This window comes from Micromys minutus (genome assembly GCF_963924665.1).
Source record: "Micromys minutus genome assembly, chromosome: 2".
Taxonomy (NCBI): domain Eukaryota; kingdom Metazoa; phylum Chordata; class Mammalia; order Rodentia; family Muridae; genus Micromys; species Micromys minutus.
In genome coordinates, this window is record NC_137971.1 from 83,171,963 (window position 1) to 83,232,910 (window position 60,948).

Below are 60,948 nucleotides of genomic sequence, written 5' to 3' on the forward strand. Positions count from 1 at the left end.
TGATTGAACACTAATTGTGTTAATGTATTGAAATCTGGCATGTCTTTTATGGTGATTTATCAACCAGCTTTTTTCTGTTGCCTGTGAGTATTACAGGACCATAGTATTCTGAAAAGGGCTTGCCAACAATGGAAAAAATGAGTTAGGATTTAAGCAGAAGCCAAGAGGATAGTGTGCTTTATTACAGCTGGTACAGCAGCTTTAATTGCTTCAATAGCTAGCACCTCTGCAATTGATTTGGCACAAGTTAAGATAGCTACTTTTGTTAAATCATTTAGCAAAAAAAAAAAAAAAAAAAAAAAAATGTTACTAATGTTTTGAGTATTTAAGAGGATTTATCTAAGTGTTTGGAAAAATGGATTGGTGTTCTTTATGATGCTATTCTAATTATTGGAGAGGAGGTTCAGAGTTTAAGAGTTTAAAGCCATCTGAGTGTCCTACTAAATATCAACAATCTTTGTCTTCCTTTGGTCTCTGATATTTAAGTATTTCCAGGAGGAAAGAAAGTATGCTTCCTACCAGTTTTCCACTTCAAATGTTGTTGGCTTGGAAAACATGTTGTATCACACACAGGACCCAAGTAATTTTTTCTGTGACTACATTTTAAACAAAGTTCACAAATCGGTTTTTATACCAAAATGCTGAAACCATTTTGAAGGCCTTTCCTACTCTTCTCAAAATTGGTTTCAAATGCCATCCATTCCCTGGTGGATGGTTGTTTTTTGAGATGAGATCTCACTCTAGCCCAGACGGACCTGGACCTCAATCTTTCAGCTTCTACCACCCTCCGGAACCCTAAGACCAGAGGTGTGAGCAACGCACTGAGGGCATCTCAATAAGATTGTCTCAGATCAGTTCTTACAGCTCACTCACTATAGGAGCACGTTCTGTAGCAAGCATAAATGAAGATTATCTGCTCCTCTGTGGGTCTGAATCCCGGGAGGGTGACAGTTTTGAGCTCCAGGGAGACGCCTTTCTCACTTTTTTTTATCTCTTCTAGAGCCTCACACTGGGCACGCAGTGGGTTGGGTGACGCTGAACGACAGGAACGCTACTCTGGCGAGCTTTTGCCAGCCAGGAACTCATCCCACTCAGGTGATTCTCCACGTCCCCCGAGGTGGCGCCCCCGCAAGCGTGTCAGCTGGGGCACTGGTTCCCGCCAAGAGCAGAGCGTTTGAAACCAGGCGGCGGCCGCAGGACAGCGGCGACCTCGAGACCACCGCCTGCCAACGCCTCCTGCTGCCAGTGCCCGCTCGCGGACCCCGCGGGGGGGAGGCGACCCGGGCGTCCGCTCTGCTGACAGAAACGCTCTCCTAGAAGTCTCCCAGGCACTGCTTTTACCGGCCCGGAGACGCTGTCCGTTTTTTGCCTAACGGTGAAGGGAAACGTGGAGTGAGGATGTGCTCAAGGGTGTGGAGGCTGTTTGAGATCGGTCCTGGCTGACTGCGGAACGAAGCGGTCACAGGCCAGCTAACCGTACAGCACTGCCAGCTGAGACCCTGAGACGCTACACAGCTGCCCCGTGCCCCGGCGCCACGCCCACTGTGGGAGGAGCGCCGTCCTTCGCGCGAGAACTCGCTTCGCCTCCCCTCTTCCTAATGCGAAGTCTCGCGAGAAATAGCAAAGGAGCCGGCCTGCAACCTGCCGGGGCGGCTCTGGTAGGTGCAGCTGGTGGAGCGGCCGCCTCACACCTAGCACCGGAGGGCTCCGGTTAAGTAGGCGGAGGAAGCGGAGCGTCGCTCGCTCTCGTGGCTCTTCTCCTCGGCTCTCGGTGGACGTCTCAGGGGCCGGCAGGTTGGAGCGGGTCGGGTGCGGGCGGCTGGGTTTGCAGTGGAAGCAGAGGGCGAGACTAGCTGCTGTGACCGGGGTCCGGGAGCCTGGCGGCGGCTCCAGGAGCGTGGGGCGCGGTGCTCGGGGCTGCGGGCTCGGGCTCCGGGTCGGGAGAGGTGGAGAAGGGAGCTGCTTTTAGGGTTAGGAGTCTGGAGGCCTTTTCCCAGGGGGAAAAAGGCTATTTTCTCACACCTCCTTTCCAACCTCCTTTCCAGGGCAGAGTAACCCAGTGCCCCGCCCCTTTCCTGTCATCTTTGGGTCATCGCAGAGACAACCCTAAGAAGGCGCATCACAATAGGGCGGTGAGTAAGACTCCCAGTTTGGGGATAAGGTGGTGGGGGAGTCGCCCTGTGGGTGGAGGATGAGACACCTGTAATGTGCTGTGTGGTTTTCTCCTGTAACCGTATCCACAATGGTAAAGCTTTGTTTCCCCCATAACTTGCTCAGAAATGGTTCTGATTTATTCTCTGTAAGACACTAACTAGCCTCTTGACACCCCTTATTTTGGGGTTTGGACTTGAGGGGAGCTGAGATTTCATTTAGTTAATGTGGGCCAGTGTGCCTACCCTCAGCTTTTCCCGATTTCCTTTTTTTTTCTTTTTAAAATGTTGAGTCTTGGCTTTTTATTGGTATTTGGAGTCCAGTACATGCCAAAATGTTTACCACTTTGTGCACTTAGTATATGAAATTATTTTACAGCTATGTAAGAGTCTGTATACTTTTTATTTAAGTTAGCAATCTGAATGGAGCAGTACAGTGTATTGATTGGCAGTTGGGTTTCTTTCTGTTCTTGCCTGCCTCCCACTCTTTTTCTAGCTCCACTAGCCAAATTTGATCAAAACTTTTTAGAGAGGGGCTTAGAGATGAATTTTGAAAGAGATAGAATGTAGAAATTGATAATAAAACGTGAATGTAAAGGCTGAAAACGTTTCTGTACTGGCAAAGCCCATTTACAACTCAACCCTGGGCATTGAACCAAGGACTGATATTATTAAGCAGAAAGCAGTAGAAAGTACTTGGGAAAATTACTTAATGGGAGATATAGATGAGTTAATATAGTTTTGGGGGACAGTTAATTTTGAAGATTTTAGGTGTAGTTTCTCTAACATAGAGCTTTATTATTCAATGTTTATTCTTATGGTTGGAGTAAAGGTAAGAAGGAAGCTTCAGGAGCATGGAGTGTGGTTAGGACCCAGAGTGATGGAGTTCAGAAAGTTCCAAGCAATGACTTTTCACACTACTCAAACTTGCAGGCAGGCTTTTTTCCTATGTTGCTCTCCCACCAGTCTGAGTTTTGTTCCATTTCATTATTTCTGTTCTTCAAAGACTTGTGTAATTTTTTCTTTCTTTCTTTCTCTTTAACCATTAAATGGAATCACAAAGAACTTCGGTCTGCTTTGCAGCCTTTTACATTCAAATGGTCTCATGAGGTGTATAAGTGATCTGGAAATAATATGCATCTCTCACGGAGCTAAGAATGAGGCATATTCACATGCCTTCAGGTTCTAGACAGATAATGAGCATGTCAGTGCACTGGAGAGCTTCTGTCCTCTGCGATGCCTCAGTGTTCAAGTCATCTGATTAATTGTATATATGAATGTGGAATCAGTCTCACCCTTAAAAATACAGGAACTCTAGAATTTTAAGTGCAGTTTCCTGATTTTTGAAATATTGACAGGTAAAACAAAAATATCTTATGTGACTCAACCAAACCTAGTTGTTTTTTAATGTAAGAGAGTACGTTAGAGCTGTGTTTTATATCTTGGTTTAGGAGCTGTGTGTAGGCCAGAATTTTATAACTAGAAACAAGTTTAAATCAACTGTGTCAGTTAGTTTGGAATTATGAAGTTTTAGAAGAATTGTGAAAAAAATGTCAAGTCTTATTAAAATAAATAGTTGGTTTAGTGTCCTTTAAGTACAGGGATTTCTAAAGTAGTCTCTCATTGCCTACACTTCTGTTTTTCACAGTTTATTACTGGTTTGAAAAATTAAATGGAAGAAAGTATAAATAAGCTCATAAGTTTTAAATTGCATACTACTCCAAGTCCAGTGATAAAATCATGTTTCTCACACTTCCCTGCCCGGAACATAAGCCTCTTCTTTCTCCAGTGAATCTGACCAAGATAGACTGCTTATCCATCTGCCACTTCAGTAGTAATTTGTTTATCAGACTGATACCTTTACAGTGTTCAAGAACCCGTATTTTATTTAATGATGGCCCACAGACAAGAGTAGTGCTGTTACTAATTTGTCTATGTCAACAAGAAGCCATAATGTGCTTCTTACATGTGAGAAAAGTGAAAGTTCCAAACTTTATAGGGAAAGAAAATCATGCCAAGGTTGCTAAGATATGTAACTCTAGTCACAGAAACATTTTACTAGGGTATATTACAATTTTCTATCTTACTGTTAGTTACTGTTACTGTGCTTAACCAGTAAAGTTTCCCATAGGTATGTATACATAAAGATTCATTTGGTACTAGTCACAGTTTCAGATATCTACTGATAACCTTGGAATATATACTTTGAGAGGGACTATATTAACATTTTACTGTGGGAATAACTAATGAAAACTTTATTGATTTGTGTTTACTATTTGATTTATAAGTGTCTTAAGAGTATATTGGTTTATTTAGAAGGTCATTATTATACTTGTACCTAGTATGTAAAATTAAGTCCAACATACCACCTACAGTCCATTTCAGCATTTGAATACTCATCATTTCTATACCTTACCACACTGTGCCCCTGGGTATAGACTTACCAGAGGAAATACGGATTTCTCTGGCGCTTGGGGAGAGTGAGAAGCTTGGCAATGGGATGAAGAAGGTGTGATGTAAAACAGACATTCTTGTACCTCTTCTTTACAGAAACCATTGATTTAAATTATTTTTCTATTAAGAATGGGTGCTTTGTTTTTATGTCTGATACATTTGTGGAATTGAGCCTTGTGAATTAAAACTCACGCACTAGTAGGAAGTATTTTAATCACATAATCTGCTTCAAGTTTTGTTGGGCTGTGAGGAATGGGAGTTTATAGGTCAAATGCAAGTCCGGAGAGGTGGATATTGCAAAGTAAGGGTTTTTATCTTAGTGATAAAGTGATGAAAGCCAGGTAAGGAACAGATTTTCAAAAAGGAAGAAGGAATAGCTAAATACTTCTTTGTTACCGTGTAGTTGTACAGACAGGACTGACTTCACAACTGAGTTCATTATAACTTGTATGAAGACTGCAAAGGATATTTTTTAAGTCAGGACTTTTGGGGAGGTGTTATATACTAGATTTTCTTAGGTTTAGCCCAGTCTTTTTAAGTTCATTGAGGCTCATATCTCTTCATCAGTTCCCTGCTTTTCTCTAGAGCAAGAGGTGAAAAGAGAAGATATGTTATTTTTATAAAATATTCCTATCTGAGAGTTTTTAAAACATTTTTAATTTTATTATTTTCATTTATTAAATCCTCTGGTTTCCCCTCACTGCTCCCCTAGTTCCTTTGCCCCATTCTACTCTCCCCCAGATCCACTCCTCCTCGTTTCTCTTCAGAAAAGGACAGTGCTCCCGGGGATATCAACTGAACATGACACATACCTCATATTATGCTGAATGAAGCAACCCAGTAGGAGGAAAAGGGTCCCAAAAGGAGGCAAAAGAGTCAGAGACAGTCCCTGCTTCCACTGTTAGTCCCACAAGCATAACATACATACATACAGAGGACCTAGGTTAGACCATACAGGCCCCCCCCCCACCCCCCGATTGTCAGTTCAGTCTCCGTGAGCCTGTGAGCACCCAGGTTAGTAAACTTTGTTTTAGGGATTTGTCATATACTTGTGTGGATTATCTTGCTGTTGGGGGGGGGGGGGGCAGGGGGAGAGGTCATTTCCTTGCGTTTCCATGGTGACTTATTAAGGAAGGAAATGCTTGTTTAAGCAAGTAGTTTTCACCCCCCTCCTTCTCTCTGAAGTTATTTTTCCAATGAGGATTAGAAGAAGGGTTTGAGTGTACTTTCCTGAGTGCCTTTGGTTCTGTTTTGGGGTCTCCTGTTTCTTAGAGCATACATTTTCAATATATTCATCTGTATGGTAGGTTTATCTGAGCAGGCTGGACCTGTGTGAGGGAGAAGGAAATGGAACACCTACATTTCTAATTGGGTAAGTGTAATTTATAATTGAAGTGATTTACAATTTGACCAGTGGTTTGGGTCATATTTTTAATCCTCATCTATCTAACTTCTTTATTGTTTCTTTGTTGGTCTAAAGTAAAATTATGGCAGAGTTTGGCTCTGGGGAAAGATACGGATGTTTGTTATAGAGGAAAAGTTACAAGTTAGGCATCCCTACTCCCAAATCTGAACTCTGAAATGCTGCAAAATCTGAATCACAAGTCTAAAGGTTTGTTTCACGTGTAAAGTTATCTTTAGAGTACGTGTATAGGTTATTTATAAAATATAAATGAATCTGTGTTTAGTCTTGGGTCCAAGATCATTTATATATGCAAACATTCCAGAATTTTAGAAAAAGATCCACAAATAATCTGGAATCTGAAATACTTTTGGAGCCAGGCATTTTAGATATGAGATACTCAACCTGTCTTAGAATTTTGTTTTTCTCTCTTTAATTGAATGTTTAATAGGGTTCAAGCTAATGTTGCAGTTTCCTTTATTTCCTCCTGGTTTACTTTATGGTCTTTGAAACTGTTACCTCTTTGCAAAGAAGGTAGCAAACTAGAACTCAGGTAGAAAGTGAACAGAACTCAGAGATGCTCTCTAGAGAAAGATTAAAAGGGTGGTGACTTTACAGATGGAGGGAATACAGTGAATTAAACACAACTGTTAAGTATTTGGATGCTAGATTTTTGGATTAGAACTGGTAGAATCTGTGATTGCATTATGAAATTTGAATAACTCCAGAATCTGGAACATTTGCAATCCCAGGCATTTTGGTTAATAGATACTTTACCGTATTTGAAGTAGAAAACATAAAGAGGAGTTTGTTACATATGCAAGCATATGTTACAGATTTCTGAAGATTGTGAGATGTCATTGCTTTATCTTTTCAGTAAAAGCAAAGATACCTTTCTTTATTAATAACTTAATTATATTGTTTAAAAATGTAATGTACCTGACTATATGTCCTTAATGTCCAAGGAAGATTAGTGCTAAACACCCTGTGAATATAAGGTCCTTAGCTGCTTAAGCTCTTGCTGTAAAATGGAGTAATATTTCTATATAACCTAAACACAATAAATCCTCTATATACTTTAAGTCATCTTGAGATTATTTAATGCTTAACTCAATGTAAATTCTATGCAAATGGTTGTTCTACTATAGTTAGAGAATAATGACAAAAACTGTACGATCTTGAGTTGGTTAAGTCTGTGGGTGTTGAACATGAGAAAACAGAAAGTTAACTACTCATTGTTGGAGATGAAAGAAATGATAAATTAGTACTTGGGGACATCAAAAATTAGCATTTTGTATTTAGCTGGGTATGAGATTCTGTCACAGTGAATAACTGATTAAAATACTACTTGGCTAGACACTATGAATAATATTATTTCTAAGATAATTTTAAATTGTCATATTTTTATTCTTGAGATATTTGGAATCATTGAGATTTGAATTTAAAGCTCACTATTAGCTCTTTGGTGCTAAAGCTACGTAATCTATTTAATAATTTGTTTCTTCCCATGAAAATGTGTATAGAACATTATACGGATTTAAAGATAAAGGGAGAATATTTTAAAATACTGTATAACTAATAGAACAATATGTCAGTGTACATTTTTAGCACTTTGGCTTTTCTTTATGCCCAGAAGATAAATAGCATATTGTCATTGTTGCTCTTACTCCCCTGCCTACCTACCTGTGTTTTAATTTACATGTATTTTTGCCAATCTCATTTAGAAAGGACACATTCAAATTTTATTTATAGCTTTTGATGGTATAATTTTTCTACACAATTACAAAGTTTCCTTTTTCTTTATTCTGATAAAGATTGAACAATAGTAAGTCCTGCTTGTTTTCAATGTTGGTATTCATTGTCTGGTATTTGTTAGTCTATATAATTTAAATGTCAGAAAAGAAAAGGGGTGAGTATTTTGAAAATTGTCTATTAGAATTTTTTAAAACTAAAACATGTATTAAATTATTTTATTTTCCACGTTAAGATATTTGATTATACTTACTTGTAATAAGTTGAACATTCTGGATTTTTTGTTTGCAGACTATATTAATTGCCAACCTAAAAGTAATTTAAGAAGTGCTGTTATTGTGGGTGGGTGGTGATGGGCTGTAGAGGATGAACATACCACAGAGCGTATGTGAAGATCAGAGGATAGTATGTGAAGTTAGTTCTCTTCTTCCTCCTTCACATGGGTCCTGGGGGTTGAACTCAGGCCATCAAGCTTGCAATACAAGCACCTTTGTCCACTGAGTCCTCTCATCTGCCCTCTGTCCCCCATGAAAAGATACTTTAAAGATCAGTTACCTAAGAATTGCAGGTAAAGGTTTTTGTAACAAATAATTTTTATGATTTTCTCATTTGTGGCTGGGCATACAAAGTGCTGACTTATTTTTAAAGTAGTTATTTCATTCGAGGCAGTTTGTTTTTACAGAGTATTGGGCTTGAATTTGGTTTTCTAATATCTAGAAAGCAAATGGTGATGTCTGCTTCTTTAAACTCCTCATTTATTCATTTAGAGGTTGTGTGTGTGTTTGGATGTGTGTGTGCTTTTTCAGCACCGAGGATCAAACCCGGGGCCTTGTGCTTTGACGTGCTAGTAGGCTCTGTTGCTGAGCTGTTCCCTTAGCCAGGGACAACTGCTCATAGAATCCTGTGACTCCCTATGATGGTTAACTGTAGGGTACTCTCAGTCTTTGTTAAGTCCTCCTCATATGATAGTTAATTGTAGGGTACTCTTCAGTCTTTGTTAAGTCCTACAATGCTGGTTTCTCCTTTAAAAGAGAATATTTAATTATTAGAGACTAGTGGAACTATCAAACTATAATATACAGAATACTTTAAATAAATTAACTAATACTCTTAAAAATTGGAAGAGAACTGAAGCAAACATGAATCTAAGGTACTTATTATACCTAGTAGTTGGAAGGCTGAGCCTATAATATAGGTTGAAGGTTCGCTGAGTGTTTTGTTCCAGTGTCACCTCTGATGGGCTGCATGCATGTCCTACTTTATAAGGTATGTGAAAATGTGTATCCTGCAGTAGGAAGGAGATGTTAAAACTTCTGTTTAGATGGGACTTTCACTGCATGTTTTTTTTTAAATTTTCCTTTTTTAAATAAATTCTTACTATATAATACTATTATGATAGGATATATGAGTTATACATATGCTTTATATCAGTTGAGCTCAGAACGCATTAAAAGGTAAAGCTGCTGTAATTTAGATATCTGTGTATCCCTAGTGAATGATACTATTTAACAGTAGCCTTAAATAACTTTTAATTTTGAAATTGGTCTATGAGAACTTTGAAACATTTTTTATGAAATGCTTTGATGAAAAATTTATTCTACAAACTTTGTTTGAATAATTGTGTTAGAATACATGATTAAAAGTTTTCTCATAAATTTGAGTATCCATTTTTCAGTACTTCAATTGCCGTTGGTCATCATTTAAACACTTTGGTTATCATCAAACAAAAACATTAATAGGTTAAAAAACTGCTTTAAAATTTCTTCTCTTCCTACTTTGACCATTTTGGATAAGGTGTGTGGATATAAATTGTATGTTTAAAACTAACCCATTATTTTATGTTATAAAACTTAAAGTTTGCCACTTACCTTTTTATATCATCTAATCAGATGATTCTCAGAAGTCTGTAGTCTTAGTTCCAGTTCCTGATTTCTTTGGTGGGTCTTTGCTAAAACTTTTAGCATACAGCTACTGATTGTACATACTTGTTTTTTATACTAGAATTTTTTGCCTTGAAAGATTGTTAACTTTTTTAAAAACTTTACTTCAATTATGTGTATCTGCATATTTCTGTGTCTCTGAGTGTCTGTACACATGTCTGTGCACTGATACGTATGTATGCACGTGAAGGACAGAACAGGGCAGCCCATTCTTTTGAGCTAGACTTAAAGGTGTTTATTGGATGCCTAGCTTATGTGGGTGCTGGGATCGAAACTCTGGTCCTCATGATTGTGTAGTTGTGCACTTTTAACCAGGGAGCCATCTCTTTAGCTCCCAAGGCTCAGAAGTTTTTTTTTGTTTTTTGATTTAAATGTGAATCTTTTTTTAAACTTTATTTTAAAAAACAAAGATAAAAGAAAAAAAAATTTAAACATTTTTGCATAAATGTATAAATTACATTTTTGTCAGTGCTTGGTTTTTTTTTTTTTTTCTTTTATTAAGGTTTGATACTCTGCATTAAGGTCTTACTAGTTACAATGAGCAAAAAGTACATGTAAAACAGGATGTAACCTGGAATTAGTCAACGTTTTCTTGGTGTGTAAGGATTGAGCATAATGGTTTTTGGTGGTTTTTTTTTTGTTTTGTTTTGTTTTCTTTTCTTTTCTTTTCTTTCTTGAGCTTCACACAGTCTGTGAGTTGTTTCTGGGACAGTCCGAGCCTCTGGGGTTAGCATCCCACTATCAGTGACTCCATATTATGTCTGTTCTTTTGTGACTGGGTTATCTCACTCAGGATGATATTCTCTAGATGCAACCATTTTCTTAAGAATTTGGTTAAGTCATTGTTTCTGATAGCTGAGTAGTACTCCATTGTGTAAATGTACCACAATTTTTGTATCCATTCATCTACTGAAAGACATCTGGGTTCTTTCCAGCTTCTGGCTATTATAAATAGAGCTGCTGTGAACATTGTGGTACATATGTCTTTGTTGTATATTGGAGTGTCTCTGGGGTATATGCCCAGAAGTGGAATAGCTAGATCTTCAGGTAGTACTATGTCCAATTTTCTGAGGAATCCGCCAGACTGATTTCCAGAGTGGTTGTATCAGTTTACAACCCCACCAACAGTGGAGAAGTGTTCCTCTTTCTCCACAACCTCACCAGCATCTGCTGTCATCTGAGTTTTGGATCTTGGCCAATCTGACAGGTGTGAGGTGGAATCTCAGGTTTGTTTTGATTTGCATTTCCCTGATGGCTAAAGATGTCGAGCACTTCCTTAGATGTTTCTCAGCCATTCAATATTCCTCAATTGAGAACGTTTTGTTTAGCTCTGTACCCCATTTTTTAATAGGGTTGTTTGATTCTCTGGTGTCTAGCTCTTTGAGTTCTTTGTATACCTTGGATATTAGGCCTCTATCTGATGTGAAGTTGGTAAAGATCTTTTCCCATTCTGTTGGCTGCCGTTTTGTTTTCATGACAGTGTTCTTAGCCTTACAGAAACTTTGCAATCTCATTAAGTCCCATTTGTTAATCTTTGACCTTAGAGCTTGAGCCATTGGTGCTTTGTTCAGAAAATTTTCTCCTGTGCCTATGTGTTCTAAGGTTTTCCCTACTTTCTCATCTAATAGTTTCAGAGTATCTGGTTTAATGTGGAGATCTTTGATCCACTTACACTTGAGCTTTGTACAAGGAGATAAGAAAGGGTCTATTTTCATTCTTTTGCATGCTGAGTGCCAGTTGGACCAGCACCATTTGTTGAATAGGCTGTCCTTTTTCCATTGAATGTTTACAGCTCCTTTGTCAAAAATCAAGTGACCATAATATGTGAGGGCTCATTTCTGGATCTTCTATTCTATTCCATTGATCCACATGCCTATTTCTGTACCAGTACCATGCAGTTTTCAGCACAATTGCCTTGTAATATAGCTTGAGGTCAGGGATAGTGATTCCCGCAGATGTTTTCTTGTTGTTGAGGATGGATTTTGCTATTCTAGGTCTTTTGTTATTCCAGATGAAATTGCACATTGATCTTTCCAACTCAATGAAGAACTGGGTTAGAATTTGATGGGGATTGCATTGAATCTGTAGATTGCTTTTGGTAGGATGGCCATTTTTAAAATGTTGATCCTTCCAGTCCATGAGCATGGGAGATCTTTCCATTTTCTGAGATCTTCCTCAATTTCCTCCTTTAGAGGTTTGAAGTTCTTGTCATACAGGTCCTTCACTTGCTTAGTTAGAGTCACACCAAGGTATTTCATAGTTTTTGTGACTATTGTGAAGGGTATCTTTTCCCTAATATCTTTCTCCACATGTTTGTCCTTTGAATATAGGAAGGCTACTGATTTGTTTGAGTTAATTTTGTATCCAGCCACTTTGCTGAACTTGTTTATTAGCTGTAGGAGTTCTCTGGTGGAATTTGTGGGGTCAGTTAAGTACACTATCATGTCATCTGCAAAGAGTGATGTTTTTACTTCTTCCTTTCTGATTTGTATCCCCTTGTAATTGCTCCAGCCAGGACTTCCAGTACTATGTTGAATATGTAGGGGGAGAGTGGGCAGCCTTGTCGAGTCCCTGATTTTAGTGGGATTGCTTCAAGTTTCCCACCATTAAGTTTGATGTTGGCTGTTGGTTTGCTGTATATTGCTTTTATTATGTTTAGGTATGGACCTTGGATTCCTGTTCTTTCCAGGACATGAAGGGGTGTTGAATTTTGTCAAATGCTTTCTCAGCATCTAGTGAGATGACCATGTGATTTTGTTCTTTGAGTTTGTTTATATGGTGGATTGCATTGATGGATTTCCTTATATTAAACCATCCCTGCATCCCAGGGATGAAGCCTACTTGGTCATGGTGAATGATCGTTTTGATGTGTTCTTGGATTCGGTTTGCAAGGATTTTGTTGAATATTTTTGCATCAATGTTCATAAGTGAGATTGGTCTGAAGTTCTCTTTCCTTGTAGGGTCTTTGTGTGGTTTAGGAACGAGGGTTATTGTAGCCTCAAAAAATGAGTTAGGGAGTATTCCATCTGATTCTTTCTCGTGGAATAGTTTGGAGAGTATTGGTGTTATGTCCGCAATAAATGTCTGATAAAATTCTGCACTGAACCTGTCTGGACCTGGGCTTTTTTTGGTTGGGAGGCTTTTGATGACTTCTTCTATTTCTTTAGGTGTTATGGGATTATTTATTTGGTTTACTTGGTCCTGGTTAAACTTTAGGATCTTGTATCTGTCTAGGAATTCATCCATTTCCTCCAGATTTTCCAACTTTGTGGAGTAAAGGCTTTTGTAGTAGGATCTGATGATTTCTTGAATTTTCTCAGTTTCAGTTGTTATGTCTCCACTTTCCTCTCTGATTTTGTTAATTTGTATACTCTCTCTTTGCCCTCTAGTTAGTCTGGCTAAGGGTTTATCAATCTTGTTGATTTTCTCAAAGAACCAGCTCTTGGTTTTGTTGATTCTTTCGATGGTTCTTTTTGTTTCTATTTGGTCTATTTTATTAGACCTAAGTTTATTTCTTGCCGCCTACTTCTCTTGGGTGTATCTGCTTCCTTTTGTTCTAGGGCTTTTAGCTGTGCTGTCAAATTACTGATGTATGCTCTTTCCAGTTTCTTTTTGGAAGGTCTCAGAGCTATAAGTTTTCCTCTTAGTACTGCTTTCATTGCATCCCATAGGTTTGGGTATATTGTGTTTTCGTTTTCATTGAATTCTAGAAAATCCTTAATTTTTTTCTTTATTTCTTCTTTGACTCTGCTACCGTTTAACAGAGTGTTGTTTAGTTTCCATGTGTATGTGGGCTTTTTGTTGTCTTTGTTGTTGTTAAACACCAGCCTTAGACCATGGTGATCTGAGAGGATGCATGGGAGTATTTCAATCTTCTTATATCGATTGAGGCTCGTTCTGTGTCCAGTTATGTGGTCGATTTTCGAGAAGGTGCCCTGAGGTGCTGAGAAGAAGGTGTATTCTTTTACTTTAGGATGAAATGTTCTGTAGATATCTATTAATTCCAGTTGGTTCATAGTCTCTGCTAGTTTTACAGTGTCCTTGTTCAGTTTCTGTTTCCATGATTTGTCCATTGGTGAGAGAGGGGTATTAAAGTCTCCCACTATTATTGTGTGGGGTGAAATGTATTTTTTGAGCTTTAGTAGGGTTTCTTTTATGAATGTGGGTGCTTTTGTATTTGGGGCGTATATGTTAAGGATTGAGAGTTCCTCCTGACAGATTTCCCCTGTAATGAATAAAAAGTGTCCTTCCTTATCTTTTTTGATAACTTTTGGTTGGAAATTTACTTTATTCAATATTAGAATAGCCACTCCAGCTTGCTTCTTGGGGCTGTTTGCTTGGAAGTTTTTTTCCCACCCTTTTACTCTGAGATAGTGTCTGTCTTTGTCTCTGAGATGAGTTTCCTGTATGCAGCAAAATGCTGGATTTTGTTTATGTATCCAGTCTGATAGCCTGTGTCTTTTTATTGGGGAGTTGAGTCCATTTATGTTAATAGATATCAAGGAATAGTGGTTGCTGTTTCCTGCTATTACTGCTTTTGTCGGTTGAGTTGTGTCTGTGTCTCTTTCTTTTGGTTTTTTTGCTTAGGAGTTTTCTTTTTTTTACTAGGATGTAGTTCCCCTCATTGTATTGGGTTTTCCACCTATAATTCGTTGTAGTGCTGGGTTTGTGGTCAGATATTGTGTAAATTTAGATTTGTCTTGAAATATCTTCATCGCTCCATCTATGGTGATTGATAGTTTTGCTGGGTATAGCAGCTTGGGCTGGCACTTGTGCTCTCTTAGGGTGTGCATGATGTCTGTCCAGGCTCTTCTAGCTTTCATATTCTCTGTTGAGAAATTGGGTGTGATTCTGATTGGTCTGCCTTTATATGTTACCTGACCTTTTTCCCTTACTGCTTTTAGTATTCTTTCTTTGCTTTGGGCACTTGGTGTTTTGACTATTATGTGTCGGGAGGTATTTCTTTTCTGGTCCAACCTATTTGGAGTTCTGAAGGCTTCTTTTATGCTCGTGGTCATCTCATTCTTACGGGTAGGGAAGTTTTCTTCTGCAATTTTGTTGAAGATATTTACTGTGCCTCTTAGTTGATATTCTTCTCCCTCTTCTATTCCTATTATCCTTAGGTTTGGTCTTCTCATTGTGTCCTGGATCTCCTGGACATTTTGGTTTAGGAGCTTTTTGGTTTTTGCATCTTCTCTGTTTTGTCTATGTTTTCAATGTTGTCTTTGGCCCCCGAGATTCTCTCTTCCACCTCTTGTAGTCTATTGGAAATGCTTGTATCTGTGACTCCTGATTTCTTTTTTAGGTGTTTTCTACCTCTAGGGTTATCTCTTTTAGTGTTTTCTTTATTGTGTCAATTTCCATTTTAAATTCCTTCTTCCATTTCTTCATCTCTTTGGTTCTGTTTTCCTCTAGTTCTTTGTTTTTCTTGTTTCCTCTTTAAAAGCTTCTGATTCTTTTTGCTTTTCCTCCCGTTCTTGTTTAAGAATCTCTATCATCGTCTTGATATATGATTTTAGGTCTGCATCTTCTTTTTCTGGAGTGTTTGGCATTCCGCTGTTTGCTGTGATGGGAGAGCTGGGTACTGGTGTTGCCAGGTTGTCTTAGTTTCCCTGGGATATGCTCTTTCGCTTTCCTCTTGCCATCTTGTTGTCAGTGATATGTTCTTGCCTTTCCCCTGTACCTGGCCTGTGTCCTTGGATCTCCGCTGGTCCAGGTGGCGGATGGTCCGAGCCCTGTTCCTCACCCCAAAGCTGCCGGGTGGGAACAGAGGTCCCAATGCTGGGTTCCTGGTCCCTGGATCAGGCAGGGCAGGGGCGCGCTTTCCGTGCGCACTCGGCCTTAAATATGAATCTTAGTAGTTTTGTTTTTATTCTGAAAATCAGTGTTTATCCACCGTGTCACTTTTTATCTCTTACTGTTTTGAAATGTCACTACTTTGTATTAGCGGAGTCTGACATTTTGATGAGTTGTGTGTTAAATCTGAGAGATGGTATAGCATAATTGAAAAAAATACCAAATTTGACTGTAGAGATTGATCATAGCTTTAATTGGCTATGTAATAGATGCTAAAGCAAGTTACTGAAATCAATCTTAATTTAAAGGTCTTTGAATATTAAAAAATGTTTATTCTCAAAATGGAACATTGTCCAGATTCCTAAGTTATAAAGATATCTAGAGAGTTGTTTTTTTGATACCAAGTATTTTGTCCCAAGGCACTTTTTTGATTGTTTAAAATGAAGAGGGAAAAATAACTTCTTTTGTGAAAAAGGCTGTAATATTTTGCTTCTTTACTGGCAAATCCAGTAAAGAATACCAGCCTTCCTGGTCATTATAACTGCTCAACTTCAAGAACATTGTACCCATGTCAAACCCCAAAGAAATAGCTGTAACATAGGCACATGTAGCTATTTAAATTAATTTTAAGAGTTAAAAATCCACTTCATTTAGGTATGGTGGCATAGGTCTGGAATCTGTGAGTACCCAAGAGACTGAGACAGACCAATCACTGAGATAGACAGTAGCTTGAGCTAAACCAAGCCTAGATCACATGGTGAGACTTTGTCTAGAGAAACCAAACCAAATTCTTCAGTGGAAGTAGACACTATCTTTTTGAGCCTGGTATGGTGCCACACACCTTTAATTTCATCATTGAGGAGGCAAAGGCAAGAGAACTCAAGGCCAGTCTAGTCTACATGGTGAATTGCATAAATACCCTGTCTCAAAAACAAAACAAAACAAAACAAAGCAAAGAGAAGATACAGACATGCTAGGCAATGGTGATGCATACCCTTCATCTCAGGCAGGGAAAAGAGAGAGAGACAGGAGGATCTCTGTGAGTTCAAGGCTAACCTGATGAGTTCGAGGACAGCCAGAGCTATCTAGAAAACCTTTCACCAAAATCCAAAAAATGAAAAGAAAAAAAAAATCAGACACTATCTTTTTTCCCCCTTTTAAATTTTTTGAAATGATTTTATGTGTGAATGTTACACCTGGATGTATGTAAGTGCATTGTATGGGTGCCTGGTATCAGTGGATGTCAAAAAAGGGTGCTGGATTTCTTGGAACTGAAGTTACAAATGGTTGTGAGCTGCTATATGGCTGCTGGGAATGGAAAGCAGGTTCTTTGAAAGACCAACAAGTGCTCTTAGCCACTAAACTATTTCTTCAGCACTTACTTAAGAAAAAAAGAAGTGTGTGTGTGTACGTGTGTAAAAGCATAAACTGTACCTTCAGCAGATGCCTTTCCTACCCCACCTACCTTTGTTTTTCTTGGCTTTTTCTCTTTCCAATCCCTTTTGTTTCCTAAGATAGTTTCACTTCTATATTAATGTCAGATATCTATAAATAATTTTATGTATCTCTATGAAATCTAGGAGCCACAAATGAGAGAAAATATATTTGCCCTCCAGTTGCATCTATTTTCCTGAAAACCACAGTCTCTTTATGACCAAAAGCATATATCCATTATGTATAAGTAGATCACATTTTCTTAGTCTTTTTTTTTTTTTCTGTTGTTGGACACTAGGTTGATTCTGTAACTTGATTATTATGTACACATTAATATATATTGTAATACTTATACCTAGGAATGGTCTGGCTGGGTCATTTGGTAAGGTCTATTTTTTAATTTTTTTAAGGAATCTTCATTATGCCTTCCAGGATGACTGGACCTAGTTTACATTTCTAATAGCAGTAAGAATTCCCATTTGTCAACATCCTCACCAGCATTTGGTGTTCTCTGTTCTCTTTATGACTGTCATTCTGGCTGGGCTAGACAGACTCAGTGTGGTTTTGATTTGCATTCCTCTTATGGCTAGTGGGATAGAACTGCCTGTACATTTCATTAGCCACGTTGTTGGATTTCTTGCTTAGGTTTCTTTGTTCCTTATATACTCTAGATACTAACCTTCTGTCAGATATATAGGCAACAGATTTTTTTTCATCCTGTAGGCTGTGTCCACTGGATTGACTGCTTCCATTTTCTACAGAAGTTTTTTTAACTTTATGAGGTTGCATTTGTCAGTTGGCATTATTTCCTGAGTGACTGGAGTCATAATTAGAACTGAGTACTTGCCTATACTTTAATCTCGGACCATTTTTGCCTATACTTCTAATAGTTTCAGAATTTTAGGTCTTCATTAAGATCTGATGAACTTGAGTCGATTTTTGTTAAAGATGAAATAGAAGTCTATTTTCCTTCTTCTACATGTGGATATCTAGTTTTTCCAGCATCTTAAGTTGAATAGACTGTTTTTTCCCCAGTGTATGTTTATGGCATCTTTGTCAAAATTGGGTGGCAGTAGCTGTGGGTTTGTATCTGTCTTCCTTCTCTGTTCCATTGATCAGTGTGCCTGCTTTCTTGCTGGTGCCGATTTCGTTTGTTTTGTTATGATGACTTTGTGGTATAACTTGATCAGGTATAGTGATGCTTCCAGCATTATTTTTGCTCAGGATTGTTTGGCTGTCTGGGATCTTTTGTGCTTCCATAAGATCTTTAAGGATTTATTGTTGTGTTGCCTTTTCTGCTTCTGTGTATGATGATATTGAAATTTTATGGGAAATATGTTCAATCTGTAAATTGCTTTTGTAATATTCTTCCAATCCATGACTATGGAAGGTCTTTCTATCTTCCAGTTTGTATTAGTTACTTTTTCATTGCTGTTACAAAACACCATGGTCAATGCAACTTATTTATTTGGGTTTATGGTTCCAGAGGGTAAGAGACCTACAGAGGCAGGACAGGGAAGCCTGGCAGGTAGGGAGAGTGGCTGGAACAACAGGCTGAGAGAGAGTTCACATCTTAAACCACAGAGGGAACAAACTAGAACTTTAAATATTTGTTGTGCTGCTAGGAACAGGAAAGGAACAATTTTTTAAAATATATTAATACCTTGATTAAGGAATGAATGAAACGCACACTTAAGTACACACACAAGAAAGGAACACAAGCTGGCCAGTGACATAGATACTTGAAGATTGAGGCATGATTTCCAACATGGGGCTTGCCTGGGATTCATAGCAAGACCCTGTCAAGAAAAAAAGCAAAATGAAGGGAGAGGGAGGATGGAAAGAAAAGAGAGAAGGGGAATGGAGAGGGGACACAGAGGAGGAAATGAGGCAGAAGATGAGAGATGAGTGAACAAAGTAATTTTAATACAAAAGTTATAAAGTAGTACTTTGGGTGTTAGGAAAATAACTCAGTTGGTAAAGTGCTTGCCGTTCAGGCATGATGATCTGAGTTCAATCTCCAAAACCCCATTTAAAAAATTACTTGCTCATAATCCTAGTGCAAGGAAGTTGAAGACATGGAGTCCTCTGGAGCTTTCTGGCCAGCCAGTGTAACCTAATATAGTTCCAGGCTAACTGAGAGAGATTGTCTTAAAAGAAGGTGAACTGTGTCCTGTGGAGTAACACCCAACTTTGAACTTCATCTTCCACATACACAGTGATGCACACACCAAAAGTATAGCTTGGAGGCTGAGGATGTAACCCAGTGGTAGAACATTTCCTGTCACGCATAAAATCCTAGCTTTGATCCCTAGCACTGTAAAAATAAACTCTTATTTTGATTGCAACAAATCAGAAAAGAATAAACCTTTCTTATTAGAATTGAAATTGAGTACATTCTCAATTTGACATTTGAAAGGGCTTCTGTGTGAACAATCATCTTTGAGGGATATTGGGGACACCTAAGACTATTTGATATCTTTAAAAATATTTTCAGAGGACTTATACTTACTTTCCTACCTACATCCATATACGCAACTCCCCCCCCCCCCGCTCTGTGTGTGTGTGTGTGTGTGTGTGTGTGTGTGTGTGTGTGTGTGTTTGAAGATAGAACCCAGACAAGAATGAGATATATCCAAAACCCTATTTTTCCTTTCTTGGTTTATGGTACTTATGAGCAGGTATTGTCATTAGATTTAAATTGAATTATATTTTTTCCATCAGTGCTCTTTGCCATGACTGAATTATAGGTTTAGTTATATGATAATTCTAAGACAAGCCACTATAAAGCTGTCTTATAAATATTTATACTTTGTATTTTCTCTGCATTAGTAGATCATAATACATGCCCTTCAGGTTCTTTCATCTTAATTACTTAATTAGAACATTTTATAAAAACTTACATTCAGGTCACAGTAAGCTGTACTAAGTCATGGGGACATAAACATAAATTATACTTTGTTTTTGTCCTCAAGGATCTTGTAGTATTTGAGGAACCTATGACAGAAACATTTTGCTAGTCTATATGTGTGGATCATTGTACACCAAAACAGAGCTATACTTAGGCAGTTATTAAAGAATAAAAATTCTATTAAAGAAAATTTCAATGACAAAGCCACTTCTAAATACCAGTATGTTGTTAATCATTATACAAACCGTAATTAGAAAATTCAAATAGTACAAGAAAGAATACAATGAAAAATAAATTTCCTCTTTATTTCTATTTGATATTTCCAGACATTCTTTTAAATCTGGCTTCTCTAAAGCTCTTAATAATAATTCCTGTTGTGTGTCTGTAGTGGCTCCAGATCCTTACTGTGTTATGTGTTATTAGATGTGCCCCAGCTCTTTGCAGCTCTGCTCATTTTCTCTTTGCCATCTGCTCTTACACTAATTTCTCATTTCACTGTTCCTTTTAGCTCAAGCTGCTTTTCATTTTACTTTTTGATACTTGTCATTTATCTACTGAGATTCCTTTTTGTTATTCATCAAGATTCTTTTTTTCTTTCAGATCTTTGGGTCTGTGGGCCTGTGTTTGAATATATACATAGAGTGCTTTGAAGTTTGGTAACCCAATATCTGGGTCCACATGAAGTCAGTTTTTGGCTGAAATTTGGCTGTTATGGAATTCTCATAAGGCTTGCTGTTTGTTGTTCTAGTGACTACTATTTAACATGGAGTCAGGCAAACTTATCTCCCTTTCACTATATAGTAGCTCTGTTAGACCAGTTCTTCCATTTTTAAGCTTCTTTCTCATTGGCTTCATATCTGGGAGCAAGTCTCTGGAAGGAATTTCTTCCTTACATATTGTTATTTGATATTAGCCAAGAATTTGGGCAAAGTCAGATTTTTTTTAAAAAATTCATCCTTTCTGTGTCCTTTTTTTTTGAGGGGGGAGGACACTTTTTGTTACTAGCCTGTTTGCTGTTGGTCTCTCTTCATTAACATTCTAGCAGTAAAGGTTTCAGTTTTCTATTGTTTGTGTTGTATATGACTAAGGAATGCACTGGGTTATATATGACTAAAGAATACAGTGTGTTATATGTGACTAAGGAATACACTGAGTTAAGAAACATCAGAACATAGATCTTGTGTTATGCAACTTTTGAGGGTAGATTCTTGCTAGTGAAGATTCTTCTGTGATCTACATTGGGGTGGCAGGCAGGTTATCGGGATTATCTGGGGTCTTATTTCCCCTGCATGTAGGATTTACAACAAACCAGTGATCCCAGCAAAGTTTATGCTCAGAGTTTGGGTCTTTACCTTTTCATGTTTTTTCCTCCAATTTTTAGTATATATGCTTTAGATTTCTATTTGTACTTGCAGTGTTGAGATTTTCTCATCCATGATGAGCTGCATGGCTTCTTGGTTTTTATTCACCCTATTTTGAGATCGAAATAGAAGAATCTAAGCAGAAAATCTTGTAGCTGAACTCAGGCTCTGATCTTTTTCTTTCACTATGATTTGCTTTTGAGATTTTTTTAGTTTTAAATAGGCTTTTAACTTATTTTAAAATTTATGGTATGCATGTTTTACATGTGTAATACTTGGGTGCATGGTGTCATAGAGGCCAGAAAAGTACATTGATCCCCTGGAACTGGAGTTATAGATGCCTGTGATCCATTGGTAACAGGTTGGTGCTAGGAATCTAACTAGTACTCTTAACCACTGAGCCATTCTTCAGCCCCTGTTTTAAATAGGCTTTTAAAAATAGTCTTTTCAGGTTTAAGTTGTTGTTTTCTATAAAGAAGCTTACCTGGTTATATTTAGAAAAAATTCTTTTGTTCCTTGGATTTCCATGTCTTTATTGTGTGTGTGTATATATGCCATGATTATATATATGTGCAATATTCAAGTCTCTCAAAAATCCTACAGTTTTTGATGTTCCTAAAAATGACTGGCAGTTTCAGAGGGTTGGAGTTCATGATGGTGAAGCAAAGGCACAATGGCAGAACAACTGAAAGCTATACTTTGATCCTCAAGTAGGAGACAAAACGCTGTCTTTACAAATGACACAGTGACAAATGAAATAAATGAGAATGTCTTTATGTGATGTTTTGAAACCTTGAAGCCCACCTTCAGTAACACTTTCCCCCAACAAGGCCATGACATCCAAACCTATCTAAACAGTTCATCCATTGGAGACTAACTATTCAAACATATGAACTTACAAGGATCATTCTCATTCAAACTACCACATACATGCTACGTATTTTCTGCTTTTCTGGTGCTACAGTCTCTTTTATTCCCGAGTTGGGAGTTTAATCAAATGATCTTAAAGTTTATGCTGCCTCAGAATTTAGTCTAGGCTCCAGTAAAGTGATATTTTAAAAAATATAGTTAGTAAAGAATTAACAGTGTTTAGGTGTCTTTGACTGCCAGTCACAAGTGATTCATTTACTCAGTGGGGTTAGTCTTTACTCCTACTGGTCATTTCTGTATAGAGGTTACTTTAGGACATTTAGTTCACACAGATCTCTTTCTGACTATTCCTTACAGTCTCAATCACCCACACCTCTTGTTATATGTCTTAGCAGTCAACAGAAGATTCTAAGCCTTCGTCATTGTTCTCCCTTCAAGGGTAGATTGTATGTGAGCAAAAGCAAAACATGGGTGGGGGTATGTGTTTGCCAGTGTGTGTGAGTGTGTAGAGGTCTCAAGATAGCTTGCAGGAATCCAGTTTTCTCCTTTTATTACTTGACTCCCAGAGTACCATTACCTACAGCCTTCATTATTTTCTCGTGCTTAAAAGATTTCTCTAATAATCACTACACTTAAATTTCTAGTTTGAAAGACAAAAATTGGTACTGGGGAGATGTTCTAATTAGTAAGTTTCCTGCTGTGCAACCATGAGGACCTGAATTTAAATCTCTGGCACATATGTGAAATGGCAGGTATGGGTGCATGTGTCTGTTACCCTAGTACAGGAGGTACTGGAAAAGCTGAATTTTCAGAGCTCACTTATCTGTCAGTCTGTCCTGTCAGTGAATACAGTGAGAAACTGTCTCAAAAGATGAGGTGAACAATTGAAAGCAATCCATATTGACCTCTGGCCTCATTGAATGTGCGCGCGCGCGCACACACACACACACACACACACAAATAATTTCACATTAATAGAAAAGGTCTTGTATAGCAACCTGTCTAAACAGCCTACAAAGATAAAGGATACACAAGACACGAGAGGGCTGAGGGTTAAAGGAACATTTGTTGATATAAGGAACAAACATTAATTCCTGTATATGTAGCCTGGTACATTGGAAAAGAACATGAGGCTTTGGCTAAATTGGATTTTAGTCTTCGCTCTAAAACTTTTTCATAATATATGAACAAGATAAAGTAGGGCTGTTTATTGTTTTAAGTAGAAGGAAATATATGAACTTGTTAGCTTACTGATACCTAGTGATAAGAGTTAGTTGTCTCCTTATACTTTTTATTGTTTTGTTGTTGTTGTTTTGTTTTTTAATGTTCTTCTCTGGGTCATTGTCATTAATTTATACTATTTGGAAATAGTGTCCCAGGGAACACATTTTTACTGTGATAGAGTTGTCTACGAGGTTTCTTTTATATCTCTACATAACAGTATCCAAGAAATAGGAATGTGTAAGTAATTGAATCACCTTTCTCTCAGTTGACTCTTGGTAGTCTCCTAAAAAATGTGTACAGACCTAACCAGCATGTTTAGCCTCTGTAATAGAGTATTTCTAAGTTATTTGAAACAGACTATTTCTATTGTCTCTAAATTTGAACAGGGACGTATTTTCTAGAAATTCTTTTCAGTACTCCAGTAATTGCTCCTGAAGCTTCAGCATTTTACTTTGTCTACTGTGACACTGGATATTTGCAATTTTTCAAGACTTGGGGAGGGGAGTTGAGGGAGTAGAGACAGAAAGGTGAAGAGAGTAGAGTAGAAGAGGCCAGTCATGAGCACATGAAGAAAGGGAGAAGGGAATAGGGAGAGGAGGAGCAGGAGCCAAAGGACAGAGCAAGAGAAGAGCAAGAGAGCAAGAGTCAAGTGCCAGTTTTTGAAGGGACTTTTTATAAGCAGTTTAGGTATAGGAATTGGAGAGCCATTAATGTTTTTAGAAAGGTTTGGGGTTATTTTGTTTGTTTGTTTGTTTTAATTTTATTGGAACAAATGTGCCATTAAATGGTGGTAAGGAGACTAGCTAAGAGGTTTATTGATAGACAAAAAGGGCTCAGAATGAAGGTGGCAGCAGCTTTATGGAAATGAAGGAATCAAGAAAGTTTTGAAGTAGATTTGATAGGGGAAAGTGAGAAGTCAAGTATAACTTCAGATTTAACTTGGTGAGAGACCAAGGTGATGAGGCTATATAAAACTCAGGAAGGTGTTTTTCCAATTTAGGTATTTTTTTTTCACTTACTGAAATCATCATCATTATTATCGGTAGCAGTGTCTGAGAGTCACCACATGTGTTGAAGGTCTGAGAACAGTCTTCACGGTCAGTTCTACCTGGCAGGCTGCAAGGCTTGCACCACTGCTGTTACACAAGGAGCCATCTCACTGGCCCTGCCTTTGACATTTGTGAACAACTTTTCCATCAAATCCAGTTCAGAAGTGAGCGCAGAGGAAGAATTCATGAGCTAGTGTCAGAAAGCCTGTTCCAGTCAGATTTATGTAATTTAGCTAAACAATTCGAATAGTTACATATCATTTGGTTTTATGGTGGTGGTATGGGGAGTGTGTGGAGGTTTCACAGTCCCTGTAAGTAAAATCTGTTCTGTTTTCAAATACCAAATTCTCACTGTTTTTGTAATCCTATAGCTTATCAATATTGTGAACTTCAGCAAAATTACCAAAATTATGAGGTTGTTTTGTTCTATATATGAGATTATAATGCCACTCTTGCAACATGATTGGGAATATTAAATACTGGATATACTTTTTAAATGCTTAGTTAAGATATTGTGTAAAGTTATTGGAGTTTCTTTATAACTTGGAAGATTTAGTAGTCATAAGCCTTGTATATATGAAAAAATATTGATAGGTTTCATTGATAAAGCATTTTGTGGTAATTGCACTGTAAGGAAACAGGATAGGTGTATACATACATTTGTCATTAGAATTAACTTTCTATTCAGCATCAGTTTGGTTAAGGAAATAACATTGTTATTTGGTTGAGATGCTTTGTGACTCTCAGGGAATGTAGCTTAGTGGTGGAGCACTTCTAACCTCCATGAAGTCCTAAATTTAATCTCTGGTGGAGAAAAAAAAATGCTCTGTAAGCATTTTAACTTTTGGAAACTAAGAAATATTCCAACTGAAATTTTATGTAAAATAATTATTCTATGGATTGTTTTTGTTTTGGGAGTACTGATTGATATTTGATAACATGAGTTACTCAATGTAAGTGCTGTATTATTAAACTGTTACACAGGGGGTAGTGAATTTAGCAAATATATCAGGTGGAAAGTACATTTAAAAGATTTCTGGGGTTTATTTTAATCTGATTTGTAACATTTGATGTTTAGTGTTTTGTGATCTACTTAACCACTTTACAAGTAGACCACAGTAATCTCTAGTATATAAAGTTTCTATGGTTGTTTTATTCTGCATGGAATAGATTTAAAGGTCAACACTACTCTTTCATGTAGGTTATGGGTGCTACATGTGTGCTTTCAGAGCAGTAGTGTGAGGAAACTTGAAGTGGGATGGCAGGACGGCCTCATCCCTATGACAGTAACTCCAGTGATCCAGAGAATTGGGATCGGAAATTGCATAGTAGACCTCGTAAACTTTATAAACATTCAAGGTAGGTAGAAAAAATATGTATTTCCCATATCAAAGCTCTGTTCAACAACCTGATTATAAAAAGCACTGCTTCATTTGATTGTGGTATGTCCTGTCAGGATGTGGCCTCATTTACAAAGCACTGTGCATGTGTGTTTCTCCTAAAATAGGTTTTAGAGGAACATCCCTTCCTTTTAATTTTTCAGTATTTTTGTTTCTTTGAATACTTTGTCTCTAGATTATGTTAACATTTTAGTTGACTCAATAATTAGGTGTTATAATGTGATCAGTTTGGAATTCTGGCAAGTTAGGTTAATTCTTAGGTTCTTGAATCTGTCTTAATAGAAGTTTGTTTCTTTTTTAAATATATTGTATGTGCAGGTTGAAGTTGACAGTTTATATGTTTGTATCAGTACTTGCCTCAGTACATCTTTAAATATGCAAAATATATTCTGTGGGTGTATTTATCAAATGGGAAAATTCACCTTTGCAGACCTCTGTTGGTTCATTTTGAGTTTGATGCATGAAATGGAATTGATCTCAAGTTCATGCTTATCTGTATTTTTTTTTTTAACTTTGATTTTGTACTGTGATAAAATGAGTCATTTAAAATACTTTGTAATCTGATATTTTAAGATGTTAACTGACAGCTAATAAATTCCACATATCAAGGTATGTAAGCATGTTTTCATAGAGAATTTTGCTTTACAAATTTCATGTAGAAGGTGTTACTGAAAGTATAACTTACTCAGTTTAAAAATTCTTCTGATTATTGATAACAAACACATGCTTTCTTGAAAATAATACCATACTTTGAAATCCTTTTTGTAATACAAGAAAAGAAGAAAATTGATTTGAATACCTTAATCTAAATATTTAGATACTATGAGTGATTGATTGGTATCTCCTAACTCTCCTGAGAAGATACTTACATATATTATAGAATTTCATGTGTTGTCTTAGATTGATGCTGATTTCATTAATTTATAAGTACATGGCACGCAGTGTAAATACTTTTTGATTTGTTTTATTCTGTGTTTGTATCCTTCAAGTAAGACTCTTGTTTATTTCCTAGATAATTATCTTGTCCTTATTTGGGAAGCTTTAAAGATATATGAGTTTTATTACTGTGTGGGATTATAACTAGCTATACCATATTTTTTTGTGAATTTTGTTATGCTTTATAACTCTTGATATGTTCCTGCTGATGTGCACTAAATAGTGCATTACTTAACAAAGTGAGAAGGGTAGAAATGTTATTGCTTGCTTTTAGAAAGGCTTCATGCATTCAGTGGGAAATTTTATAGTGATTTTTATTTCAGAAACCTTTTGTATTTCTATAGTCTTAATATCTATATTTTTAATTTTTGTGGTGCTGGGAATTGAGCACAGGGCTTTGTGTATGCTAAAAAAGTACTTTGCTACTATGCTTTTTATTAACAACTTTTTAATGCTATTTTCTGGTAAGCTGTAAGGCAGTGTAGTGGCAGCACCCAGGAGGCAGAAGCAGGCAGAGCTCTCTGAGCTCAAGGCCATTCAGGGCTATAAACTGAGGCCCAGCTTTTCAGGGTAAGGGAAGAAGGGAGGCGGGAAGAAAAAGTTAGTTTAAATTTCTTTTAAGCTGGGTGTGGTAGTGTATGCTTGTAGTCCTGACATTTGGTGGGTAAAGTCAAAAGGATCAGGAGATCAAGGTTAGCTGGGGGCTACATGAGAACCTGTCTCAAAACAACAAAATGTTAATGGAGACCTGTCTGGGTTCAGTTCTTAGTACCTACATCTGGCAGCTCATAGCTGCTTTCAACTCCAGTCCCAGGGGTTCTCCTGTCCTCTGGCTTCTGAGGGCACCTGCATGTACATGCACATGGTATACATAGACTTATGCAGACATACATGCATACACATAAATGTTCTTTAAATGTTAATTAAGGAAAAGGCCAGAAACCCTTTGCGTGGATTTATACTAAGCCCCATTTATGTAAGAAGGGCTTACGTTTCGAGGTTTCTTGTCCCATGTTTTTAGGCATTTCACTTAAGACACTTTAAAGAAAGAATTATATGACTATAAAAACAAAACAAAATCCTGCCTTCATTTCAGGAGGATATTCAAAGTATGTTACAATTAGAAAATTGTAGGACACTTAAATCATGACCTTGACTTGTAAAATGAAGTTCAGAGGAAGGGTCATTTGTCAGTTTGAGTTAGGTGGAAATAAGATGATCTGTCCTGAGGCGCTTAAAGCATTATAGCGAATAAGGGGCGTGTCTAGCCAGACTTTCAGGAGATTACCTGGCCTGGATCTTAGGAAGCAGCTTTGAATAGTGCTACTGTTTCCATTAGATAGATTAAAAAAAACAAAAACAAAAACCCAAGGTTAATAGTCTTGCCCAAGACTATCCAGCATGAAGTCACAAAGTTCTAATTTATAGACATGACTCATTCATTTTTTAGAAAAATTTTAATAATTTATCATTACAGAGAGACCATTTATAATAAACTCATTTTCTATCACCCAGACTGGTTACTAATTCATGGCTGATATTTTGAAACTCTGTCTCCAACCAATTCACTCCCTCCCCTTTTCCCTTTCACTTTTGAGGATTTGATAGTTGAGTAAAAGCCCCCATCTTTTAAGTTGTGTTTTTGTTCTGTTTTGTTTTTTGGTATTTAAATCCAGAGGTTAAGAGATACCTTATGCATCTTAGTTGCTTAAGAATATCAAGGTCATAATCCTCGGATTGGTTTGACTTTCCTCATAATCACAAGTTGGATACGTAGCTCTAGCCATTCTTCACCTTCTAGGTAAAAGGGAATGAGAAAATCAATATTTTTGCGAATTTCCAACAGGTACCTGCTTTTAAATAATATGCCTATCTCTAGAACAGGGAAACTGGGAATAAAGAAATAAAGTTTTAATTTAGGTATATTGTTGCCCCAAACAAGACTGGCAATCTATTAATAGTCCATAAGTGAGCATAGTCTTCCTATGCAATTTTAGTAGGTAAAGTAAACATTGTCCTGTTAAATTTGCTATGTTTTATGTATATTCTTAAGTAGTCATATACTTTTATTTTAGTACCCCCTGCCGCCTTTGGCTATAATAAGATAAGTGTGGATTTATAAAAGTAATATTACTCTCCTAAGTATACTGATACTTTTGTTGATAGTCAAGGACTTGGTGTAGTAATCATGATTTCTAGGTAATACAATAGTTTTGTTTATTTTTGAGATTATACTTTAATTAAAACTTCTCTCCCTTTTCTTTTTTCAAGCACATCTCCCACATTCTCCCACATCTCTCCCCAGACTCTTTAAAATCCATGGCTTTTTTAATTTTTTAAACCAGTTGTTACTGTGTGCATATATACAATTTCCTTTTTTTTTTTTTTTTAAAAATGCAGTTATACTATGATGGACCAGCAATTTGAGGAAAAATAAGTTAGGTTAAATTCAATGAGCTTTGCTTCTATGTCACATACATATATACATAACTAGTAGAGTTAATATGTACGTAGAGGAACTTCCTAGCTTGCTGAAGTTAACAGTGATTTCATTTGAAGTATACTTGGCCCAAAATATGACAGCTTTTTTTAAAATTACAAATTAGAGATCTTTTACTATTCTAAAAAAAAACCCAAAAGAGTTAACACCTCTTTTGTATAATGTTAAAATGTATGACTAAAAGACACACTAAAAGCTCTTGGATTTAATACAGTATGACTATGTAAAAACTGCTGTCTGCAGTCTGCTTAGGTTTCTAAAGATAAATGCACACATGCATCCAATATCAGACTTTGCCGCAAGGTTTCATTGCCACCCAGAAGCACGCATGCTCTTTTTTTTTTTTTTTTTTTTTTTTTTTTGGACACTACATGAAAAGCATGCTTTCCAGTTTCCCTATAATAGTTCCAGCAGCAATTTAGAATAGGAAAGTTTGGTTCTTAAAAGAATAGTTGGGTGGATTCTTAGGTTGCAGGTATTTTCCTTGTGGTTTAAAAGAGCTTACTGTCTACAGGGATACACTGATACTGAAAGGAAGGAGTTATCTGCATCCTAGTTGCTAAAACCTGGCAAGCTGTCAGAGCTGGAATTAGCTTTACAGATGGCATTTGGCAACATGTCTACATATCTCTAAGCCCTCATCTCCTGCGTTTTCTTCCACCTGCCTATCAATTACAATATCCAATCACTGTTCAGGAATGGAGAAGTGGGATGATCACAGCTCACACGATGCTGTTTGGTTAGAAACGTCAGTGCTGCACAACCCACACGGCTGAGTCAGTGTCTGTGAGAAAATGAGCTGAATTAATATTTAGAGGGGGTTGAATCTCTGAACATTTAAAGCTTAAATATCTGCAACAGCAGGATTACACAGTAGAGAGAGGAAAGCTAAAGGAAGTCTGTGGACAGGTGAGGTAGGAGGAGACTGGAAGATTTTCTGACTGTTCAGAAGAATCTTGAGGAGGATGGACAAACCAGATGAACTAAAGTTTCCTAGTAATGCCCAAGGATGCTGACCTGGCTTTCAGTGCTGCATTGTTTGAAAAAGCAGAGTCCCTTTATACTCTGATTTCAAATTTTTTTTCTTGTTTTTGTGTGTCTACCCTGGCATATACTAAAGGAAGGTGTGTATTCATTTTTTACATCCTATCTCTGGGTTATAAGTATATACAAGAATGAATATGAGAGAGGTAGAGAGGGAAATGCTTGCCTTTGTTTTATAAGTCATTTACATTTATAAATGTAAAAAGATCGTACTTCTGATTTCAGTTTAATGGCACATTTAAAATAAATGGTGTACGCTAGTATTGTTTTCATGGGTTTGGTGCTTTGTTATTGTAACTTGAGAATGCATTATATTTAGCATATTTTTTTAATGCAAAACTTGGCTAAGGAAACAAATTTTGAAGCAGTTTTATACATTGAAAATAAATTCAAGATAAAAAATGAAATAATTACCTAAAGATGGAATTAAGGAGATTTTGCTTTGGAATGAACTAAAGATGAATGAAACTGCTAATATGTAGTGATTTTTTTTTTACAAGACTAAATTTGTTTGAATGAGGGAAACCCTGGCTGGGTAAGTGACTGTCTGGTCTACAGGATGTGAGTAGTAAAACTGAATACTGCTACTGAGAGAGATTGCCAGGCACGATTTCTGGGTTAGTATAATTTAATGTTAACCTAGATAAAAAATTTGTAAACCAGGATACGTGCTCTTGCTATGATGGTCTTCATAGGTGACAGTGCTTACTTGATTTGGAAATTTTAGCACAATTTAAAATTTATTTATTACCAATTATTTTGTAGGGACTTTTGGTATATTCAGAATATTAAAATTAGTTTAATGTAAATAGTTGTAACATCCTTTCTCTATTTTAATATCCCTTATTTATTTTCCTGCCTATTCCCTAAAAAATGATCACTCAATTATTTATCTATCTATATAAATGTATTTGTGTATGTCTTACATATATTGATTGTATATATACATATATATGCATATATAATATGTAATCTGATATTGGGGGATCATGGGGCCTAGAAATTATTTTATAAGCTTGTTACTATAATAAAATTATAAAAGGACAACTTCAAGGTTAATCCTCTTACCTTACACTTTGTAGACTATTATTCTTAGGTTCTGCTGGTTCTTTTCTCATAATACTGCTTGTCCTATTTTGAAAGTGATACATATTCATTATATAAATTTGGTAAGCACAGAAAAGCATATAGATGAAATATGTTATTTCACTAAAAGAAAATGTTTTAAGCATCTCATATTTAACCAAATATGAATATATACACATATATGCAAATACACATATATCACATGTATACTTAAAATGACTCCCAGAGTTGTTATATGTTCTGTTATATAAGGTACATTCTAAAAATTATCTGGGATGGTCTTCTTATAGCATAGTTGTGTTACACTGTATTTTATGTATACTTTGTCATCTAATTAATGGTACCTGTTCTGAAACTTGGCCAGAGAAATAGTTAACATACTTTTATACTATAAATTTCTTAAAAAAAAAAAAAAGACTGTCTTAAGGAGTTAAATAAAAATGTAATTTTTATTTTATTTTCTGACAGTAAAAAGAAGATCCTTGATCTGATTTCACCTTGAGTTTATTGAAGATACACACAGTATTTTAAATGAAGCAAATAGCTGTAAAGTAAATTGGGGTTCAAATCAATTGAGACATTAGAAAATAGGAACACCGTTCAGAAACGTTTCTCCTGTAACATTTAGAGAAAGAAGTCCAGGGAAGTATAGTAATAGTATTTAACAGTGAAGGAGGGACCTCAGCTCTGTCTTGGAAGCATCTTAGAGAGGAAGAACAGACCACTACAAACACCAGTAACAAGCATTATTAAGGGTATAGAAACCAGTATATGGAAACCTAAAGGTTCAAGTTATATAAGAAGAAGCTGCAATCAAGATCTTCAAATTATTGGTAATTCTTATGATCTTTGAAGATTTATAAGAGCATAAGAACTGCTAAAAGATTCTGGACCTAATTTTGCAGGCACAACATTTTGGAACAGAAGTGAGAAGTATAATATATTGCTAACTTAAAAAAGAGCAGATGAAAATGTAAAATGACTTTTTAAAAAGTAGACCAACTTTAAATTTTCTCTTATGTAGTTAGTTTAATTTGTGCCCTTGGAATATATCTGAACTTTTGTTTTGTCTTGTTTAAGATACCCTTGAATATAAGGTAGGTAGAGAACTAGATGTAAAAGAATTTTAAGGGTCAATCAATGTACGGTCTGTTAAGTACCTCTGTGTGGCTTTCTGTAAACCCCACCCCACAGTTACCTGGCAATAGCCAGGTATGCTCTGCCCCAGTTTCCTGACACTATAAAAGGGGGCTGCTTGCCCCCTCCTCTCTTTCTCTCTTGGTCTCTTGGCCTCTTGCTTTTTCTTGCTCCCCTTCCCTCTCCTCTCCCCATTCCCTCCCCCCTTCATGTGTTCTTGGTCAGCCTCTGCTTTTCTACTCCCCTCCTCCCCCTCCTCCTCCTCCTCCTCCTCTTCTTTTCTTCTCTCCCTCCTCCTTCCTTCCCCCTCCCCCTCCCTCCCTCCTTCTCCTCCTCTTTTCTTCTCTCCCTCCTCCTTTCTCCCCCTTCCCCCTCTTTCCCTCCCTCCCCCCCATTCCTCTACTACCCTCTTAACTCGCCTCCCCATGCCCTGAATAAACTCTTTTCAGTACTATACCAACTTTGTTGTCCTGGCTGGTCCCTCAGGGGGAAGGGATTCCCAACTTTGGCCTCCCAGAGGCATCCCCTTTTCCCGATGCCTCACCACACCATCATGGAGCATATCCCCGTTACTCTCTTCATCTTTTTCCTAACACTGGTGTGAAAACCCAGGACATTATCTTTTTCCTAACATTCTCTTTTCTTTCTTTAGCATCCTGTATGAAAAAGTGAGTAGTGTCAGTAAACTTGATATGAAACAACAGTGTAGTATGGCTTCTGATATCGCCATACCCCCCCCACCAATCTAAGTTATTAAGGACTCTTATAATAAGAATTACTTTTGTATATTTAGAGAATAGTAATTTGTTAAAGAAATTAAACTTGGTTTGAGTCAGACTTACTTGAGTTTATTACTTACAGGATGAACTCTGAAATTGAGCTTTGCATCATATATTAGTTCTAGGACTTTAATTAACTCTGATTTTTAGATAACTAGTCAAATGATTATTATGTGGTCTGAGATTTTAGCTACAATCCACAGGCTCAGTAAGATATACCAGAGTATGGTTTTGTTAGCTTCACACAGGCTATAGTTGTCTGGAAAGAAGAACCTCAATTGAGGAATTGCCTCAGTTAGGTTGGCTAGTAGGCAAGTCTCTGAGGGCATTTTCTTGATTAGTAATTGATATGGGAAGACTGAGCTCACATAGACAACATCGGTTGCGGTTGCTTAGAGAAGGCAAGCAGAGCAAGCCAGACAGTAAGCATCATTCCTTCCTGGCTTCTGCTTTGGTTTTGCCTTGAATTCCTGCCCCGACTTTCCTTAGTGATGAACTGTGATCAGAATATAGAAACCAAATAAACTCTTTGTCCTTGCTTTGATCATGTGTTTTTATAGCAATAGAAACCCAAGACTTCAAAATTAGTAAGATAACTACTCAAAATAACAATAACTGCTGTCATGTGGATTTGTGCTAAGTCTCTGCTATATAAGGTCATTACCTATAAATGAACACCAGTCACACTGTAGATGGAGTTTGTGTGTTAAAGATTTTTTGATGTGAATGTCACTATGTCAGTGGCTTCTGAAGTTGTCTTAGTTTATTCTCCTCTCTTTTCTTAGGAACCTTGACATTGTATGAATACTGACTTCTTTAATATCTGAATTTCTTTTCCCTTTTCTTCCCTCTTTTGGGGATATTCCAGATATTTTTTTTTCAGTTCTGCTGTAATCTTTTTAAAATTATGACTGTAATTTCTTTTTTTTGATGATTTGAATGGGAATGGCTCCCATAGACTAGTGTATTTAAATGTGTGGGCTACAGTTGGTAGAACTGGGAAAGATTAGGAAGTATGGATTGGAGGGCGTGTGTCACTGGGTGTGGGCCTTTAGGTTTCAAAAGCCTATGCCATTCCTAGTAGTTTCTCTCACCCCAGACATTCTCTCTTAACCTCTCTTCCTTCTCTCCTTAGTCCCTCCCTTCCCCCACCCCACCTCTGCCTGCCTGCCTGGCACTTGTGGATCAGTTATAAGCTATTATATACTGCTTCAGCACCATGAATGTCTGCCAGCTGCCATCTCCCCCACCATGATGGTCACAGATTTTAATCTTTTGAAAGGCTGAGCTCCAATTAAATATTCTATAATAAGTCATACAAAACTGAGCCCTTAAATTCCTCTTCAGTCCATAGAACCTGCTTTCCATGTAAAATTAAATTCATTATTTAGATAAATTTGCAAGTATGTGCATAAATTCACACTGTGTTGGTATTGATTAGGTTTGATGTAATAGATCCTTGCTTTTTTAAGTGTGATCATATTAGTAAGATCTTTAAACCTACCCCATGCTCCAGATCTAGGGATTGAGTGTTGGGCCGCATACATACTGTGTGAGCACTCTAACTAGTAGGGTATAGCCTCAGCCCTAGACTTAAACAGTTTTAAAGGCTTTACTGCATGACTTTGAGATTAAGTGATAGATTAGTATTACATAAGGAAATAAGTAGGATTATAAGTTAAAGTTATAAAAAATTTAAATGCAGGCCAATAGTTTGACTTTATGTAAAGTGGGTTTATTTACATAGCTAAAGGTGGTGGAAGTTAATGGTAAAAAACCAATCTAGAAGGATTGATGATTGAGAAATCTGGTTTGGGTGTTTGTCCTAGCCTTACTAGATAGTGCTGGCTTGTGAGCTCTCTAGGTGGTCATCATTGATACAGTCGCTGTTTTTAATCTGATTGATGATAAATGCTTTTGGTTTCTGAGACAATGAACTATGCAGCTGTATGCCAGAGTCTGTGTAGGCTGGTGGGGAAGCTTTAGTGTTGACCAGTGAGGAAAACATAAGGAAAAGCTTGGCTGAGATTATGTACAGATGAACATGGCTTCATGGCATAGTAGTCTCAAGCAGGTTCTGTGTCCAAAAAGCCAGTTTTGGTGTACAGTTTAATAAGTTTAGATACTTTATGTATTCACAACCTCAAGTGCCATGAGTATATTGGTGTATATTTCACATACAAAAGTTTCCAAAGTGCCCTTTTCTCTTCCCTCCAACTGCTGTATTTCCTAGAATTTCACATGTGTATTATGCCTGTCTTTTCCACTGGGCATAGTTATTTTGAGATTTACTCTTATTATGATTTGTATAACTTGTGAAACATATTCATGTTGAATTTTGTCAACCGTAGGAATATATTACAATAGTTTATCCACCTGCCCATGGACATTCAGGTAGTTTTCAGTTTTGAGTGGCTACAAGAATATTTGTATATACAGGTTAAGTTTTATAGATATATGTTTTCATCTCTTTTCAGAGGTAAAATAAAATAAAATGAAGTATCTAGGTTGTATGAGTAGTATATGTTTTATTTCTCAAGAAACAAGTTGTCTTCCAGAACAGTTTCCAAAGTAGTTGTACCGCCCCAGTCCTTCCATAGATTTATGTGAGTTGTAATTCATATACATGCCCCATTAGTACTTGGTTATATATTTATTTCATTCATGCATGTAGAGATCAGAGGACAACCCAAGTTCTTTTTCTCATACCGCCTTGTGGATCCTCTTGTCAGATTCAAATTAGCAGGTCTGTATGCAGTGTTTCTACATGCTGAGTCACTTTGCTGGCTGATGGCCAGTTTTTTGTCTAGCTGTCCTGAGATCCATTGTCATTTTAATTATTCTTTAATAATTGATAATGCTTAATATTATTTCATACATTTCATTTTATCTGTATATAGTTTTTGTTATCATTTTAAGAGTTTAATTCATGTACATGACCTTGAAAACTCAGAATTATTTTCTCAGTGGTTTTTGGTTTTCTTAAATGGTGATTTTTGGAGAGCAAGTTTTTAAATTCTGTGGTCAGGTATCACTTCACTCATATATGAATTTTGCTTTTTGTTTCTAAAAGGTTTAAGTTTATGTCTGTGGTCTACTTGAAGTTAACGACTGTCTAGACCAGAATCCTGTTCTTTCCAATTCTTGAAGAGAAATGTTCAATGCTTATCTATTTCAGTACCATGTGATAAAGTACACTTCTTTTATTGCTTTTGAATGCTTATTGAAGTAGTTTATATTTCTCTCTGTTCTCATGAGAGTTGGGCATATCCTATTCTGTCAAATCTTTCTTTGATTTGTCACTTTATCTGCCACTCAACTAGACATCATTTTCAAACATGGGTGTTTCCTTCTACAAATTAATTTTGCCTTTATTGTTTGGGAAATGTGTGGACTAAGGGCATATCTGTATTCCAGTCAGAAGGATTAAAGGTGCGTGTTAAGGCTGAGTCTCACCACAACTAGAAACATTTTTTTTCCAGTAAACAGCACAATTTCTGGGTTCATAGTATGATCAAATATCTAGCAACAGTCCTGTGTTTTTAGACAAATTGCATTTAGGTGGTGGTATTATTATAAGTAATTATCAAATCCTGTAAAATGTTGCTGTAAGGTTTATAGTTTTCTTGAAATACTTTTTGGTTTTGTTGGGATAATTTTGACCTCATTGAATGAGTTAGGAAGTTCTGTCTTTTAAGTTTTATGGAAAAGTTGCATAAAGTTGGTATTATTTCTGTTTGAAGTGTTCATCATGGAGCCATCTGGAACTAGAGAGGTTTTCTTTTTTTGAAGGAATGTTTTAAATTATAAATTCAAATGTTCTTAATACACACAGAGCTGTTCAGTGTGTCTGCATTCTTGAGTGAGCTGTGGCAGGTTTGAATTTGTAATTTTCCCAAGTTGTTGAATTTTTTTTTTTTTTTTTTTGGAATGAAGGGGTTTTTAAAATTATTATTAATTATTCTTTGAACTTCAGTAGACTTTGAACACACTATTTCTGACAGTAGCCATTTGAATCTTTCATAGTTTTTTCCCATGTGACTAGGGTGGACATTTCTCAACTTTACTGATTTTATGGGCTTTGGTTTCATTGGTTTTCTTGGTTATCCTTCTGTTTTCTAATTTTCAGTCTGCTCTTTATTAGAGGGCTCATTAAGAACCGCTGCCATGGGGAGTCAGTGCTGAAATCGAACCTTTAAGCACTACTATACTATCATAATATAGCATAGAATTGGAACATGTCAGGTGATTTTTAGTTTTATTGTGTTTTGAATTTAAAATTTTCTCTTTTCAGTCTTCTTTTAGATAAAGGTATTTATTTAATTTCTTAATCTTTATTTTTCAGATATCTTGAATTTTAATTTAATTCTGTTGTAATCAGAAGAGATTTTTATATTATTATGTTCCTTTAAGTTTATTGAGACTTGCTTTATTGCCTAGATATGGTTTGTCATTGTAAATGTTTGTGTGCACATAAAAAGGATGATTTTCCTGCTGCTGTTCTGTGAGGCGTTCTATGTCAGGTCAAATCAGTTGATAGTATTATTAAAATCTCTAATTGATTTCTGTCTGCTTCCTATACTAAATATTGCATTAGGGCTGAGAGTATAGCTCAGAGGTGAAGCGTGCACTTATATGTGGGACTCTGAATTTAGTCCTTGGTACCATAATACATAAGCAATCAAGTAGGTAAATATAAAAATAATATAAGGGTATTAAAAACCTTTCTTAATTGTGGGGTTAGCTCTTTCTCATTTATCAGTTTTGGCTTTGTATAATTTGAGTCTGGTTATGAGACAGGAAAACATTTGAGTTGTGATGTGTTCTTAATGAATTCATCCCCTTTCCTCATGAAAGAACTTCCTCTTTGAGCTCTGCTTCACTGTGACAGTGGCCACTGTTGTCTGTCCTTGAACTGATGCTAACACAGTGCTTTCTTCATTCTGTTATATCCAGTCTCTGTACCTTCATATTTAAAGTGTGTTTTCTGTAGGCAGCATAATTAAGTTTGACTTTGTATCCTGTCAAATAATCTCTGCCTTTTATGGTATAGATCATTTACTTACATTTGAGAAACTTAGGTAATTTGTATATGAATAAGTCTTAATACTATTTTTTATTCTTTTTTTCCTTCTATTTTCTCACTTTTTTTTCTTATCATCTTTTGGATTAGTGTGTGTGTGTATGTTTGCCACAACTAATCGTGTGTACTTGCACACATGGATATGTAGAGGCCAGAGATTGATGTTGACTATCTTACTCTATCACTCGCTTCCTTGTTTTTGAAAAGGATCTCTTTACTGAACCTGATCATCCAGGGAACTTAGATCTACCCCACTCCCACCCCTTGTGGCTGCACACACATTGCTGGGCTTGCCTTTTACATGAGTGCTGAGGATCTACTTAGCTTCACATATTTGCACTGCAAAATACATTTATCCACTGAGCTATTGTTCTAGTCGCAGCCAATCAAAGTCTTTATTGTATGAATAGCTGCTTTAACATTTACGGTATATTATCTTTAACCTGCCTTCCAGTGATTTGCTGCTTTTTATGTAGTATAAAAGCCTCACACCACTGCACTATCATTTCTTCCATCCCAATTTTGTTCTGTTGTATTCGAATATATGTATGTTATAAGCCATTGTGCCATATTGTTAGAATTATTGTTAACACTAATCTTTTGAGAAGATTAAAACAGCAAGAAAAATAGTTTTCTAATGTAGTTACTCCTTTCAGAGTCTCTTGTTCCTTGGGTAGATCCACATTGTTACTTGGCTTTTTTTTTCCCCTACGAGAATTTTTTTTTTGTCTTTTACATAGGTATACTCATAATAAATTTGCCATTTAGTCTTAAAATGTCAGTATTCTCATTTTGTTTTTGAAAGGTAGTTTTGTTCTAGACCAGTGGGAACCTATTTATTGTTGCATTTTTCATTAAAGTGTATGGGCAACTTGTGCTTATTATATTTGTGGCTTTGTAATTTTCATTAAATTTGGGAGAAGGCTAGATATTTTTCTTCCACATTTTCTCCTTTCATTTTCCTTTGTGGAGTCCATCCAAGAGGTCATATTTGGATTTGATCCAAGCACATCCAAGCTCTATTTCTATTGCTTCTTATATTGGTGGAGCTATTTGGAAGGAGAGTAACTGCAGTCTTGCCTCTGCCCTGGTGGAGCAGGTACTGGGAATGAGCTCCTTTCTTTGTCACCTGTATCAGTTCATATTCTTTTAGATGCAGCCTGAGCAGAGCTTGAACTTGCTTGTCCTTGTTCTTTATTTTGCACACACAGCTCTGTCTTTGGAGTGTTTTCCTGATCTAAAATTACTTAATCAAATAGAGGAGAATGTAATTTGTCTTCTATAACATCTGATTTTTGAAAGCTGATTCAGCATACATCCTTTTTGGCTTATAAAGACAAAATGGTTGTATGTGGTGACAGTGTTTGCCTTCATTTAAAATCTAATCAGTTTAGAAATGAATGCAATATTTCAGTAGAACACTTAGCAGTCTCTGTCTTTTAGCTAAAATGATGTCTTGTAAAAACACTTTTTCAATTAATTAGTCTGCCTGGCCCTTATTCAAACGGAACATTTAACTTGTGTTTGCGTTTAGCCATAGTTGTGATTGGACAGTCTTATTAAATTACTAGGTCACATTTAGGAAATTTGCTTTCTTGTGTTTCAAAGTTATTAAAACTTAGCAATGAGAATAATAGAGGGTTCTGCCACCCCCATATATTCTTCTATTAATAAGCACTCTTTTTTTCTACTTCAGAAACCAGCCAGAAATTCTGGTATTCCTGTTCCAGTAGTAGAATCTCTTGGTTCTATTTGAAGAAAATGATTATGTTCTAAGAATATAACTGCCCCCTCCCTTTCTAGAAGGAACACGAGAGTGGAAAATTCTTTTCTTCATAAGACTTATGAGAAACAAATGTCTGATAATGGCTAACAGGCTGCCTTTATTTCTCTAGGAGTAACTAAGTCTGCTTTATCTTCTGTACGCAATCTCTGGTATAACAGGATGGTGATTGATTTCCATAGTAAAACAAACCACCAAAATAACAAAAGCAGTATAGTTAATAAACTAATAAAAAGATGACCTTGAGTCAATACAGGATTTAAATCAGCCTTTGAATTATAAGATTACATTTTAACCAATGTGGTTTTGGTAAAAAGAAAGCACTAGAGTATAAAGGGAGCATTAGGATAAAGGAAGACTTAGCTTGCAGTGTTCCTACCATGTTGGCTAGTATTGTATAACTAACAGAAGTTTGAACTTTTCTCTCCTCATCTGTTATAACTAAACAACTAGCATTTAAAAGGTGAATTGTGGCAGTATGCTAATTCTTCTGTTATACTTGATTTATCCCTAGTATCAACTGTAGAAAGTAAATAGCTTAGAACTTACATCTTACAAATAGGGAACCTGTGTCCATATATTAAGTAACTCAAAGTATTATGTAACTATTAAAAAGAGTTTGAGTCTGACTCTTTATTTCTGTGAAACTATAAAATACCTTCTGTTTCTAAAATATTCTATAAAATATTTTTAAACTGTAAACTGTCACATATACTAGCATATAAAGCATGCTACATTTCTAGATTGTCTTGGCTCGTGTTCTGGTTACTACTATTGCTTTTTCTATACCTACCTGGATTGTAATCTTATTGTTAATTTTTTATTGTTTCCATTTTCATTATTAAAATTTTGCATATTTTAGAAACTTGTGACAGATTGTAGTTTAAATTTTTAAATTACATTCATCTACCTATTTATTATTTTTGTGGGGGTCACATGTGGAGGTGGGAGAACAGCTTTGCAGGACATGGTTTTCTCCTTCCACCATGTAGTTATTAGGGATCAAACTCAGGTTGTCAGGCTTGGCAGCCAGTGAATACTCTTATCCAGTAAACCAAAGTCAGCCCCCTAACTTTTTTTTTTTTAAAGATTTATTTATTTTATGTATATGAGTACACTGTAGCTGTCTTCAGACACACCAGAAGAGGGCATCAGATCCCATTACAGATGGTTGTGAGCCACCATGTGGTTGCTGGAAATTGAACTCAGGACCTCTGGAAGAGCAGTCAGTACTCTTAACCACTGAGCCATCTCTCCAGCCTGCCCTAACTTTTATCTATTGACTTTGTCTTTATCTTTTGAAATTCTAAAGCATTTTTTGTTTTATCATTCATTTAGTAGTTATATATTTATGTTGTACATATTTTACATTTAGAAGTGAATTATTATATTTCTCAGTATATGTATTATTAATGTATTATTACTATATGGATAAGTTCAAGAGAGCTTTTTATTAAACTGATAAGAACAGATGTTAATACTAGATCTTAGCACTCTATAGTCATTTAACACATCATTGTGCCTAAAGTGTGCATATTTAATGGTACTGGGTGTGAATTTTGTTACTAGACTCTGAGCTAAAGGACAATGTTCTCAGTTACCTCACAGTAGAATTTAGTCTATATAACATTTTCTGAATTTTTAAAAATTCTCTCATTTTTACAATCAGAACATAAAAGTTGAAAATAGCATAGTAATAATAATACATTTATAAAAATTTTCTAAGTGTTTGTTTGGAGACTTGTTTGGTAGGGAGGCCAATGATTTTGCCCAAACCTAAATTTTATTTTATTTTTTTTAGTGTTTTAGAATTTTGGTGCTTTCTCCATCTAAGATCCTGTTACAAATAAATTTAAAATGCCTGTAGAACTCCTGTTACTGAGCTTACTTGTATCTTAGAAGTCAGTTGATGCCATGTATAACAGTGAATGCCTGTAGTACCAATACTGGGTGGCAAGAGAGGCTGGGTCTCTGTAGTAAGAGTCTATCTCTATAAACAAGACACAATAGTCAGGTAACCTATTGGGGCTTTAGTTTGTTCATCTATAAAACTAAATTTGTTTTTATAAGCATATACTCCAGAATTTGTCAAACATAGAGGTCCAAGGTAAATCAGATTTCAGAATCAAAAAGTAACATTTGATTTTTGTACTTTGAAATATCAATTGTATACTAAAGTATGTTTTCACTTAAAATACTTTATTATCCTTGTTTTTCCTGTGTTTATGATTAATTTTCTTTTCTAACCTATCAGCACTGCCTCACGTGTTGCTAAGGGAGGAGTCGATCACACCAAAATGAGTCTGCATGGTGCTAGTGGGGGACATGAGAGATCAAGAGATAGACGAAGGTCAAGTGACAGATCACGAGATTCATCTCATGAGAGAGCAGAGTCTCAGCTCACTCCTTGTATTCGAAATGTTACTTCACCAACAAGGCAGCATCATATTGGTATGTAAGATCATGTCACCCCAGTCCTGTCAGCAGTCAGCAGCTTTTTTACAGCTGTGACGTTCAGTTGTGCACAACACTTGAGTAAGGTTCACTTCTTTGTTGTAACTCAGTTATTTGCATCTTAGCTAATTTTGATACTTAAAAAGACAGCTTATTAAATCAAGCATAGAGGTATATTTTAAGTTTAGGAACAATCTTATAAAAGAAGTAACACGAAAAACTTTTGAAGCTGTGATAATACAGATTTTTAAGAGAAAAATTAATCAAGCTAATTTTTATCTAATAACAGTGGCTTATTATAAAATAGTAGTAAGATAAATTATTGCTAGAGTTCTCTGGTTAATCATGTTAACAAATAAAGTAAAAGAATAACCATTGTGGAATTATTTATTCTGAGTTTGACAGATTTCCAAATTTAATAATAAAAATAGATGAAAGAGAAATATGTTTTCCTTTGTTAGCAACTTGGGTCTTCTCCTTTTTTCTTATGCATACATGAGCACTGTTAGCCTAGGAAAATACACTATCACTATGGAGTATATAAATGTGCCTAAGCAGTATCAAACTGTTGAATTTTTTTTAAGCTTCTCATAGGAAAGGTATAAATAACTAACATTGATTTAGGGTTGGTTTATAGCTTCTTCTGTTATCTGCACTTATCTTAGCATGCATGTGGCCCTGGGTTCAGACTCTGTCACCAGTGTATATAAGAACATATTTAGGCTGCAGGAATATATATATAGTTTGCTGGTAGAGTACTAGTTGAGCTTGTACAAGGCCCTTTCAACCCCCAGCAGTTCCCACTCCCAAAGTAACTTAACTATATTTGATAATGTCTGGTAATTTGAGACAAGTCAGAATCATTTAAGTTAGGTCTTACTAGGCAGAGAAGTTGACAATATCTAAGTAGGTCATTCATATGCAAAAAATGGACAGAAGTAACACAAAGAGTCATAGTCTCTTCCATGATTCATTGAGTCTCTAAGAAATGAGAACAGAATACGGTTATTTTATCACTCCAGTAAATTTTGCTTTGAGGATGCTACCATCCTTGTGGAAACAGGAATTAAAGGAGGAGGGTGTCACAATAGCTCTGGAGCTATAGCAAGCCTAATTATACAGTCAGCATGCTGTACAGAGTGTTCTAAGTAGCCTGAGTCATAATGAAATTTGGCAAAAACTGATGAGACAGAGGTACATTTTTAGGTCACCTTTAAATTTTAGCAATCTAGCCTTTAAATAAAACTTACCATACAATCTTTATTTCCCTTTTATAGGTTATTAGAGCATCTAAAGAAAAATTTAACAATATTTTCTACCAATAGAAATCATAGACAATAATTTACATATAGACTGATAGTTTACATCATTGCTTTATTCTGTAAAAGTGAGGCTAGGAAGAAAAATGTATCACTGAGCAGAGTGGTGTAGTGCTGTGAACCGATTTCTAAGGAGGCCATCAACAGCTACATAGTGAATTTGAGCCAACCCGGTCTCCATGAGACCAGGCCTAAAACAAACAGAAGAAAAGCAGTATACCATTCCTCGCTTAATTCTTTGGTAGTCATTAAAGTTTTATGGGTTTGTTTGTCTGTCTGTGTGTCTGTTTACTTATTGTTTGTAGTGAATTTTTTTTCAGATCTTTTCATGAAAAAAATTACTGATTTCACTGTGGTGTTATTAATACATGTATCTACAGTTGTACTTCATTTTCTGTATAGTGATAACCTTTTTCTTAGTAATTAGGACTGTTTTAAATTGTTCTCAGGCTGAAGAGTGGGAGCACCTTGAAGTGGAAGGTCATGAGTTTGAGACCATCCTGGGCCATGTAGCAAAGCCCTGTCTCAACAACAAAAACAAAAACAAAAAAATCAATAATAATAGCTCTTTCAAATTTTATATTCTAGTTCACTTTCACTAATTTTCAGATCTATTCATTTGACATATAAAAATCAAATTTTCATTTTTGGTATTTTCAATGGAATGATAATGAAAGATTTACTTTAATTTTGATATTTGGCTAAGTCAACATCAGTTAGCTTAAATAGTTTAAAAACATTTTTGTGTTTTGAGTTTTATTTTTGGGTTTGTTAAAAAGTGTATTTGAAATAGAAAAACAGAAATTCTACAATTTAAATGAACTTTTCTGTATGAGACATTTTAGAATCCGTTCTCACTTTTTTTTTTTTTTTTTTCTTTTGACACAGGGTTTCTCTGAATAACCCTGGCTATCCTTGAACTTGCTCTGTAGACCAGGCGAGCCTGGAACTAATGGAGAGCTTCCTGCTTCTGCCTCCCTAGTGCTGGCACTAAATGTGTGTGACACCACCTCCTGGCTCAAATCTTCTAAAAGAACATTTGTATGACCTTGATATCTTTATTTCAGAACGAGAAAAAGACCATAGCTCATCTCGTCCAAGCAGCCCTCATCCTCAAAGAGCATCCCCAAATGGCTCCATAAGCAGCGCTGGCAACAGTAGCAGGAACAGCAGTCAGTCAAGCTCCGATGGTAGCTGTAAGACTTCTGGGGAAATGGTGTTTGTGTATGAGAGTGCAAAAGAAGGGGCTCGGAATGTGAGGACATCGGAGCGAGTGACCCTGATAGTGGATAACACCAGATTTGTTGTGGACCCGTCCATTTTTACTGCACAGCCAAATACAATGTTGGGCAGGTTTGTTTCATTGCTGTTCATTATATTACTAGTTTTAAAGTACTTTTTGCAGTCATTTTTTATGTGGTTATTAAGTTTTACAGTAAAGTTTCTGCTGTAGCATTCCCATTTTCTAGATAAAAGTACTGGATTTTGGGAGTTAAATTATTTGTCTAAGTTAATACAAGTAGAATGTGGGCAGAACAAAGCTTAAATTTGGTTTTATTTTGAATGATCTTTTGCAGTGCTTGTAGCAATAGCAAATTTGTCATTAGAGTCAGAACACTGAAAGGTCTCTACAGATTGATCTGGTATAGTGAGTCTAACCAAATGAACCTTAGCATTGGTATATTTCCCAAAGTAATTTCTGAAGCCAGTCACCAGATATGGAAGGATACCTATCAGCTTTGTTTAAAAAAAAACTTTGATTAGCTGTGAAGTCGATTTGAACTGCCACTTTGATGTAAATTTTGTCAGCTTGCTGTAAATATTTAAGGTGGGGAATAAGGCCAATTGTCATTTATAAAATATGTAATTGGTAGTTGTCTTGAGTAGTTGAAGTTTGCAGCAATGAGAACCACAATCTCAGGATTTTGGACAATGGAATTGTTTTCAACATGCCTAAATAAGGGTCAGAGACTTCAGTGTAAGAGCAGTATTTTTGTCTATAACTAAGATGGAAGATATAAATGAAATAGATGTTTACATGAGGTAGGAACTTGAAGTTTGTTTCTGTTTTTGTTCCTGTTCTGTTTTTGTGATGGGAGTAGGGGCTCTAGGGAGGAGGGGATAAAGGGAGAGACTAGGTGCAGAATCAATGTTCTGATAGTGCATACATTTTGAGTAACCAAATTTTTCTAGATGACATTGGACTTGAATATGCATTTCCATGAGTGTTTTTTACTGTCATGAGCTGATTAGTGGAAGCTATTGACTTGATATTGTTCTACTGTATTTTTACATACAAATGGGAAAAAAGTAGGTATTTGAATTTTTGCTTCAGCTGTTTTAAATTGGTGGTCACATTGATTTGAAAAGAATAGCGTTCCTTCTGTTAAAAGTTCAAGCATTTGAGGAAATTGCATGACATTTGATTCTTGATGCTGTTCAGTCAGTGGAAGCTTCTGTTCAGGCAATGACTGAAGCATATCTTTGGGGAGGAATATTAATATTCATAGGAACTGGAATGCACTTGGCATTCTTTTTGGAAACTTTAAAATAAAAAAAGCTTTGTTTTTCATGGATTTCGTGTTATAACAAAGAATAAACTGCTTAAACTACTGGGTAAAATACTTGAAATAATTGTATTTACTCTGGAAATAGTGGCGTTATTGAATTCAGAAGCTCGATTTTTTTTTAACTAATGATTTTAAGACATTTCTTAGTATTTTTTAAAACTTCTCATCGCGAAGAACATTTTTAAAGAATTGTTTCATTTTCTTAGTAGTTGCCAGTAAGGCCAGTGATGTCTTGAAAAAGTAAAATTTGTTTTTTTAACTTTTTTCTTATGTTAAAATAAAGGTTAGGAGGTTTTTCCTTTTTGTTATTTTTGTTTTGTTTTGTTGTTTTTTGAGACAGGGTTTCTCTGTGTAGTCCTAGCTGTCCTGGAACTTTTCTCTATGGTCCAAGTTACCATGGAACCATGGAACTGAGATATTCACCTGCCTCTACCTCCCAAGTGCTTGAACTAAAGGCATGTGTCACCGTGTGTAGCCATTTCCCATACTCTGTTACTAGGTTGCTTTCTTTCTTTCTTCTTCTTCTTCTTCTTCTTTTTTTTTTTTTTTTTTTTTTTTTGCAGGGGGTATCACTGTGTAGCTCTGTCTGTTCTGGAACTCACTATGTAGAACAGGTTGGCCTTGAACTCAGATTCAATTGCTTGGATGAAAGGCATGCCCCACATTGCCCAGTTCATCCACTGTTCTTATTTTGGCACTTAATGGCTTATTTTTCTATTCTAGGATGCAAGTCTAAGAATTTTGTGTAGGATTCCTTACATTTAGAATTTGTGAAATGTCAAATAGCCTAACTTGCTTATATTGTCTTACTTTTTTCCAGTTCAGCTTACTGTATGCTCGCTAATAAACTACAGCTTTGTGATGAATAGTAGTTTCACACACACCCCTGAAATCATCCTGTCTCTAGAATGATTGTTTTGCTTACTTTCTATTACCACTTGGGGGTCTGGGGGTTGATATTGTTCTTGCTGTATAGTTTCAGGGCAGCCTAGAATTTCTGTGTAGCTCAGGCTGGCTTTGAGTCTGTGGCAGTGGCCCTGCCTCAGTCTTCTGAGTGATGAAGTTCTGGGTGTGAGCTGCTGAACTAGATCAAACGATAGTATTTTTTTGTGTGCTAGTGGTAGAACCCAGGTTCTTGTGTATCTAAGTTAAGTGTCCCGCTACTGGGTGACATCTTTAGCTGTTGGTTTTATTACCACTTAAAGGTAATCCATACTATTGTTCCTATCAGACCTTTTATGGTCTTTTTATAACATTTGCCAAATTTCTTATAATTATTAAAATAACGAAGTAATGCAATGCTTAAGTAATATTTTTATGTCTGTATGTATAACTGATATTCCTTTTTAAAAGCATCTTAATTGCCTAATATCACAGGATGTTTGGATCTGGTCGGGAACATAATTTCACACGTCCCAATGAGAAGGGAGAGTATGAGGTGGCAGAGGGCATCGGCTCTACTGTGTTTCGTGCTATTTTGGTGAGTGTGCTTCTTGTTTGTGTTACTAACCTAGACATAAGATCCATCCTCAATAAGTGTTTAGGTCTCTACTTGGATATAGATTGTTATTTTGTTTTAAATGTTCTTTAATTCACACTTTTGTTTATGGCCTCAGGAAAATATGATATAAGGATTCATCTCTTATCCCTCAATGCAGTTCTTTCAATAATTACGCGCAAACATTTCTAAAGTCATTATTTCTCTTAATTCTCTTACAGTTAGTTAGATGTAATTTCTTGAACCATAATTTATTGCCCGAAGTTGCACTATGGAAATTTATGAACATCTAAACAGAGTATGTATTTATAATTTTATTTCGGTGAAATGAACTCTATGTCTGGACCTGAGTTATCTTTATAAGTAAAATTTTAAAGATTGTTAGGTAGACTGAGGTCCATCTAACATTACTGTTCCATAGTTTAAAAATATTAGGGCACCAGTAGTTTTGAAAGTGCCACCAGCCCAGCCTTGATAATGGGTTTGGACTGCTTTGTTTTTACTCAGGTGCTTAGTACATTTTTCTCAATTTTTTTCCCTCCAGGATTACTATAAGACAGGAATCATCCGCTGTCCTGATGGCATATCTATTCCTGAACTGAGAGAAGCCTGCGATTATCTTTGTATCTCTTTTGAATACAGCACAATTAAATGTCGAGATCTTAGTAAGTATGAGGTTTGTGTTTAATAGTGTTATAAAGCCTGAATGTGTTGTTTACATAGACTTCAACTGTTTGTTTAGGTCAATTATAAAGCAGCCTGGTATTATAAGAAGTATTTATTGAACTCTGCAGAATTCTAGATAGCTGTTCTTTTCTAAACTTTTTCAACTTTAGTAATTTTTTTAATGAACTCTTAGAGATTTTCATGGATCACTTATTATATCCTAGCTTGGGAACCCTGACCCTTTACCTAAAAAGAATGACATATTTTCATTCTTTATATTGTATCATCTAAAATTTTATCTTTTTTATCTCTTGTGTGTGTTTTTTTTATCGAGCATGTGTATATGTGTGTGTGTGTGTGTATGTGTGTGTGTGTGTGTGTGTGTGTGTGTGTGTGTGGTGTGTGTGGTGTGTACGTGTGTGTGGTGTGTGTGGGGTGTGTGTGTGTGTGTGTGTGTGTGTGTGTGTGTGTGTGTGTGTGTGTGTTGAGGCAGGGTCTTATATAGCCCAGGGTAGCCTCAAACTCATATACCTGAGGATGGCCTTAAATCTTAGTTCTCCTGCCTTTATCCCCCAAGTGCTGGCATTACCCACACCTCTGATTATGCCCCATTCTTTTATCATCACTGTTAAAGTCTTGTACTTGTATGGAATTCAAGATAGGAATCTTTACATAAAGTAGGTATAGTAAGGCTTTCTAGACTTTAATAATTTTTCTTAAAATAGGTGTCTTAACTGAGTATTTAGAATCTTTCATTGGAAACGGCTATTTTGCGTAGTTGTTAGGAAGATTAAATAAATAGTACCTGATATGCAATATTAAGTGAGGATTTGTTTAAGAGCAAAAATAGGAAGTACAAAAACCCACATGCCTGCAATCCCAGTACCAAAAAGAGGAGGCAGAAGGCTCAGAAGTTGAAAGTCATCTTTACCTGTGTAGTAGATTTGAGGGTACTGTGGACTACTGGAGACACCCCATCTTTTCAAACTAAAAGGAAATAAACTATTAAAAGATCTTTTGGGGTTCAGAGAGATGACTTAAGAGCACTGGTTTCTCTTGCTGAGAACTCAGGTTCAGTTCTTATCGTGTACATGGTAGCTCACAAACATCTGTAAGTCCAGTCTCAGAGGAACCAGCACCTTCTTCTGGTCTCTGTGGGCACGGTGCATACACATGCAGGCAAACACTCAGACACAGAAAAAAAGTAAATATTTTTTAAAGCAAGTAAGTTACAGAATTTGTACATTTGTGTTTAGCTACCCTCACAGAGCCCTGTTTGTATGCATTGTGTGTACTCTTAGCAGATTCTTCCTTTGTAGCATTGAGCTGACTAGAAGATCATGAACAAGGCTAATTTGTTGATAACTCTGGTATTAGTTTTTACTGCCAAGTTTTCTGAGCACCTCTGTTAATACTTCTCTGGCTCTTAAAATATCCTTCTTTACTTTTCTGCCTGTTTTTCTCTCCCTTGTTCCTTGGTCCTTCACCTATCAAGTGTGGCTTCTTTTTACAGTTGTCTGTATTTTTTTTCTCTGACTTTTTGTATGAACTCTTTAGGTAAAATGCAATAGCTGAAGAATAACCAACATATCAATCTATGGAATTCTAAAATTGATGCTGACTTACTCTGATGTTCTATTTATTCTTTGCTTTTATCACGCATCCAAAAACATCAAGATATTTTTGTGGGTTTCATTTCAGGTGCCCTTATGCATGAGTTATCAAATGATGGTGCTCGTAGACAATTTGAATTTTATCTGGAAGAAATGATCCTCCCTCTCATGGTAGCAAGTGCCCAGAGTGGGGAACGAGAGTGCCATATCGTAGTGCTTACAGATGATGATGTAGTTGATTGGGATGAGGAGTATCCACCACAGATGGGAGAGGAATATTCACAGAGTAAGTGTTTGGTCATGCTTCTATTTCCTGGTTCATTATAGGGATGATCTCTTTTAATAATAATCAAAGGACAGGTATGAGATTTTTCTCATATCCCAGGGACCAAACTAGCTCTTGGTTAAATCCAGCCCATACCTGTTTTATAGATAAAGTTTTTGTATTGCCTTTGGCTGCTTTGGTGCTATCATGGCAGAACTGAGTAGCTGCAACAAAGATTGCATGGCTCGCAAAGCCCAGAGTACTTACCTATTGAGCCTGTGCAGAAAAAGTGTGCCCAGCCCTGCCTGTCAGGCACAGAAACTGTTTTGAATTTTGTTGACTGTAGATAACTTTTAAGTTCCAAATTTTCTTTTTGAAATCATTTGTGCTTCGGATAGTAGCCCTTCTAAAGCTCCAGTTGTTTCTGATTAGACTGTAAGTAATACTGAATTCTTTTTTCACTTCCAAACTTTTGGTTAGAATTTTTTTTTTTGTTTTCTTTTTGTTAGAAAAGACCTGTTGTGCTGTTTTTATGAGCCCAATACAGGCATTTTTAAACAGTGTTATAGGTGAACTAGCTACTTTTTTTTTTTTTTTTTTTTTTTAATGATCTAGCCTATTAACCTGGTAAGGGTTAGAGTCCATTGAGTTTACGTAAAAGCTGTAGAAATGCAGAAAGTATGAAAACTCTTAATCTCTCACATTTCCATTTTATGAGTCATTTTCCAAAAACTGAACGAAGATTGTAAATGGCCACTTTGTCGGCCATTTTCAGAAGCTTTTTCTGACATGCTGTGGTAGCACTTTCCAGAACAGACAGGCTGCTCTTCCACGATGGATTCACATGAATGTCATGATTCTCTTAAAAATCCTTAATTCTTTAAGAACTTCATACAGTTTATTCTGATCATATCCATCCCTGGTGTTGTGAGTCTTTTGTAAAGATATAACAGTTGTCTTTGTCACTGTTTTTTCAGTCTTTGACTTTTTTCTGACAATGATTCTGACTTGTGTAGAATAAAAAGTTGAACAAAACAGAAAAAATCAAGAAGGTACCAAAACTCAGAGTAAATGTGCTAAATTATTTTTTGTTAAAAAGAGTTTATCATATATGTAATGTATTTTTGTTTGTGGAGGTAGTTCTGCGACTTTATTTGACATTCATCAGGTTAGTTCTCACCCACATTGACAATTGGTAGATTTTCAATATGGTAACAGGCACATAAATTACAAGTGTGTAGAGCGTGTTTGGTGAATCTCATCCTCATGCTTTCTGGACAAATGCACTCATGTGATATAGAACATTCCCTAGTCCTGTGGGCTAGATAGCTTTATTGAGCCTGGTATCAACTCTTCCATCTGGAGTTCCCATCTCTTTAATGGCAAATTTTCAGATTTCTTTTTTTTTTCTTTTCTTTTATATTAAAAAATTTATTTTAAAAAACAGATTTTAAAAAATTTTTACATAAAACTGTATGAATACATTTTTTTAGTCAGTACTTGATTTTTTTAAAGGTTTGATGGTATGCATTGAAAACTTACTAGTTACAATGAGCATAAAATACATATAAAACATAACATGGAAATAGTCAAAATTTTCTTGATGTGTAAAGATTAAACATGATGATTTTTAAATACCAAGGATTGCCACCAGGCTGCATTTTAGCTCTTGAATTATTGATGATTTAAGGTTCCAGATTTCTTTAAGCATCCAAGGGGCACACTTCTTGAAGCCCACTCCATGGATGTGCTTGTAAATGTTGAGGGTGTACTCTCAGGTGACAGCCTTGGTGATGGCAGAACGGCCCTTCTTGCCATCTTGCTTTGTAGGAGCCATTCTTCCGGGCCCAAATTGGAAAGGACAGGCGCAGGAGATCATGGGACACTAGGTTCAGCTCCGAGAAAGGAGTTGTAGTTATAGGACAGAGGTGACATGTTACTGTGGTGACTAAATTATAGTTAGACCAACTTTTCCTCTTCCATTGTTTCTTGTTCTTGTTTTTCTTTGTTGTTGTTTTTCTTTCCTTTACCTTGAGGCTTTACAGCTTAAAGGGAACAAAAGTTTCTTAAACTTAGTTTGTCTAAATGAGATTCACTGTATTTCAGAGCTGTTCCAGCCTAAAGAAGATTCACGGAGGATATAAAGATAGCTTTTCCTAAGTGGGATTCTTTCCTTTCTGAATGGTCCAAAAAACAAAACAATCAAAAAACCTTACAAAATCAGTAGTCTCAAAGCTTTAGTAATAAGCACAAATTGATCCCATGCGTAAAATTTGTAGACATAATTTCCTTTATTGACTCTTAAACCAGCATGTTTGGTTTGTGAGTATGTTTTTCTTTTTTTGACAAAACCTTGCAGTTCACCTTTTAAGGGCGATAACTCCACCAGAAAGAGAGGAGGCGAGGAAGGCCCGTCAGTCTAACTCCCTGAAGTTCCCAGCACGTTTGGAAGACTCAACATGTTGTCAGTGGACTGTCTGCCCTTTAAAGCCAGTTTGCTCTAAACAGACTAACCTGGGCAGAACATGCTCGAATCTGCCATTTTTAACATCAGTATTAATTGGGGCTCTTTGTCTGAGTGGAAAACAGTTTGTGGGGAGGGGCTTTGCCTTTGGGGAAATTATTAATAGCTGCTCAACCCATGAAACTTAAAATGTGTAGTGCTCTTTGACAAGGCAGTTTCCCCACCTTTAGAGTAGACCATGTAGGTATCTTAGTAAAGTTCTTTACTCTGCCTGCTTGATAATAATGTGTAATCAGTATCTTTTGGTTACCTTACTGAAAATTGGGACAGATCCCATTTCAATAAGTAGATGTCTGTCTTTGAAAAAGAGATTCTTCCTATAGATTAGGTTACCTGACTGGTTATCAAAGCTTTTCTTGTTTCCACTTAAGTAGACATTTACTTCTACATTAACTGTACTGAAATGCTGTCCTGTCATGTTGGCTAGTCTTCCTTTGGCATCAGTGCATCCATTATTTGGACTTTCAGGGATGTCAGGTCCACTTCATGATCAAGGTAAACTGAAGTTAATTTCTAAAGTACTTGGATGTTAATGTGAAATATTTTTGTCTTTTTTATTTCAGTTATTTATAGCACAAAATTATATAGATTTTTCAAGTACATTGAGAACAGAGATGTGGCCAAATCAGTTTTGAAGGAGAGGGGTCTTAAGAAGATTAGATTGGGAATAGAAGGTAAGATGTTTTCAATTCATTTTATTTTTAAAAAATTTTAATGGGTCTACTTATGTAGTTTAAATAATTTGTGGGGGAAGCCTTTCAAAGAGTTACTGAATGATGATGATGTAAACATAAAGTACAGAGATAATCTTCTGAGAGGACACATGAAAGCCATTAAGAATTAGTATGTATCCCATGAGATTCCCTATTGATACAGAAATGTAATTTTTTTTCCTCCCATGGCATGTCCTGACTCACTTTTTAGCAAAGTCCATGTGGTATTTGTTGACTTATGTATGTATAACCCATAAAGTTGACAGGGCTGTTTGCTCAGTGATAGTTTTAAAAGCACCTTCTGAAAATGCCTGTAGATGCAATACCGGCTCACTTCCTGCCAATATTCAAGTTACATACAGTTGTGCAGCTTGTTTCAGCTCTTAAATGCCCATACCTTAGATCGCCTTGACAGATGTCTTTCATTTCAAAATTCATGGGAAGCAGAGGCAGAAGGACCTCTTTGAAATTGAGGCCAGCCTGGTCTACATAGTAAGTCCCAAGACAGCTAGAGCTACATAGTGAGATTCTGTCTTAAAACAAAACTTGACCAGATTTCCTTTTTGAATATTGTAGTGGATTATGTAAAGAATAAAGGCTTTGAAGCCAGATTGCTTATGTGTTAATTGTTGTGCATTGGCTACAGCACTTAAACCAGTTTCTTTTTCTGGAATTGGGAACATTGTGGCTATTGTAAGGTTGAACTGAGTTAATGTAAGAAAAGCACTTAAAATGGTATCAGCATATGTATTTATAATGATGATAGTGAATTGTGCTAGCTAGGAACCTGATTGAGGTGCTAAAGGATCACCAGGAGGAATACGTTGCTTCAAACACGTGAAAAGAAGGTCTAAAACAGGACAGTAGATTTGAGACATACCAATGCGTACCTCTGTCATTTTGCACTCCCTCCTCTGAACATTACCTTGTTATAAAAATTAATGGGCAGCTATCATTTGAATGAGTAATTTAAAAATGTCATCTTTTAATTTTTTGATTCTTTTTATCTTTGTTTCTCTGAGAAGACGTGACAAAGCAGGGGTCTGGTTCTGGACTTTGTGGTGTCAGAATCTAAGCACTTCTGAAATCCTATGTTAAGTGGGGATTTTTTCCCCCTTAAGGAGATAACAGTATTTAACAATATTTGTCCAGAAACATTACAGGCTTAGGTTAATTAATCTTGACTTTGGCTAGACAGTACTTACACGCCTCTACATTTATTTCAATAACTGCTTCTAGATTGTGAAGCTATTTTTTTTCTTTTAACTGATCTGTAGACCCTCAACTTTTCCATCAAGTTTGTAAGTTTTTTCCTCTTGGAAAAGTAAGAAGCTGAGCATTGCCAAAGCCAGCCTCAGCTTCGAAAGGGTTTCCTGAGAGAAGGCTGTTTGAGAAGGATTGGAAGTCAAATGATGGGGTGCTGGAGATGGCTCCCTACAACATTCTTTTGGCTCTGTAGTCTGTTCCGGGATAACTTTTTGCTCAAGATAGCTCCCTGCTCAAGACAACTCTCTGCTAGGGACAGCTCTCTCATGCTAGAAAAACATTTAAAAGCTCTCTCAATAGCTCATGAGTTTTCTGACCAAAATCAGAAAAGCTGCTAGAAAAAAAATTCTAAAAGAGTTGTGTTCACTCTCCATGGATTTTCCAACCAAAATAAGAAATTCTGTTAGAAAAAATTGTAAACAAGCTGTTTTTTCTTTCTAGAGATCTACAGCTTGCTAGAAAAGGATTCTAAAAAACAAACAAACAAAACAAAACCCTGCCATCTCTCTCTGCTAGTTTATCTAATGCAGGCTAAAACCCCAGTCTTTTATTTACATATCAATTCAGTCATCTTCTCTGGCTGTAGCCCCTAAATTCTTAGAAGACAGCAAGTACACTTTTTATTTTTATTTATTTATTTTTTTAGCACAGCAAATGAATTCAGAGAGCTGCTTGCCCTTGTAAGCACAAACAATAAACTTAGCCGGGTGGGAATCCTATCCTGAGGTTACCATTCTGTCCATGCCTGAACTTAAATGAATTAGCTCTGTCCCAGGCTGTCCTTGAACTCATCTCCCTGCCTTTGTATCTTTCTGAAAACTGGCTCATAGTGCAGCTGCTTCCATTTTTTTCTAGATCTTCAAATCCCTTACATAATTAATATTGCATTCCTATATTTTGCATAGTTGAGAAATTATATATATTTGAACTCATGTTTTCAGAGTTCCCTGTCAGTACTAGGGTGGAGCACACTCATAGAAGCAGTGGGGATGGGATGGGAATTTGCAGAGGGGAAACCAGGAGGGAGGATAACATTTGACATGTAAATAAATAATAGCCTTAATGGCTGTACTGAAAATCACATTTACCATTTTTGCTAAGGACATAAATGCATGCTGTCTCTGATTATCATGGAGCCATTAACCTTGGTGTAAAGAACATTCCCTTCAAAGAAGGAACATATAAGCCGCATGCCCGGCAACCATCAACACTTGGGGGGCTCATGCCCTGCTGGCTCCATTCCAGGGGTGGGAACCATGCCACACAGTCTTGCACATGGCAATGCAAGACTCAGCAGGGCGTCGTAGCACACACCTGAGGAGGAGAAAGAGAATCAGGAGTACAAGGCTTCCTTGCCATTAGCAAGTTTGAGGCAACTTGGGTTACAAGATACCCTGTCTAAACTTCCCTAAAACAAAGAGAAGAAAGTAAGCAAAAAAGCCTTAATCCTAGGAGTTTTAACCTTTTTGTCACCCCTCCCCTATGCCTGCTCCAGCCTTCTCAGTTCCTCATTTTACACTGTTGAAGGTATTAACTTCTTTGGAGCCTGGATATAAGGCTAGAATTTTTTTATGCTCATAGCTCCATTATACCATATTCACATTCATATAGACATTACTATAGGCAGGCCTGTATGTTGGATATTATGTAATCGTAAGTAGGTTTGGGGGATTGGTAAGTGATGAGGTTAAATAAAAAAAAGTATCTGTGCTGGGCACAGTGGCATATCTGATCCCATCACTTCTGAAACTGAGGCTAGTCAAAAAATTGAACCAACAATAACAACAAAAACCTCAAAACTGATTCATATAAAGATGGGAAAATATGAATAATTTCTGTCTTAGTATTCATACCACAGTTCCATTAAAACATGCATCTTTGAGGGTTGTTTCTGATATCCTTAGTGGGACATCTGACTGCCTCAAATGATTACGTTGTAAAGTCAGTGTAGGAGGAGCAAGACCACATGAGTTTGCTACTCCATCTCTCTGAAATATCTGTGGCCTTCCTTCCATCCATCATTAGGCACTGTGCCTGAATTTGATGGAAAACTCTCTTCTGTCATAGTATTTAACTGGGATTTTAACAAAGCACAAAGTGTAAAGGGAAAATCCTGATGTAGTATTGCAATCATTCCCATAGTATACCGGGGGTGTAAGAATGAGCTTGTGAATTAATCTGCCCATTGTATTCTGAGCAGGAGTGGCAGGCAGTAAGAATTGCATTTGTTACAGAAAACAAAATTTTGTGTTCTGTCCAGTTTTGTCATTCTAACCTTGCCCAAAAGGGGGGGTAGCTTCTTTTTTGTTTAATAAGGAATATTATTTAGAGTTGATAATTTAGGGTACTTTCCTAGCATATATATATATATATATATATATATATATATATATATATATATATATAGAGAGAGAGAGAGAGAGAGAGAGAGAGAGAGAGAGAGAGAGAGAGAGAGCATAAGGCCCTGGCTTTAATCCTTTTTACTACAACTGGTGATGGTGATGTTTTTAAAATTTTTCACCATGGGATCAAATCTTTTAATGTTACCACAGTTTTCTGATACACACCCTTTACTCCACATCTCAGAATTCACCAGACATTTTTCTGAATCGGAAGCATATCTCACACCATTCTCTTTCTGCCTGTGCTTTTCTCTGCTTTTTACTTATCCATTAAGAGAAGCACAAGAAAAGTCATTGGAATGTCATTGTATACATGACATAGACCTTAAGTTTTGGGGTGGGGGTTGTTGTCTTGTTTTGACTTTATATCAGATTATATCAGATGTCATTACCTTCATTAGAGCATAAACACCTTCAAGATTTAAGTTCTTTGATACAATAGCTAGCTGTTAAACATTACTTGTTGAGTGAAGAGACTAGAGACAGACTTTATTGTTAATGGGAAAATATTAACAGACAGGTATCTAGGGACTGCAGAGATGGCTCAGCAGTTAAGAGCACTGGTTCTATTCCCAGCACCCATATCAGGCAACTTCAGTGGATCTGACACTTACATTCGAGTGCATGAACACACACACACACACACACACACACAATTTTAGAGAGAGCAGAAAAAAAAAGATATCTGGGAAAAGGCAATCACTGTTATGCTCTGGTGGTTGATTCAATGTATGCTATATGTTGGGTCAGTGCCTGCAGCATATTAGGGTCTGGAGGTTGAGGTGCAGATAGATGCTGGCTTTGCTATGTGAGAACTCTGCTTAGGAGGGAGTCAGACATCACACAAAGGTAATTACCATTTAGTGTTGCTGGTACTGTAATAACATGAGTGCTTTGGAGGATAAGCAGCAAATGATGAACTCTGTGTGGACTCCCTACACTTTGCCAAGGGTGGAAAAAATACTGGAATCACAGAAGTTCCAGAGGGAATTCAGCTCTAGAACAGTTGTGTAAAAACACTAAAGCATAGTCAGGAAGAAGTGGAGTTTGTTGTAACCAGTCTATTTGAGAGCTTTAGTATGAGAGGAAATATAGCATAAAGGTAGTTGAAATCGAGTCAGTTAGAACCAGGTTTTAAAACAGCTTGATAGAACTGAGGCATACATATCCTCCTTGAGGTATAAAAAATTATTAGCAGTTTTAAAGCAAGCATGCATTATAAATTGGTTGGTGTAGAGGTGATTCTGTGTGGAATACAGTCACATAGGAAGCTAAGACTTCTAAAAGGTCCAGGAAGGATCCAGAACAAGGGAATCTAAAGAACCTTTCTCACCTCTGGGACTGCACCTTCCAATGGTTGGGAACTGAAAGTATAAGATAAAGAAGCCTTCTCTATATCTTCAGAAAGTCTATCCAAGGCTTTGTTTACCAAAACCCCACCAGGCTCCCTCACACATAGACAGTACTAACTGATCATCTGCTGTCTGAGGTCTTTCTGGTTCTTTCTGTTACCACTTGATACAAACCAAATCCAACTTGTTGCCTTTTTTAAAAAAATAGCTTTATTGAAGTCATTTCTTTGTTCTCTGTGGCTGATTTCACTTCTCAGTGGTAAAGTTGGGTAGATTCAGTAGAAACCGTATCATTTACAAGATTGAATAAGTATTGTAGTCTGTTACAGAGAAGTTTACTTATCTCTAGTTTAGTACTTGCTGATAGGAAGGAGGGGAAAGAGTTGTATTTCCCAAGGACTTTATGTGTTTGGAGAAATCTCTTTACTAGTAAATAATTGAGAGTTTTCTGAAACTTGGGATTGTTTTTACTAGGTTTTTTTTTTAAGTGACTATGATTCATAAAAGGGTTGTAATTAAGTAAAACTCGCTGTTGATAGTCATAATAAAATGGCATAAGAGATTAAAATATTGCCCTCACTGAACTAGCTGCAGAATTTAAGAACCTGCTGGAGAGCTGATTATTCCTTGTTATTTAACAAAAATTCTAAAGCAATACAAAGATGAGACTGAAGCTTAAGGAAACTAGAAGGCCAATGGAGCCAGAAACTGCAGGCCTTTTAGGCCCAGTCACCCCACAAGGAGAGTGTTGCTAGTGCACAGATAAAGCTCACATCCACTGCAGATTACACACCAGTGTATGGAGACCTACCCTCCATGGTCCTGCTTTAAAAATGTTTTGTGGGAGTTGAGTGCTGAGTAACTGAAAAGCTCTCAACAGCTAACTTGAATGAGAAGTTGTGTGTGTCCCTTCTTAAAATTCCTTTTTTTTCCTCCAGGCTACCCTACCTACAAAGAAAAAGTAAAGAAAAGGCCAGGGGGCCGTCCAGAAGTCATTTACAACTATGTCCAAAGACCCTTCATTCGAATGTCCTGGGAGAAGGAGGAAGGAAAGAGTCGGCATGTAGACTTTCAGTGTGTAAAGAGTAAATCTATCACCAACCTGGCAGCAGCTGCTGCAGACATTCCCCAGGACCAGCTGGTAGTCATGCATCCCACCCCACAGGTGGATGAGCTGGATATCCTCCCCAGCCACCCCGCCTCGGGCAACAATGACCTGGATCCTGATGCACAGAATCCAATGCTGTGATGCTGATGTTCCTGAAACCATAGCATGCTACTCTTCACAGTGACGTTGTACTCCTCATTCTGCACTGCGAGGCCACTTTTCTTCATTGTGAGATGCACATGTTTAGGATACTGCAGTGTAGGCTTTTTTAAAGACCAAAGGTAGCTGAATGGTTTTTTAACAAGTACAACTTTAGCATCCTGGTTCCAGTTCTATAAATGTATTTGTTTACCAGTAGATTTGTGAAATTGGTTCTTTGTATGGGGACGGTCCTTTTTCACACATCTAGGTCTTCTCAGAAGTGGTGGGAATTTGGCATCTGGGGTACTTTCAGTGTAGATTGGTCCTCATGCCCCAGTAAGATGCAGAATACTACAGTTGCACTTTATAGATGGTGGTAAATGGAGCTGTTGAAGCCATTTTAGAGCTGTGATGCACACACAGTGTAACATAAGTGCTTCTATCAGAGTACTCCTCAGCCCAGGATGTACAGTTGGCCCACAGCAAGCAAAAAACATATTTATCTTGGGTTTATTTAAGCAATTAGGATGGAATTTGATGCCTATAGTGTTGGTTCACTCATCTCCTGAGCCCTGCAGCCCTTCTAGAGTGAGTCACATGCAGGGAGGGTGAACGTCAGGTGGTTTACTGTCCAGTCTGCCTTATCCTTAATCTGTTCATATATTTATTTACTAATGCTTTTTTTCTTAAGAGTTATGGGATAGGAAAACCAACCGTTTGCTCTTCATTTACTAAATGATTGTAAACTCGAGTTTTTCATCAAAATAAAATTTCATTGTTTTAATGTTTCTGACCAACTTTATGAACACTTTTGCTAGATTTTGTGTCATGTGTGTTATGTAAAACTGGAAATCAAATGATAGCTTTAAAAGTACTTTGGTATATTTGTAAGAGGCACTTAATTTCCTATAAATTCAGGAAAAGCATTATAAATCTAAAGCAGTTGATCAACGTTTTCAGAATATG

At 36.6% G+C, this 60,948-nt stretch overlaps 1 protein-coding gene across 3 annotated transcripts; it reads left to right on the forward strand.

Moving 5' to 3' along the window:
• Positions 1–1,647: 1,647 nt before the first annotated feature.
• On the forward strand, positions 1,648–60,743 carry BTBD10 (BTB domain containing 10). 3 transcript variants are annotated; one of them, XM_080911332.1, is made up of 11 exons: positions 1,648–1,794; positions 2,046–2,132; positions 5,912–5,976; positions 42,346–42,542; positions 44,932–45,217; positions 47,812–47,914; positions 48,477–48,597; positions 50,300–50,497; positions 52,836–52,940; positions 53,564–53,674; positions 59,672–60,743. In XM_080911332.1, exons 4-11 carry the CDS (start codon positions 42,389–42,391, stop codon positions 59,980–59,982), a joined length of 1,389 nt encoding a protein of 462 aa, XP_080767458.1. In that variant the 5' UTR covers positions 1,648–1,794; positions 2,046–2,132; positions 5,912–5,976; positions 42,346–42,388; the 3' UTR covers positions 59,983–60,743. The 3 variants fall into 3 exon arrangements, with proteins under 3 accessions (XP_080767458.1, XP_080767456.1, XP_080767457.1); XM_080911330.1 differs by lacking the exon at positions 1,648–1,794 and adding an exon at positions 25,545–25,702 and having other exon boundaries at positions 2,118–2,132; XM_080911331.1 differs by lacking the exons at positions 1,648–1,794; positions 52,836–52,940 and adding an exon at positions 25,545–25,702 and having other exon boundaries at positions 2,118–2,132.
• The last annotated feature ends 205 nt before the right edge of the window (positions 60,744–60,948 follow it).

What these genes read in the sequence shown, in the direction of transcription:
- BTBD10 (XM_080911330.1), top strand. Translation starts at nt 25,602, where the DNA reads ATGGCAGGACGGCCTCATCCCTATGACAGTAACTCCAGTGATCCAGAG. An exon ending in CCAAATACAATGTTGGGCAG is followed by an intron (nt 45,218 to 47,811) that starts GTTTGTTTCATT and finishes CTAATATCACAG; the next exon opens with GATGTTTGGATCTGGTCGGG. An exon ending in GGGAGAGGAATATTCACAGA is followed by an intron (nt 50,498 to 52,835) that starts GTAAGTGTTTGG and finishes AAAACCTTGCAG; the next exon opens with TTCACCTTTTAAGGGCGATA.